General features: G+C 39.5%; 1 protein-coding gene across 1 annotated transcript; it reads right to left on the bottom strand.

Moving 5' to 3' along the window:
* Positions 1 to 21,931: 21,931 nt before the first annotated feature.
* Positions 21,932 to 64,870, bottom strand: NID1 (nidogen 1; the record flags this gene model as incomplete). Its single annotated transcript, XM_080616745.1, has 20 exons — positions 21,932 to 22,399; positions 24,095 to 24,207; positions 25,358 to 25,481; positions 26,848 to 27,005; positions 27,527 to 27,698; positions 32,408 to 32,534; positions 34,493 to 34,665; positions 35,333 to 35,557; positions 43,129 to 43,251; positions 44,001 to 44,144; positions 47,451 to 47,579; positions 48,834 to 48,977; positions 49,917 to 50,162; positions 51,532 to 51,732; positions 52,914 to 53,165; positions 54,555 to 54,704; positions 55,806 to 56,233; positions 56,871 to 57,100; positions 58,301 to 58,600; positions 64,667 to 64,870. 20 exons carry the CDS (start codon positions 64,868 to 64,870, stop codon positions 22,278 to 22,280), a joined length of 3,765 nt encoding a protein of 1,254 aa, XP_080472871.1. The 3' UTR covers positions 21,932 to 22,277.
* Positions 64,871 to 72,089: the final 7,219 nt, after the last annotated feature.

Genomic DNA, 72,089 nt, shown 5'->3' with positions numbered 1-72,089 from the left:
ACAGAAAGCAGTAGTCGGCTCTCTCACAGCAACATATGCCAGGATCCGATCTGCTGAAACTGTTGCAGCTGCAGTAGTGTATAGCAGGAGTAGGCAAGAGCAGGAGAAAACTCTAAACTGATACCTTTTACTGGCATGACTTTAATAGACAAGAGGACTCTCAGAGCCAGAGGAATCAGTTCTGTTTTCATCTTTCTGGGGCGATACTACCATTAGTGGGGATGAGGTGCTTAAACGGTAAAATACGGGCCACTATGCCTCAGGAAATCAAACACCACAGGAGAGGTGGTAGGAAAGAATCTCTGAAAGAACGTTAACAGTAGGCAGAATTCAATGGCAGTGAGTAAAATGGGAGGCTGATATAAAAATAGCCAGCTATATCTATGGATTCAAGTTGCCTTCCTTAAGTAAAGATGACAACACTTTTCTTCCCCATGATTATATAAAAGGATGCACTTCCCTGCGTGGAGCTCCCAGTGAAGTCAGTGTGAGTCACTTGTGCAGGCTGCTGGGAAGCACATCCCCAGGAGAGCTAATTATTGCCTATATCATAACAAGCTTGCAGAAGAGGCTTTATAAACACCTGCTACCATTTCATTACCTCCAGTTCAGGAGACGGAACAACTGTCAGCCTAAATGACACAGTTCGGTATTTTCCACTAACTCAGAAAATAAAGAAGTGAAGAGCAAGTCCTGACAACAGCTTCGGTTTCAAAGTTATTTTCAGGCAAAACATGCATTTTAAAATGTATGCCAATTTAATCTCCAGTTCCCCATAGGGACATGCAATAGTTAGGACCTTTTCTCTCAGTTTATAGACAAGGAGAGAGAGCCAAAAGGTCTCCAAGTGCTTGATTTTGCTCTGGGACCTGCATAAACCAAAACAGTCTGTCAGTGCTAATTGTCCAGCAGAATGTAATCACATGACAGATATACAATTTGATTGTACAAAGCCAGCAGAAAATAAAGGAGATTTTATTAAGGATAATGCTTATGTGTTGCACTCCATAGATTGAAAAGATCTATTGGCCTAAAACTGAACATGGCTGGAATACAAGTTCATGATTACAACCTGTCCTGACTGAAAGACTTAGTTATATTTTTATTTTTATTTACGGGCCTTTAACCACAACCTTGCTTGTGATCTTATCAAGATCTTCACGTGATCAAATCCTTTTATTGATCAAGTACTGAACATAAACCTTCTGTATGGCAACTGAGATCCCTGTCCTAATATTAACAATAGCAGAAGCTTTATGACAAGTAAGAGCATTTAGCGCTTTCCTCAGGGAACTACAGTGAAGGGCACCAACTCTTGTTTAGCACTTTCTCCTCCTGTGAAGCAGAGACATAGATAGATAGTAAAAGTTTGTTCTTACTTTCTTGTTCCAAAAGAAAGGTTGAGAGGCTAGAGGCAGGCCAAAGGAAATGGTTTCAGAAGTCAGGGAGATAGAAAATGAGGGGGAAATCTCAGGCAGAACACCTAATCCCAAAACAAAATTGTGGGATTGGCAGCAGAATTTTTCTGGATTACTGATTATTTATGTGCCCTACATTAAGAAATCCCTTCAGATGAGGGACTTTCCTTGGGAAGGTAAGTGAGAAGGTGCCATGTGAAACTGCTTATCTCCATATGGTCTGCAGCATACAGAGGTAATCACATCTCTCACTAGGTACAGCCTACTGAAAAATATGGTTGTGATAAATACCTGCATTTGTCTTCATTATTGTCCTGGGTTCAGCAATGCATTGCACCAGCTACTAAGAAGGAGAAAAAATGACTGCTACTGCTGAACCCAGGACAATTATCTTGTATCAGACAATGGGAGATAAATAATAATAATAAACATTTAACAAAAAATAGAAAAGGGGAATAGGGATTACATGTTTTTTCTCAGGCTGACAATGTCCATCATTTGTTATGTGCAGACCCTACTTTTAATATATTTTCCTCAAACTGTGCCAGAGGAAGATGCAGCTACATACCTGTACCCTTTACAGCCTCCCTTTTAGGCAGTCTAGCCTTCCACATGGCAAAGTGGTCCTCATTCAGCAGAGCAAGGCAACAGAACAGATTGACTGGCTCAATACCTATTTAAAAAAACCCCAAGCTGATCTATTTATTTGTCATGAGCTTTAATATCTGGACAGCTTCATCTTTTTAACGCTTCACTGACTTTGATATAGTAGCAAAACAATTCGAGAAAGAAATGCAGCAAAAGCAGAACTTGGTACATAAGAAGAACAGAAAATACAGTCAAGGACTAAGATAGCTGAGGATACCACCTTAATTGATGATTGCTTTCAACTGAGCCACGTCAGCTTGAAAAACACTGAACTGAACAAAATACACTATTTACTTTTCATTTTGTCCAAATGCTCTTCAGGGTCTTACCCATATTCCTATATTCTGACCAGGAACTACTATAAATGAGAAATTACTCCAAAGAAATCAATGGATATTAACTGGAATAGGCAAAACAAGAGCTAAGTTCAAAAAAAGCAGTAGCTGTATATATCCCTAGAGCATCTCTGACACAGGAATCTATGGTGTCCTTTCAAACACCATTCACGGCAACAGTTCTACTCCACTTCCATTTTTGTCACAGACTTGCAATCCAGCAAATACAGAGAAGCATTTTCCACTTTCAATAAACTCACTAGTTTGAGCAGGTTTGGGTACAATCTAAACCTGGCTTTCTCCTTTAAATAACATTAGTAGGCCTAACATGTTTTAATTTTAAAAGATTCTACAATGACAGTTTCATTCTGCATTGCATAGCAGGGATCCGAGACCCTTCGTTATATTTGTCACTGTTTACCCAACCCATGTACCTCAAAACTACCTGGGAAAGCATTGGCATCAGACATTAGCTGGCCAAACTGGAAGAACTCCAGATCCTATCAAACATATAGAACTGGCTGAACCTAGTACTTTGTGACTGTGTTTATAGAACAGGGATATGGAAACATTCAATAAAGGATAAAACACCCTCTTATTATGGGTGACCAAATCAGAAATTATAGAGTCTATACTCACACTGCTCGAAGCACTGTCTGACGTGGCCTGTCTAGGGGAAGATGACTGGAGCTGAATTTCCCTCTAAGTCCCAGTTCTTTTAATTTTATTTCTTTTTTTCTGCCTCCAGCTTGCTTCCTCAATGGAGAGGATGTAATGACATAGGACACTCGGCTGGGCTGTGCAGGGCATGCCTGGGATGATGGGACTAGTTGCCAAAAGCTTGCATGCACTGCAGTAACCCTGCAGAAAAGCCCTGTGTGCAAATTCCTTGGTGTGAGGCATTGCCCAGTTGAGACTTTTCCAGAACAAAGTACAGCATCATGCCTCCCCTTGTTCAGAAAGAACGAATTCATGCTGGAAGGAGTGCAGAGAAAGATGTAAAGAATCTAAAACTATCTCATAAGAGGCAACTAAAACAGCTAAGCTTGTTTTACCTAACAAAGTCTGGGAGGGCATTTCCAGGTTTTTGTAAAAACACTGGAAAGAAACACAAAGAAAGGGAAAGAGCAATTTAGGCTGGAGTTAGGGTATTATTTCTACCCATCAATAAAGTGATGCTCTGGAATAGACTCCCAGGCAGGAACAATGGCTGCAAGAGGCCTAATCAGTTTTAAGATGAAGCTTTATAAACCTGATAAAAGGATAATAGGACAAGGCTGCCTGCAACAGCAGACAACTGGACTGTCTGTTTTTACAAGATCGCTCCAAGCACTAAGCTCCCAGGCAAATGTGGAGGTAATTTCTCATGCAAGGAATACTTGCTGAAAAGTATATTGACTCCACTAAACTGTGCAGTATTTGGCCTGGAAATGTATACTTAATTCAGGTCTTGGCTTGAAAACATTGCTATTTCGAAGTACCACATATAAAAGGCCTTTTGTGTAGAGAAGAGAATTGAATGGCACATTAGTACTGACACAGAATTATCTCAGATTTTCTCCATTTGTATCATCCCTTATTTTGAGATACTCGGATGACCCTATTACTGTAGTTTATCTTTCCATTATTACTTTGCAAGGTGCTTTTTGTGCCTTTAATACAAAACATTAAAACCTTTTCAACAAAGGGGTCAGTTTATTCATTGATTAATAAAGTATGCTGAAATGCACATAATGACTCCATAGGAAGTATCTTTCAAGTCAGGAACAGAGTACTGCACTCAGGATTTGGAACCTCTCCCTGAAACTCTGGAGTGGAAAACAGCTAGGCCAGCTATCTCAGCGCTGTATCATCCCTGGCTCAACGACTGCTCTGGGGTGATCAGGTACTCCCTGCTTGAATGAGGCTGTAGAGCATGTTGGTGACCCAGGACACTGACAGCCTGGCATGGCAGCTGATCCCAATGGGCTGTCAGGCAGATGGACTGACTGACAGGCAGGAGAGTGTACTAGAAAAAAAATCAACCTACTGGGGGTTTTTGGCATGTTTTACTGGAATTAATATTTTCAAAATGCATTGTTTTGTTGGAATTTTGTTTCCATGGGTAACTATCGCATGATAAGATCACTGACCAGCCTCAGTATTACTGAGGGCTATCGCCAGTACAGAGCAGAATGAAGGTTATTTCACAGCTTCTCTCTGCCTGCACTGAGTCCCTCAACTGAATGTTAACATTGATGTTCATAATGCCTTGGTTCTAGAAAACTATGTCAGTTGCCAAGATATATATTACTGATAGAAATGAACTTAACTCTATTTCAGTGCAGCTTTTTGGGAGATTTGCTGTGAAGCATAGTACTGCCCAGGGACCCATAAACTAAAGATTGCCTAGACCTAGATGCCTTAATGCCGAGTCATCTCAGTAGCATGATAACAGCTAAGAGCTCTAAGACAGTTTAATGAAATTATAGCAGCTTCCTTAGAATAGCTGTTTTCCGGTAACCCAGAAAGTCTGCTTGGCACAGTGCCACCCCAAAGGGTCTGCCTCACCATGTTCGGGCAGATTATGGCTTGTCTCTGCTTTTTCTGCTCTTTTATTTTTAATGGGAAGAAAAGGGATCCACTCCCAGAGCTGTCTGCTCATCTTTTCTGTTCCATTTTCTGCTAACATTTTATTTTCTGTACTTTCTGTTCTTCCTGGTGCTGCCGTTCAAATCCCCAGTCACTACAGGTTTTACAGGGAAGGTGCAAAGTTATATTGCTTTGTAGTCTAGGCATCACAGCCCTGCAGCTCTCAACCTTGCCCAGCGTCTCGCTGTGTGCCCCTGCTTCAGCTCTGATAGGCTCAGAGCCGGGGCAAAACCCATGCTGTGTTGGTACACTACCACCTAGTGGCAAGTACTGCTAGCACCCAGGCTTCCGTGGAGGACATTCCCATAGCACGCTGGGTTCTGAGGTGCCTGAACTTTATCTCACGGTTTCACGATTAAGTCCTAAGAAATACCATTGCTCATGCTCATGCTGTGCCAATCATTGCTTATGCTTACTGCTCTCTCACTAAGCCACCATGAACAACAGCATTGATTCTCACCATCACTTTTTTGCAAGTTGGCTGCCCACCCAGCAGTGCGCTCTGCCCAAACCATCAGTGCTTCTGTCACGGACCTGAAGCACGCAGGGCAAAAATCTATGTGAGCAGAGGTATGTAAGTACTACCTCAGTACTGTTCGGGGTACTGCTTCTTGCTGTCTGGAGCTCAGCTCTCCTTCCTCAAGGTTAAGCAGGCAGCTGAGCTGGTGATTGTCAACATGGGTCCAATGTTTCAAAGTAGCTCAGGCTCTTTCGGGCCTACTCCAGCTGCAGCCACCGGCTTCCCAGACAGATACCCTGTGCCTGCCCTCTGGAACAGGACCCATCAGCCCCTGGCCACAAAACCAACAGCACCCAGCTTCAGAGGGCAAAAGCAGATGCTAGGAAACACCTTCAGCTGAAGGAGGACTCTGTCTAACGCAATATTCTCTAAAGCAGTTCTACTTTTCTTTTCAGGCCGTGCTCCCGAAGCTGTGCAAAATATATTAAGCTAAACACACTGTAACATTTTAACCATTACCACGTTTTGAAGATTTGAGAATGCTATGCCATACTCTGATGCTATGCAGGCCCTGAGAAACCAGAGAACAGGGGTGTATAAAAACACCCTTCCAAAACACACAAGTCAAGAACATCCCACAAAAACCAAGGGTTGCAGTAGGACAAAGCATTAGACGACATCCTGCTCCCTTGGTTGATCAGTGTGAATATGCAGTTGCAGAGCACTCACATTTGTTTTTTGTTTGCTAGCTAGCAAATTTTAAAACTCAAATGCAGACACGTTAACTCTCCCACCAGCTAAAATATGTGATGAAAACATACAATAGTGCAGAGCTCTAACCTCAGCATTCCTTGGAAGGAAAGTAGAGAATTCTTTGCAGAAGCCCTTGACATTTTGTTTCAGCTGATTTTGCAAGTTGGCTATTTTTCTTCATGCTTTATCCAAAGATCACAGCCACTGCTTGGGGATTGTGGTGAAGTATGAGAAAATTATTGTTTAGCAGCTCTCTATGTAAAATATTTCTAAACCTGATGGACTGCCTTTTGACCATATAGGAAGGGTTCCATTTGTGGAACCCTTTACAGAGCTGAATCCTTTTCCAGCTCTCAGAGTTTGGTTGCACAGAAGTGGAGGAGAAGAGAAACAGCACTTCACATTTGAAATTCTGTATTGACCTTTACAATGCATTCTAAACACATTAACAGGTAGCTTTCTCTGTCACTTATGATGGATTAAGTCAAATTACTTTGAATTCTAGATTGAACCTATTATTTATGTCTTTGTGTATGTTATCTTTTAAGCCTTCTGTTCTTCTTCTCATAGAACTCTTCTATTAACTTCCCTGACATGCTTATGTCATTTTTACGGTTGCATTCAGGTAATCTCACAACGCTTAGCCTTGCCTGCTACAAAAACCATGTTGGCAGACCTTCACACGAAGCACAAAACATTGGTTACAGAGATGTGTTAACCCCCTTCCACTTCATCCTACAGGGTCAGACCACAACACCCAGCCTCTCTTCTGAAACCTTCCCCTTTTTCTGTCCAGACACTCCTTCCAGCCAGCCATATCACCATTCAAGTCCATAATTAGTGCTGCTGAACTTGTCATTCAAACCTGTTAACCTATTGCTTTGGCAACTCATCTACTTGCTGATCCAGATGCCTCTCCCTCTGAGTCACCAAAACTGCCATGATTCCTCCTCTTAACATCCTCAACTTTAACCTTCTCCTGTTGTCTCTAGTACCAATTTCTTGTCCTTTCTTCAAAAACTTTTACAGTCTAGCTCTACCCTAGCAAAAGGGTAGATTTTCTACTTCTCTTCTTGCACTTTCACAGTGCCTCCTATGTTACCTCTGAAAAACCTTCCTTTTGCAAGTCACTACAGAGGGTACACTACGCAGAGTTCCTCTTCAAAAGCATGCGCTTCCGTAACGCAGCCTGGTAACTCTAGCATGATAGCAGAGGTAAGCAGTGAGGTGTATGTACAAAATTTTTACCTGGCTGTTTCTGTTCATTTACCACAGATTCAGCCTGCTTTTTGGGCTCTGCTACCTAGCACATACCTTGTTTCAGCCTGTAACCCTCCATGGATGGGGCTGCCATTTTTCTGAATGCATTTGTTTTCTCTCTTACATGCATATACACATGGGATGGAATTTAAATCGAACCAAATCAGCAAAAGCTCCTCTTTGCCTTAAGTCTGATAACCTCTTTATAGGCAGCAAATATATGCTGACAAAGCATTTTCCCAATCTTTAGAGAAGGGTTGTGAAGAGTTCCACTTATTTAAAAATGCAAGAGGGCTCAGAATTTCCATCATCTGCTCCTCCTTTATCTCCATGAATCTAGCTTTACCCCTCATTTAAGATACCTTAATGAATAGCTCACACACAGGAGTAAAAAGTCTCACAGTGTGGTGTGAGGAACTCAGTTGACTTACTGAGTGGGCAGCAGAGCTGTGACCCACTACTGTCACTGCCAGCGGAGCAGTAAATGTGATCAGACCTACACAGCCTTTCTACTCATCCATCTCCCCACATTAGACCAAGGCTGTATGTGTCCCAGTTCTGTCAAATGACAATTCTGTAGATGTTCTGATACTAATGGTCTAAAGCTGATCCTGACAGCAAAACCACAAGGTGAGAAGCTATTATCTCCTCTATTTTAAAGCAAAAAAAGTGAGCAAGCCATATTATCTTTCTGTCATAAAACTGCCAACAGAAAAGGTTTGAACATAAAGGCTTGTGTGCAAGCTTGGAATATGGGATGTTCTGTGCTCCCTTCCATGTCTGATTTACACAAGAACTAAGACATGTAATATTTCTGAAATTACCAGTTATTTCTTCTTAGGCCTGTTTAAGTTCTACCACGCACAGCTTGCAGTTCTGCAGACTATACAAGCAAAGCAGAGACATCAGACAGACCCCTCTGCCAACCCCCAGCAAGTGCTACAAAACTTTAACCAACTCCATGACCCCCTGACCTCTCACTCTAACAGGCACTAACCACCAAACCTCTCACCTTTCCTGCTCTCTGACAACCTCTGCTCGGTAGCTGCCATACACTTTTTTAAATGCAGACTGGCTGCTTCTAATCTACAGTGAAGTATGTTACTTCTATTTCACACCTGTGCGTAAAACAAATTCACCCCAGCTGTTTGCTGTAATAAATCACAGCTTCACACTAATCTGACTTCTTTGAAACAGCAGAGATGTCAGCAATTTCATTTCTGTATCAGATCAGTCTGTTCACTGAGTTCTTCAGCCAAAAGCAGCATCAAAGACAACTTGTTGGAGTTGTACAAAACCAGTCAGCTGCCAGTGAGACTTTGAAGAAAGCAGGCGTCTGGGGCAAGCTTCCTGATGTTAGACTAGGGAAAAGGAGCTGATGGTTGCTGGGTAGGTGAAAACCTGCAGGTGTTGGGACTGTGTAAGGCTGATGGTGCATTGATGCTCATTTCTGAAGAAGGTAGAAAAGGTAATTCAAAGCGCTGTCAGCAAGTCTGGGTGCAGCGTTGAAGTGGCTGTGTGCCCACAGGGACTGGCTGAGGATAGGCTTTCATGGATGCCTCTTAGGAAAAACGAAAGAGACTGTGGTATCAGCATCGGGCTATTTGCTACTTGATGCTTCAGATATTTTACCTAGTGGTAATGGGACTGATTAATAACAGGATTTAAGGTAACTTATTTGTGTTTCCTATATCAAAGAATGCAGAGTCGATGTTGTAAGAGTTTTCCCAGTAAAAATACTCTTGAGCTTGAGGCTTTATATTTACTCCACTGTTTACATTGATCTCAGCTTTTCATGTGGTTCATTGGATACACTGGATAAAGCAGGACTACATCTACAGGGTTTCGTCATATATGACTGTTAGTGCAAGATCTCTCATTTCTTCTGCTTTTATGTGTACAACCTATATTTTTAACACATTTACTTCAAGACAGAAGTTCACCCCTCAAGTTTTCTGTGCACAGCCTAAAACTCTGGTAAAATATGAGTCTTTTCATAAAAGAGAATGAGACCCAGCTGCAAAGTTTCGAATTTCAGTCCCTCTCCACTTCCTAAACTCCACTTTCCTCTTTGGATGCTGTAAAAACCCAGCTGGTTTGTTCCTGGGGAAAGCTCTGTTTTGTTCTCAGCAGCTCATATTAGATGCCAATTTAAGACCTTTGGGCTTCAAAACAGTGACCTTGTCTTCCACTTAGCTATTGAAAAGTGAAAGATTGTCAAAAAATGAACTGAAAGGAATTGAAATGCACTTCTAACAGGTGACATCTGTTTGTGTTAGGAGCTCCAGCGAGCACGATGTAAACTCTGTATCAGCTTCCTGTGCTTGAAAGAAATATCCATTTTAGAGAAGGGGATGAATTTTTAATTTGCAGTTCTTCAGAGTTTTACCTTCATTTGACAAATGTTTATTCCCAACTGAGAGGCCATGCAGGCTTCAGGGAAAGAAAATACCTAGTACTGTTCTGAGGTTTAGTACCTCTAACAACATACAACAGCCCTGTATTAACACAGTTGAGATTTGTTCATTATTTTTCAAGTTGGCTTTATTCTGCTAAGAATCTGTACTATCAGCTGCAAGCCTCCACAACTCATCCATCATGCTGTGCTCGCCAACACAAAATTAGTTACTCAACATCCTGTTTGCAGTACACAAGCAAGCAGAACTCAGAAAAAAAATACCTTCTTTACAAAAAACAACAAAAAAGGGCAAACCACGAAAGCCTTAACAAATGTTTGTTTGTAGAAACAGCATCCAAGCCAAACACTGAATTGTCTTTCACATTTTTTACACTGCATTCTCCAGTTGAATGTGTGAAGTTTGACGCAAATATTAGGGAAAACCCATGTTGCGAATACTAAGCAGTACTTCACTTGCAAAGTTGTTCTTCAGCACTGCACTCAAGTAATTCATGCTTTTAAATCAGAGCAGAAAAAAAAAAACCCCAAATAACCAACTTGCAACCAAAGAAAAACCCATGCATGTCTAGGAACCAACAAATTTCAAATGCATTACTGAATTCTACACATCAGACTACTCCTAAACTGACATCATACTGGTTGGAAAATAGCTTCAAATTATAGATACACTGGTGCTGTTTGCAAACTGGTAATAGACGATTTGACAAGAAGCTGACTTTTAATTTCCTGAGTTTATGAATCACCACTACAAGTAAGTTTTTGGTCTATGATCACAGAAAGATCTTAAGCGAGAAGACTCAATATATTGCCCACCGTAAGCTTTTGCATAAACCCCAGAGAATGGATCAACGCATGATTGCAATCAGATTATTTCTGATCTTGTGCCACTAGATGGTGTCCAGTTACATGAACTGTAACCACACCTGCATTAATCAAAACACAGCCTTCTGAATTGCTGAATGCTCACTCTTACAGCTTTTGCTGATATTTTGGGAAAGCTATTTTCCAGGGAGATTTGGCTTTTTAAGTCTTACTTTTGATCTCTGTATAGTCTTTTAAACTGGGAATGATAAAGTCTTTGATGTGGATTCTTGCATAAACAGAAGCAATGAACTACAGAGCACCTAACTGCAACCAAAGAAATGTGAGCCAGAGTTGAAGTAATGCAAAATATCCTCTCTAAAAGTTGGAAGGAGGGTGGAGGGAGCGGAAAAGAGAAATGGAAAGGGGAGTTCAGAGAGCAAACACTAACACCACTGTCCAACTGAGCAAGAAAAAGAGATTATAAACGCCAGTCTGAAAACAAACCAAACCCTTCCTGTGTGTTGTGAAGCTTGATATGTGGTCATTCACCTCTCATTTGAGAGCTTCTGTAGAACCTGTTATGAGGCAAACTGCAAGAGAAAGAAAGGCTATGACAGCAGTAAAGAAATAAGGGATCCAGACGCGAATGTGTACTGGAAGAGCATTTTCTCCTTCACCTTTATTCTGCTTTTACACATATAATTAAACACAAGGACAAACGGAAAACTTAGTTAATGCATGTTTCACTCTGTTCCCAGCTCTTCTAATAAATAAGGCACCAGGGGGCCTCAGTAATTCACTAGCAAGAAACCCAGGGCACATTAACTCTTTACTTGCTGAATTAGTACACTGAAGTTTTCATTTAGCAGGACTAAAAACAGCTTCTGCAAAGCAAAAGAGGAAGGATCAACAGAAAAGGAGCATTAAAGTGCATTTATCCAGAGATTTGCAGTGAAATGACTAGAAAATGTGGCTTGAACTCACTTTTACTGTTTGCAGAGCAGGTCTCTGAAAGCATGGTTTCATAGTGGAAAAGCAACAAACCCCCTTACTTACCAGTATCACAATGGGGGATGGGGTGATTTAAAACAAAAGAATTCATTTGAGACTTTTTGATCAGCTCTAGTGATTGGTAATGAGAGACATTTAGAGCTACCTATGCTGTTTATGGAGAAAGCCAAGCCAGTGACAGAACTCATGAATTCAGAGCTGTTTAGCTGTAATTTAAGAAAGTTTTCTTTCTCAGCTTTTCCTCAGAGCGATACCTGCGCATACAATTGGACTCTTACTCTATAAGAGTGTTAGAAACCAGTGTGTCCACCACAGGCAGACATCACTGATGTCAGTCAGGTTACATGTAGTCTTTGTAACTGCTAGCTTACTCTAAACCATTCTATTCCCATTTTCTATGGAATTACCTTCATTTTGCTTTTTTTTCCTTCCACCGCTTTCCCCTCCAAAACCCACTACAATTACAGCCATCTGAGTTGCTGTAAGGGGACTGCACAGCAAAATAATAAGGCTCTGGGTTCCAGACAATTACAAGCAACCTAAAAAAAAGTCTCTGATGCTCAATCTATTTTCCATGTGAAGCAGCTGCAGCTGAATGCATCTTGGAGCTCCAGGCAGCACACAGATCCAAGATACAAAGAACAAAAGATCATTCTTTTGCACAACTCTGGGAAGCCTCTCACGGAAATAGACAAGCGCCTATTAAAACTATTTGTGAAGCCTCTTCCCTTTGGAATTAGTGATTTACCTAGCCACCTGAAATGCTGAATTGGAAATTACTGTAACTTAAGTGATACTGGGCAATTTTGTGTTAAGATAATGATACCTGATCCATATGCAACGCTATGGTTAACTTTAAAATGATAAACTGTTCAGTTAGGTAGCTAAACATTGGTAGTTAAATGGTTTAAAACACTGTGTTGTGCAACTTGTTGATATACCTTGACATCAAGTATTAAATTCTGTGACTTGCCTGTAAGTGTATTGTACTCAGCTGCATTTGCTGCTGAATACTTTGGTACTTTGTGACTGGACTGACTTTTAAATATCTCATGAGCTCATGAAAGCACTGACAACTCAGAGTAGAGCAAATGCAGAATCTGAAATACAGACAGATACAGAAAATAAGAGATTTCATAGCTTTCTGTGACACACCACTAGTTTCACATTCCCCAAACCCATTATTGTATTTCAGACTGTTATATTAGAACCATTATTTTGTTTGTATTATGCCTCGTTAGTAACTGAAGTAACAAAATCTTTAATTTAAACGTGTTCTGGAAGGCTCCCTTTCCTATGACAGCATCTGTCATATCTTCAGTATGAGTTAAATGAGGGTCCTTCTTGCCCTACTGATCTTTTGAGATAATACTTCGCTTCCTCCCATCCTCCTACACCTCCTCCCACCCATTTGCAGCACATGTACCTTTGCAGATAAGTCTAAGGGCTGTGCTCCTGAACTTCATGGTTTAAGACTACAGTCTGATAGGTAGCAGAGCTGCTGACATGATTCCTATGTTAATAATCTTTCTTTTACCCACCTAAGCTTTGGAAATTTCCACATCCCACTAGTGAGTTTGAAGCTGTTCATACCATTTCATGGCAAATACTTACAAGCAAATTAACAACAGTAATCTGTCACAGAAAACCCCTTGACACTGGAACACCACCAGTAGCCAACACTGCTCAGTGAATCACATGAAAGGAATGAGAAGCAGACCCAGAAGGGGTCATACTCATCATCACAGGTGCAGCATTGAGACTGTCACACCCCATCCTGCACACTCAGTCACTGTAAGATCAAAATTTTAGCTGGTGCATATCCTGCTCTATAGCTTGAACTTGCCCAGTGCCTAGGTCCCAGCAGAACTTTAAATGAGACATTTCTTTGCCTCATGCCACCCTTCCCAGTGAAGCTCCCTCCAAGCACTCCTACCCTTCTATACCCTGCATTTTGACAGAAGCCTCCTGTGTTTACACCAGTCCTTCTAAAATTGCAGTTTGGTGGATTAACTCCTCTCAGACATGGAGAAGGATAGAGCACTCTCATTTTCCAGGACTTCTGTCAGTTCCAGGGCTTTCAGTGGAGAGGGGTAGTGGCTCAGGCCCTTGTCCTGGTTTCAGCTGGGGTAGATTTAATTGTTTTTCTTAGCAGCTGGTACAGTGCTGTGTTTTGATTTTAGTATGAGAATAGTATTAATAACACACTGATGTTTTAGTTATTGCCAAGTAGTGCTTCCAAAGTCAAAGGCTTTTCAGTTTCCCATACTCTGCCAGTGAACAGCTGCACAAGGAGCTGGGAGGGAGCACAGCCAGGACAGCTGACCCAAAGTAGCCAAAGGGATATTCCATAACATGGAGTGTCATGCTCCTTATAGAAATTGGGAGAAGTTGGCTGGGAGCAATCAGTTGCTGCTCAGGGACTGCCTGGGCATCAGTCAGCAGCTGGTGAGCAATTCTATTGTGCATCACTTAATTTTCTTTGGTTTTATTCCTCCCTCCCTCTCTCTCCTTTTCATTATTATCATTAGTATTACTAATATATTTTACTTTGTATTGTTTCAATTCTTAAACCACTCTTATCTCAACCCACAAGTTTTATCTTTTCTCAGTTCTCCCCCCCATCCTGGGGGTGGCTGTGTGGTACTTAGTTGCTGGCAGGGGTTAAACCACAACACCCCTCCATGTTAGCTCTAAGAATTGAAAACTGAACCAACAAATGGCTAAATACCTATTCTGTGTGCTGGAATAAGGCTCCTACAAGAGAGAAATACAAAGAGTCATGAAGACTAACCTGCTTTCAGAATGACCAGGGGAAAAACCTGACACCAACTCTCCTCCCTCAAAGGTAAGCTTAGTGTAAGAAACCAAAGTTTCTATAGACAGTTTTTCTTAAGAACCGCATTCACTATTGACACCCTAAGCATTAAAGTCAAAGCCGTGGTCAGGTACCAAGACAATTACATCCATCTACTCTTGACTCACAAGATGATGTCTAGAGTACACACGTCATGCCTGCCCCTAAGGGCAGGAAAGGTATTCACAAACTGGAGAAGGTTCACTGAAGACCACTAGGATGGTTCGAGGCCTAGACTATGTGGCATATGAGGAAAGGATGAAACAACTGCTGTCTTTTGCTACCTAGAGAAAAGACCTAGTGCCAAACCCTCCACAAAGGTATACAGGAAAAGAACAAGAAGCAATGTCCACTAATTGCATCAAAAGGAATTCCCATTGGACTTGAGGACTTCCAACACCAAAGTGGTTTGGTACTGAGAGGGAGGTTGTAGCACCTCCATCTTTGGAGATTTCAAAAGTCAAGCAGACAAGGTCCTGAGCAATCTGCTCTTACGTGGAAGTTGTCCCAGCTTTGAGCAGGGCATTGAGCTTGACACATTCCAGAGGTTCCTTCCAATCTAAATGTCTCTATGAATTTTCTAAGAAGGCAGATAGTTAAAACAAATTTGGGAAAAAATAGCATCACATCATTAGCTTTTTTATTTGCTTTTGCAGTCAGGGTTATTCAGGGTTATGCATAAGAGCTGAGGCTTGAGGAGAAAAAGCTTTTGATAAAAATCTGTGAACATACTCATATTGTGTATTTCTTAGCTGTTGTACATTTGTTGCTCATTAAAACAATGTCTTATGGAGTTGGGGTTTTTTTTACATTAGAAAACACTCATCCTCCCTTTGTGATTCTTCATTCAAGTAAAAAAAAATCAAGTTGAAATTGAAAAAATAAAAAATAAAAAAATTGCATAATCGCAGGGCATAAATGTGTCACAGAACTAGAGAACAAAAATAAAGCTGCAGTTTCTTGCCCCACTAGTAATAAAACACTGTATCAGAACAAGAGCGTAGTTTGCAGAGGTTTTCAGACTCTAATGTCATTTCTCACAGGGAGCCAACCTAGCAGACAAACTAAGAAACAATTAGACAAATATGAGTACTGCCAACTGGTACTCAAAAGTCTGGATTCCAGGGAACACCCAGAGAGGACTAAGCTTTCTCAGGGAACACATAAATCTGTGGCAACACCTCTGAGAGAAACAATTTCTTCTTCTCTGTCTTAATCAATGGGTAACATAAAAAACATCTTTACTGGACAAGTCCAGACACTCAAGTTCATAAAATTAATCAGTAAGACCTACCAGGTAAAGGAGTACAAGTCACAGACAGGTAGGGTAAAGCACATAAAGACCACAGCCATCTGACACTGCTGGAAGTTACTCCTGCCATGACAGAGCATGGAGACATCTATCTGGAGAAGATACATCATGCCTATTTCTTTAGGGTCAGGATCAAATACATTTTATTTAACTGATACAGAAGCCACATCAGACTCTGCCTTACTAGTTGAGTGTGAAAGCACAGGATCTAGCAGACATGTCAGGATTTAGGCTGAAACAAATATAAAGCAAAATTCTATGTTGTACAGGTGAAGGTCAGCAAAAAATGTCAGTGTGGCACATCAGTATGAGTACATTTGAGTTACAAAGCACATAAGCACAAAAGCCAGTTATCACTTTTTTTATCACCAGTTATTACTGTTGTGAAGAAATCAGTGTCAGGGTTGCACTGTCATTTGGGAGCCAGGATCCTAGAAGAGATCCTAGAAGAGATCTCTAGAAGAGATCTGCCTGTAAGAGAATGCAATTAGCTGTGTGGTTTGCCATTTCCCATATGTGTATGTCTGAAAGGACAACAGGCTTCTAAGATAAATTATTAATTACAGTGCAATCACTTACAAACACATGAGATACTTCTGCTCAAAAGTTAATAACCAGTAAGACAGCCTGTAATACAATGCAAGGAGAAAAAAAATCTCATGCTTACAAGTGTGTCAACAGTGACCTTTGGATTCAAGCTGCTGAATAGGTTTAGCAGCTTGTTAGAAGACTAGTTTTTTGTCCTTGTTTATTATTAAAGAGCCCTGTGACACGCTTTGTGTACCATTAATGTGCACAGCAAGTCATAGCTAGAGGATCTAGTCCTGGAAGGGGTGGTGCAAGCGGGGATTAGAAATCATTCGGGGAGTACCAACGTGGTAGAGCAGCTGCACCATGAAGTGCCGGCAGTGGCTCACCAGAGTATTCTGGGGCAATGTCAGAAATGAGGGAAGCCATGCTTGGCAGCATGCCCTCCCTCTGGTAGGAAGCTGGATGGACTGCATTTTTACTCTCTTCTGGCTTATCTGCTTGGGTTTCTCATCTGCATAAAGTAGAGAAGAGAGGTAGAAAGAACTTGTGCTCTTGAGTTTTGTCCTTAAACCGAATTGGATCTGGGATCGCACAGTTTATCCCACAGTGCCTGAAGACATGGCTGTAGTCAGTGCAATACTATGGTAGTACTGGGAAGAGATTGGAAAGGTTTCCAAAACCCACTGTAGCTTAACAACTCTGCATCTTGGTCTCCTTCACCCCTTCCCTGTGTCATACTACTGAACTAACTGAAGGCCACAAAAGCCCAGTATCACCACCATCATGCTAATTGCTTCCCTCACCTCCCAAACATCACACATATCTGCAACCACTGCCATAAAATCTTGCCCTTCAGTTGCCTTCCACCATATTTCCCCTTTCTCCATAATACTGCACAGCTCCTGGAAAGATTTCCATTGTCATCCCCAATGCTCCTGTGAAAGTTACTGGGTCAGATCCACAGCTGCCACTTGGCATGCCCCACAAGCATCTGTATACCACCCCATTTTCCTCAAGTTGGAGGCCCTGCACTAAGCAGCTCCTTTATGTGCTTCCTGTGTGTTCCAGACACCCCACTGGGTAGGAAACACTTCCTGCCCAGAGCGAGCAACACCACCACAAACTGAATGGACTCTGGTGAATACTTAAGACAAAGAAGCTAAAGGCTCAAATACATTATCCTGATTACTTGCGGGAATGGCAATCTGTCCGCATTCACCAACTCCAGAATCCTTCTGGAAAAAGAAGGACATTAAGTTACTGCAGTCCCATCTGCTTTGCCACATTCAACTGGAAGCTGAGCCTTTTGTTAGTGAAGCAAAGCTCCGGAGTAAACAATATGCACATCTGTAGGATACAATATACTAACCTGTCACCTACAGTGTTGACATGCTGTCCTAAACTTATCCTAAGATATAGGACAGATTTCAAGTGGGGTAGAATTTAAGCAAAGGAGGTCATTCGACCACATTATGACCAGGCTGCTGCCAGATCCCCAGCTAGGGACTCAGACAGGAACCGGACTTTCTGGAGGTAATATTTAGTTCTTGCAGACTGGCCAAGCAGAGGGCTTCTCACAACTGTATTCTGTATAGCCATGCGTGTTTCACATCCTGTCTTTTTTTTTTATTAATCCCCAGCAAGATGTCCAAGCAATACACTATGAAATACTACACAGAAAGGTTTGCATTTAACCATAGGTTCAACTGATGCATTGTGACACTACCATTGAAAGGCCATTATCCTCTAGTATTCATCTGTCATTCTTGATTATATGCCTGCAAGTTAAAAATCTAATATGTTGTGACAAAACTGTGCAATTGAAGAACTGCAGAGTAAGCAGTTTGCCAACTTGAAACAACACTGGACAGGATGCTGTGTTTCAGAAAGCCACACTGAATTTCCACCATGAGGAGAGAATTCTTTACAGGTTAAAAAGTGAGTAAAGTAGGGGTATTCAAACACCTTTTGGATGGAAAGGTAGCTGAACCACCCCATTAAGTCACCAGGAAGCCAGCGCTACTTTAATTTCACTGTTTTGCAACTTATTACATCATTGTTAAACATCACTAATGGTCTTACCATCAAATATTTCTATGTGTGCTGGAAGATCTGAATGGAAGCATTTAAGAAAACACTTATCTTACCTCTGGAATAAATCTAAGATGTATTTTGTCTTTTGTTTAACCATTGAAGCAACTGTTCTCCTTTCCTGGAAAACCTGGAAATCTACTATTTTTTGTAGCAAAACAAGTGAACTGTAGTCACACCGGATCTTTTCTTCAACCAGAGGCTGATATGATTACCAGTCCCAGCCTATTATAATACTAAAAAAAATAATGTTAATAATGAAATAAAACACAACCCCTTTTCCATTACCCTTTTAGCCCAAAATGCAGTGTAAAATTACAACTGAAATGTACTTGCTCCCAAACAAAACTACAATAGTCGGACAGTAATAAGCAAGTCAGGAAAACAAGAGGGTAGATGAATTAGACATGTCAGCATGAGAAAACTCTGTATTATAAAAAGATAACATTAACTCTTCAGGGATGAAAGAAGGAACCAGAAAATTCACATTTGCAGCATTCAAAACACTTGTGAACATTTAACTGAAAAAATACAATAGGTGTAGGACAGATATCTTGGAATGGCTAACATCAAATCTCACCAAAGGATGAGATTCTTGCCCAAGCTGTGATAAAAATAAGGAACTCGACACCACAGATCGTTTTGGAGAACAAAGATTGAGCAAGATTCAATAAGAAAGCAAATTTATATAGGAATAAAGAACTCCAGAGTGTCAAGACCTGGAGCACACTCCAATCACTAGCAGCTTAGCCGACTGTACAAGGCCAGCAGGTTGATAGAAGGTATGAAGAAAACTTGAAGGAACTTCAGCAGAGGCTCACCCTCGAACAGTCTGTTGGGAGGCCTCAATAAGGGCAACACTCTTTTGCTTAAAGGCTGCTATAAAGCTGAAGCTCTCACCCTGGCTCTTGCCTGAGCTGTGCTATGGCCATGCACCCCATTTTGATCCAGAGCCAGTCCATCTTCCCAGCTTTGACTGCAGGCCTGCCTCACCACTATGGACTTGTCTGGAAATCACTGATTCTGGTCACTCTGTCCAGACCTGATTGTGATCCTGACTCAATTTCCCAACTTGACTTTGGACCTACTATCCTGTCACTACAGAACTGCTTGATGTTCTGGCCCCTGGGCTGAACCAACTACCCTCATGGCATTGTCTGCCTCACTTGGGGTACAGTGGGATTGGTTCCTTGCAGGTGAAGCCACTGCTTCTGCTGGTCTCCTTTCCCTGAAGGAACAGCTTAGCCCTTGCTGCACTCTGACATAGAGCTACAACAGCTAAAGTGATCAACAGGCATTTGCTGAGAAACAAAACCTATTGAAGCCTTTAAAAAAGTTCCTTATTTTGAAGGACCAGAAAGCTGAATGTTAGTTCAAAGTTGTGTAAACTGCCACAGCTACGCTGCTAACACAGATCTGCTGAAGTTTCCCCTAATCTAGGTGTTACCTACTGCCAGATGTGATACCAGAATTAAGAGTCACTCGGTTTAAAAACTGAGCCCATAGTAATATAATTTCTCTCCTTGTCCTATAGACTACATAGGAGCCCACATATTAATGCTAGAAGTTCTGATGAGGTGTATTTTCTTTGACATCTGTCATTGTTCATTGATAAGCACAGAATTAGCTGACTGGGGTTTAGTAAATTAGCAATTGCCATAATGCACAAAGAGAAATATTGTTTTGGCCCATATACAAAGCAGGCAATTATCAATTTTGAAGGATCAAAATAAAAAAAATGAATGAAAGCACAGAGTGAATAATATACTAAAGACCCAACTTCCTCCAATATCATGTGTAGTCCCCACTATGGATCAACACCAATCTCCTCCTGTAATTCCACACATCACCATTTAGATCTCAATAGCTCTCCTTGCTGACTCACTGTCCGTCTTTCCAACAGCTCACTTGACAGGCATGCTCCAGCTGTCTGTCTACACAGTATTACAGAGCCTTTTGCTACCCTCCCTGGGGCACTGTCAGGCTGTAGCCATAAAAGTTAAGCTTAAATCTCAGCATCACCACCTCCAGCAGACCACACTTCAGTGAGCTTGCAACCAGTACACAAACTTAACCTAGTCCTTGCCTTATATTTCCACTAACATGTAAGTCTGAAGTATGATATAACTGAATTATGCTTACTTGAAAGTTCAACAACCATTAACAATCAGTGTCCTGTGTCAGAACAGAGGGAGCTGTCTGTTTAAGCACTCTAACATACTTGTTTCAAATAAAAGCATCCTGTGGGTTTCAACATACAAAAACCCCAACAGCAGTTTTTCCCCTATAGTGTTCCATCTTACAAGAGAAATATCATCACTAGATAAGAGTTAGCTAAAACCCAAAACTCAACAGGAAAAGAGATTTGAGACACCACATATCACTTCCTTCTGCAGGCATAACTTTCTTTTTTTCAGAAAATAAAAACCAAACATTTTTATTGACTGTACTGTAGATACCTGTACAGAGTGTAAACTTTAATATTTCACCAGATACGTGAATAATTCTGGAGAAAGAGTTATTAAGCACCTTCATTTCAACACATTTTTGGTATTTACAGTAAAACATACCTGATTAAGTGTATGAATAAAATGAATTAAAAGTTATAAAAGTTATTAAAAATCTTTAAAAGGTTTATATGCTTTGTTATTTTATGATAAATATACAATTAAAGAGGAAGTTGTCACACAGTTAAGACTTGCTTGGCTCTGTTTAAAACTGTTACTGTCATGTCTGAAAAGGGAGTGAGGAAATGGGGATGTTAGCTTACTACTCTGATCATGACATTGTGAAATGTGCTCTGGCAGAAGCTTCACAAGCCCCATTCTGTTCTGCTGCTGCAGGCTGGCTTGTGGGTAAGCTTCCTTCCCAACACACAGTGTGGAAGCCGAACTTCACTCCTAGATTTATACTGCTAATTTGACATAAGAATATGCATTTTAATTTTCCCTACCTGCTCCAAACTACTCACTGGTGATGATTACATCAACTTTACTTTGATTTTCAGCACACTTCTTGCTGTTACAAAACACTGGCACACAACTAGGGGATTACTGTCTTTTTTCTTTTAAGCACCAAGACACAGGTGACCTTTCTGGAAATCACATTTTTAACTGCCATGGTTTCTCATGGTCTACAAAAAGGCATAGCACAGTTTGCTAAAGGAGAAAGACTTCTAGGCTAGAATTTAAAGACCACTTTCAGGCTAATAGAATCAAGCACAAAAATGTTATTTTAAAAGCTCTCAGGAAACGAACGTGACTGTGTGTCGTTAAAACTAAATGCCTCCAAATGAATCAACATCCCTTATCTGATGAACTCTCAGCAACAGATCTATATCTGAAGTTTGTTTAGTGGATTTTAGGAAACTGCTCAGGAATTTGCCTCAGAAGAAAAATAAATCTCTTAAAATCTAAAAAAGACTTCAAATACATCCACTAAGCAGTCACCTATAAAGAATCACTTACTGTGTGAAAGGATCACATGAGCTACTGTCTCCACATTTACCTTTAAAAACAAGTAGATAATATTACAAGGAACAAGATACAGTTGGACCCAACCTGGGCAGCTCTGTCTTGCTCAACTGCTACAAAACAGTTATCGCCTGTGTGTGTGCTTGCATATGTGCATCGTGGCTTGCTCTCAGCAGCAGGGAGCAATGATCTTAGGGCCTGATTGTGTTGATAGGAGTGAATTGTTTACAGCACATTTCCAGAAGGCGTCTGCTACTCTAATATATTTGAATGCTCAGTTTCTTTCTATACAATCCACTCCCACTGTGTTGTCAGGGCAGCGGCAAGAACGTCCTCCTGGGGTAGCCAAGCAGAGGTGAGTACAGCCGCCATTATTCACTGTACAGTAGTTATGTCCTGGAAAAGAACAGAGATATAAAATGCTAAAGAAAAAAAAAACAACAAAACAACCCACCAAAACAGCAAAACCTCAATAAAACCTATACACATAATACAAAAGAAGTGCAGATTATACAACTACACTAGGAAAACAAGCCATAACAAGACTGAGAGTGAAATGAAAATATGCTTTAGGGAGAGGAGAGTCATCATACCCCTGTGTCAGCTTCTGATATTCACCCCAAAGAAAGATGATAATATAAGGACAGAGCAGGAGAAGCAACATGAAAAAAACGGGCTGTTCCTGAAATGCCTTTCATAAATTGGCCAAGTGATCACAGACTTTAGAATGAAGACACAGTGAGTGAGGAAATACAAGTGAACACATGGGGAGAAAATCCAAACTACTACATGACATCATCCCTGGATACCACCAACTACAAAAACATGGAGGGGTGACCCACAAAACCAAAAAAAATTAAGTGGGTGGGCGGAAGCACATTGATGTTGAAGGGTAAAATGAAAGAGAAGCCAGTGCTGGAAGTAACGGACCTGAGGTGTAAAGGGTCTGTTCCAGAAAAACATTTGAAATGGATATATGATGAGAAAGAAATGATACCAAAGTTTTGAATATTATAAACATAAGCATTTAGTCAGAGCACACAATGTTGTTTTGTCTTACACTGCCTACCAAAATGGAACAGTGAACTAACTAGTAAAACCAATGTAACTGATTTCTTAATTGTGACATTTATATGTGCTTTTAAGCGGTGAACAAAGCTTTCAAGTAAGTTTTTTACTATATATATTGAATCATTTGAAGAGAAATTATCTTAGTTATTTTTAGTCCTAAAGTAGAAACACCACAACTCCTGTATTTCCAGCCATGTTGTAATAATAAAAAAAAGTGAACTCTTCTGTGATTTCCTAAGAACAACATAACTGATATTGCTTCCCAAGGACAAATTGTTATTCCAAGGGTATCAACTTCCTCTCTTCCATGTTTCACAAGGGGCTTTTCAATAAAGTATATGAAAAAATTAACATTCAACAGAGCAGAAAGACCAGAGCAGCCACTCTACCACCTGCTGTGTTGTCAACATTCCCTTTTTAAAAACACTGGATCTCATTAGGGCCATCTGGAAGACAATGATATTTCTGTAGTTTAAAGTTAAAAAATCATAGAATCACAGAAACCCTTCCAATGGGTTGGAAAGGACCTTAAAGATCACCTAATTCCAACCCCCCTAGCACAGACAGGGACACCTTCCACCAGATCTGGTTGCTCAAAGCTCTGTCCACCCTGGCCTTGAACACTGCCAGGATGGGGCATAATAATAAATAAGTAAATAAGGCCCTAACCATGAAAACAGCATTCAATTTAGACAATGACAAGATAGCAGCTTTTGCCATGTCAGATCCTTCTATTGATCATACACTTGCTCTTTCAAAAAGGACAGACCAGGTCCTTTCTTCTCTTCTGTATTCTAGTTTCATAAGGAAACCACAACTACTGCTTTTACAGGGAAACAAAAATAGAAAAAAAAATATTAAGTGGCTTTTAATTTCTGAGTAAACAGAAATCTAAGCACTGACCAGCTCTTCACTAGCTACCTAGATCAGTTGGCAGCTAGTCAATGGGAGCTGCTACTACATTCATTTATCTGCCAAGGTGCTGCACAGCTGTAAAAACTTGAAAATCATTTGGATTACCTCCTGGGCACTGAGCAAAGGCAGTAGTGATTCCATAGAGACGAGAGCGCTTGTGAGGCTGGAAGTTATCATTTTCTGTTGAAATCATGCGATCCACTGCTACAACAGCATCCCTGCCATATGCAGAACAGAACATACGGAAGTGAGGTGAAAGTGGAAGTACAGGGGAGAACAACACAAAATAAACAAAAAGAAAGGAAGGCTTTTGAAGTTGCTTCTTTTTTTACAATTAGAAAGTGATGCCAGAGGCAAAATCCTCCAGGATATCATCTTTCCTGGACAACTCAAATAAGTCATAACCTTCATTCTAGGCAGCTAAGAAATTTTAGATGGAGCCATCTTACTAGGTTTGAAGGTAATTCCAACACTGGACAATGTCGCTGTACAGAAACACATTCAACACATTCTCTGTATTCTGCCTCTCTGATGTTTTCTGTGGTAGAGCAGACATTGTCCATGATCATTATGTATAATAGCTGCAATGTGGTATTTCAGGTGGTGCTTGCTATCTGGAAGGAATACAGCTAGTCATAAACAATCGTTTCTTCCTGAAAATAAAGGGGCAGCCTACTGACAGACCTGTAACAGTTTCCCATTTCACAAGCCTATTTTAGAATAGCATTTCCCAGTTTGAGGTTCTAGCTTGGAAATCCTTACACATATTAATAGCTCTTCCTGGTGCAATTGATGAAGTCATTTGTGTAAGAGTCTGCAGATAGAGCCTACATAACCATTTATATCAATATATATATAAATTACGTCAAAATATATAAAAAATATATTTTTTCTGTAAGATGTAGTAAACTCTAAAATTGTGATCTTATGTCAGTGGTTTACATAATGTGCCACAAATAAAATGTCAGCAAGACAGCAAAAAAATTTTTTTTTTTTTAATCTGGTTGAACATTCAGATAATATAGGGCATAGAAAGCCATGACTGACACATTTCTGCCTTCTACAACACAGCAAGCACAGCCATAAGGGAAACATGTTAGCTCCCACTCCTTTCCCAAAAACGTTCACTGTTAAAAATATTTTCTTAGGGGACAAATCACTATGCTGAAAAGGAAAACCTCAGTTAACTGGCAATATCAATGGGTCAGCTTTACAGATCCACCCCACCCTGAATTGTCTTTCACTAGGAAAGCAACAAACCGGGAATGGGTGAGAAGTCAGACACAAGAAATGCAGTATCTACTTCAGTTTCTACCAGACAGAAGAACAGATTAAAGCAATCCATAATTTCTTTAGCAGATAACATACCTTCTCCAGTCTGTGTAGTATAAATTCTTCCCATAGCTTGTAACACTAAAAGGATACTGAATTCCTTCAACAATCTTTCGTCGACCAAGCTGATTAGGGTTCATGCATTCCAGCCTCTTGGTACCTGGGTATAGTGAAACAATTAAGCCTTTGAACCGAAGCAAGAGAGCTCTCATGAGGGACTAAGGATATGCGTAAGCATGCAAGCATGAACTGAGTAAAGTCTCCTGGAAGTCTTTCAGTATGCTGCTTAGTCAAAGCACTCCCCCACGCCACATCTCTGCATGTGCCAAAGACTGGATGGTAAAGCACTTTGGTGCTAATGCTAATCAGCACACCATTTGACTTACAGGAACCCTGATGTCCAGTGAAACCATGGCCATTGTTCACAAGCCGAGATTCCTGCTACAGATACCAGTATCCTCAGGCTGAAGTGGAAGCTGGCTCTATTCAGGAGGGATACTTCAGCCGCTAACCAGTTCTACCTCCTCTGGAAGGCATTTTTGCTAAGTTAGTTTGGTGAAAGCGTTCCCAAAACACTTGCTGGTTTAGGCCACGAAGGCAAGACTGCAGAAAGAACATCTAACTTGTAGACACAAGTAGGGTGTAAAAAGGTCTACCTGCAAGGCTACTACACACACTGAGAACACTGCTAGTGAATGTAAACACCTGTAGGTTTCTCTTAAGTAGTTTCAAACTAGGGGAAAAGGCATAAGAGAAAAAAGAAAATGTGAGGAAGAGAAAAAAAGAAGAGAAAATAGCACCAGGAGATACATTCAAAGGTAGGAGAAAGTGTCTTACAGTGAAAAAGAGAGCTCGATCTTTTTAGTTTATCAAAAACTTGAAAGGTGACTTGAAGTGTAAAAGCACCTTCACAGGAAGAGATCTCTGGCAGAGTCTACAGAGTGAAAGACAGCAAGATAGAAAAAAAGTTTAAATGAGAATTAAAAGCACTTTGTTGTTGTTTTTGACTGGCAGGACACTGGCACACAACTAATAATGGGTTGGTGGCAGAACCTTTCTCTCTTGATCTTTAAATCTTGTGTGACCTGCTTTTTCAATACTTGATTCAGTCAATTATAAGCTGACTTTTGCCTGAGGTTACAGGTCTTGCAACAGCGCCACTATGACGTTCTGTAGGGCCGGATTAAATGAATCACTGTGTTTTCCTGCTCTTAAGGTCATAACTTTTTTTACAAAGGTCTAAGCACTACCTAAAGACATATTCACACACAAGACACACATACACAAACCTTTTGCATTCCGAGAAAGTTTTTTGTTCAGAATTGAAATCTTTCAGCTTTCACACAGTCTGATGTAAATACTACAGCGGTAGTAACAATGAATAAATCGAGAGAATATTAAAGACAAAAAGAAAGGCATGAAGTCTGAGATGCAGCCCAAAGAGCTATTAATTTGCTGTGGATAATTCAGGATTGGATATACTTATTCTATTACTATTATGAAGAAAGACTTTAGTAGCTCTTCACCTGCATCAACCCAGCACAGCATTGAGGAATAAGGATCAAATGTAAGCCCATTTGGTAACCCAAGATCATCTTTAACAAGAATTCTTCTGTTTGTGCCATCCATGTATGAGGTTTCAATTTTAGGAGCTTCTCTGTTCCAGTCAGTCCAGTACAAGTTTCTTAAGAGGAAAAAAAATGGTGAGAATTAAGACAGTGACTGATCTCAGAATATTGTTGTAATTAAGAAAAATGCTAAGGACATAAAAGTAACATGTGCACACCTTAAATCATTTAAATAAATAAGGATGACATTGTACAGAAAGAAGGGTTGTCACGATGGAAATGAAAATATTAATATTTAAATCTAGTATTTTAGACCAGTAATCTTGAAAAAGAAAAAAAATATTCTTTCAGGTAAGGGCAACACTTGTCATCCTGCAAACAACATATAAAGTGAGGTACAAATAAGTATTTGACAAACCTGTCAACAAAATATCACAGTATTACCTAGCAGGTATTATTTTACAGGTTTTACTTCCAGTGTACCACTCAGAGGACACACATACCATTTCTGTTTGTTAGTTGCTTTAGGAAAAGCTAGTGCTATTATTGTCTACAGACAGCCTAAAAACATATGCCATTGTTAAACAAATAAATAAAAATCAAACTTTGCCCATGTCTCTTGACAACATATCCATACCCTCTCATAGGATCCACAACAATTGCTCTGGGGTTCACCAGGCCAGTGTCAAAAAGGATGCGACGCTGGCGCCCGTCCAGCCTGGCCACTTCTATTCTATCCAGTTGAGAGTCAGTCCAGAAGATGTTGCGACCCAGGTGATCTACAGCTATCCCTTCAGGGCTTCCCAAGTCTGCAGAAAACCAGATTAAAACATGCCTATTTATTCCTAATACACAATGTCAGTCTCATAAGCGTAACTGTTAACTAGAGATAGATTTCTTCTGCTTTCTAGCTGTGGTACAACAAAAGCTACTTCATGTCAGTTGAAGGACAAATATGCAATTTGCCTTCTGAAGTTTAAATGCACAAAATTTTCACAAATACATAGTATAACAGATTCTATGAGGAAGCAACTCATCATGCAAGTGAGCTTTCCTTGGGGAGTGGGCACAGGAAAAAGTTGATAGTAGAGAAATAAACAATAGAGATTGTCAGAATCTTTTTCTATTCTCCTTAACAGGCCAAGATCTGTAATGGATTTTATAATCCTTCATATTTCCTCTTCTTTGGTACTGTCATATGTGGTCTCTGAAAACCTGATTTATGCTAAATATAGCCAATGCAATACTTCAAGATAATCAAGCTCCAAAGCAATAGAGATAATGATGTTAGTATTTAGCTCCAGTTCTTTGTTTTTGCAGAGCAATTCTTTTTGGAACATATTTTAGTACTGTATGTGCACAGTTTTTCTTGGGCAGTTAGTTGTTCCAAAAACAACAGGAAATAGCAGATAATGACATTAATAATGTTAAAGCAGTAAGTTCTAGCACAGATGAAGGATGCAGAGTAAATATGTAGCTCTAAGGATTAATTCAGCCATTAAGAAAAACAAGATTCATACATCCACTGAAAAAGAGCAGGCAGGTTGTGTGGGTTATAGTGAAGTCAAAGAAAGGTACAAAGCAAATTCAGTCTGATTTCTGTTCCAAAAGAAAGAGCATTGTACATGATCACTCCCAAAAGAAGGTGAAGTGACATTTCATACCAGCCTGTTGTTGAAAAGAGCCACCTTTCAATGCAGATCCACACATCATGTAACTATCCAAGAATGACACAATGTGATCTCATAGCATGCTATTGATTTTCAAGTTTGTTTACTGATGGCCATTAAACAAACAGTATGTGACACAAACAACCTTTGTGGAGAAAAGGCATATGGTCCAGAACACTGGGCAGAGCTGGCTAAAACTTGCTACTGTGACTTCGCTATGAATAATAGTTGTGCAATGGCTTCAAAATCAACAGAGAGAACCTCTGTTCTCTCACACAGGTAGGTTACACTTACCACACTTAACCTGGACACATGACATTTTGGATGTATATTCATTGCTGAAGAGGCAGAAAAGAACAAATAAGATGTACCTCACTGCTTCTGACTCACAACTCATACAGAGTAGGTGCCCAAGAAAGTGAATCAGTTTTATCTCTAGTCCTCCAGAGGGCACTTTGCATCATTTAACTTAGTTACGCGGACTTCACACTATTACTTGTACTTTTCCAACTGCCTCTGTGGAGCTAAACCTGTCATTGCAAGAAACCACCCTCACCATATATTTCAGACCCTCAAATGTTCCTACATTTTCTTGCTCATGGCAGTGGCCTCCTTTTTTAAGGTGCCGTTGGTGATAACCCCCGGTCTCCGAGGTCACCGACTGGTGGCAGTGGAGCCCTCAGTTTCTTTTAGGAACAGAAGAAAGTGTCAGGCAAAAGATCTTCTGCCACTGATTTTTAGGAGCCCCTGTTCCCTGACTGGTTTCCTTGCTTCATTTTTCTTGTGTCAGCTATACGCCAGGAGATTTAAAGAAGTCTAATGTAAATATCTTTGCTGTCCTGTTGACAACGAGCCAGAAAAAACTATCCCCCACAGAGGGATAAATGAATACACAGGCTTCATGTATCACCAGTCTTTCCTGAGGCATAAATATATATATATATACACACACTGTCATCAGGCCTGATAGTCACAGCCTGTGTCCCTGAGGACATGCTTGTATGGCTGATAAGACTTCAGCTACTACTACAAAGAGGAAAGCTCTCCTTCCCAACCTGCCTCCACAGCTGCAAAGCTCAGAAAGCCTCCACAGGCTATACAGCTGCAGCGATGGATGAGAACTGGATGGGGCTCCACAATAAAGCATGTTTCTGCAAAGTAACACAACTTGGATCACAGGAGTTTTCACAAATAAAAAAAATAGTGCATTCCACAAAAATACATGAGAACTGAAGAAAGCAGCTGCAGCTCACAGGAGGAGAAGGCAGAGTTCAAAACAAGTAATTCTCATGAGTTTTCTAAGAGGGAGGCATTCTCTTATTTCCTGAAATTTTAAAGTTTCAGTTTTGGGCAGCATTGAAGACATCCATTCAAATACTGAATATTCAACCTTTTTTTATTCTGACTCTTGGCTGAAGAGCCCATTAACATACAGAAAGTAAAGTGCAACAGAGTTCAACATCTCTTCAAGAATGGCATTCACTTTTGTGTGCAAACAACAGAACATAAATCATGAGATGTCTGTACACATACAATGTTATTTGTAGCAGATAAAACCTGTGACATTTCTATGTGGCACTGAAGCATCTTGAATTACCTAACCAATCAAATTTAGTTGAAAGCCTTCACAAATATTCTATAAAGATCTTGCAATGTATAAAATATTTTCTGTGTGCTCACACTCATTAGACAAATTCATATCCACATCCATTTTTTAGCAATAACAATATCCCTCCCTTTTTAAAGTGCAGAATCTGAGAAAATAAGAGTGGAAATCAGAAATCCTTTACCCACAGAAATTGAGAATTTGTGAATGTACAGGCACAGGCTTACACTACAGGTTAGAGTCCCTTTCAGATTAAATATGTTGGGATGAAAAAGACATTTTTCAATATCTCAAGCTGGACAGAAATACGAAGCTCCGTAATTGCTGGAATGGTTAGGGATGGCCATAACCATTTGCAGGACAATGGTAAGATCCAAGCTGCCCCCATTTCCCACTGCCCCTAAGAGCCTGAATGCAGTCCCAGCAAGCTGGCTATTTTGAAGTACAAACTCCAGGCGGAGATACTCAACCCATCCAAAGAAAATTAAAGCAAGTTTGTTGTAGAGTTTTAAAACTCATTGATCATTTTTTGTAGAATAATTTCCTAAGTTTTTGTGACAAAGGATCTACAAAGTATCAAAGCACAGGCAACTTCCTTAGGAGAAGGAGTGTAAGAAGAGGGCATAAACCATAAAAGCACTAGCTTCACAATACCCTCTAGCCCAATTCTCATATCCTTTAGCAACTCCAAGGGCAAAAACTGAACAAGGTGGCTTTACTCACTTTTATTTTACAGCTTGACTGGGAGGCATGGAAAGGCACAGCTGAAACAGTTTCTAACCACCTTTACAACTGTTTGACCCCAAGACCAGGAACAGAGAGCAGGGGTTCTTCTCTTCAGCCCCTGCTCACCAGTCCTTTTTCAGCAGAGCAGGCAGCTGACAGGCAGAGAACAGGAGAGAAACTGACAACCAAATCTCAGCTTGCCAGATGAAAAAAAAAAAGTTACACCCACAGATGATATTCCACAGAACATATAAATGCAACTCTACTCAGCCGAGTTTTGATTGCATTTAATACCCATTCAACAGCAAACTGACAATCCATCATCCGCTTTTCAGATCATAAGTACACTGAACAATGATGAGTCTACTCCAGAACATGACCTAGGTTTTAATGATAACCTTCCTTCTTCACATAGTTACATCTTGTAGCCATTGCATGTAAGCAAGAGTAATGTCTATCTACAGTAGTACAAGTTTAGCCTACCTATGCGTTCCATTCTTCATAGCCAGAGGCATGGAACGTTTCCAGCATGGTTGACAAGACATGACTACAAAAGATGTAGGCTACACAAAGGCTGCCAGGCTTAGCACAACATAACACAGCCACTCCTCAATGTGGGAAAGTGAGGCCTTGGGTTGCTTTAAAAATCCAGGATGTCATGACTTGGGGATTTGCCCTGAGTGTACTAGCTGTGCTGCCCCACTTTAGTGGCAGCCCTTAAGATCCCACCACATGTAGAGAGAAGTAAAGGCCTCAAAATCCTACCTCAAAATTCCCCCCTAGAAGTAACAAAGCGTCCAAAGGAGGAGGAGTTTGGGTTTTGGTTTATTTGTTGGTGGGGTTTTTTTTTGTTTTGGTGTTGGTTTTTTTTTTTGTGTGTTTTGTTTTTTTTTTTGTTAGGGTTTTTTTTTTTTGTTTTGTTTTGGGTTTTTTGTTTTGTTTTGTTATTTCTTTCCTAAACGCAGCAAGAATATAAACAATAACTAAGACTGTAATTAGGTACAGATATCCTCTAACTATTCCTGTGAGGAGCTGAGACACTGTCCAAGGCCCAGACTATGAGGCTCTGAACCCTGCACACATTAGTGCCTTGAGATATGCTTTAAAACCAGAGCAGCTCCATTCATCTTTCAAAACTCTCAAACTTTTATTAAAACGTTACCAGTGATGTTCGTAAGGTACTCAGTGGTTTGACAGATACAGTATTCTGCAACTGCAGATAAGGACAGAAACATCACACTGACATGCTGCTCCACTTCCAGCCTTAAAGCTAGTTTATTTAAAGAGACCCATCTTCTTGCCTATCTTAGCAGTAAAAAGGCAGTGAAGGGCTATTGCACAGGGAGCAGATCTTTTTTCAGTTTATGTTACCCAGGCTTTTTTTGGCTGTTGTTTATCCGAATAACACCAACATGTAATACTACATCTCAGGCAATAGCTGGGAAGTACCTATTACTAAATTCAAGTCTAATGCCATTCTTAGGGAGTAGCAAGAGGAAGAGTTTTGTGCTGTTACCTGTTTTGATGATTGTTGTTGGCTCCCCACCATTCAGGCTAGCCCTGCTGATTGAAGGGCCACTGATGTCTGTCCAATAAACCATCTTGTCTGTGCAATCATAAGCAACTCCAATAACAACTTTGTCCTGTTGGTCAACAAACAAGTTACATCAGCTTATGCTAAACAACAATTATTTGCCGGCAGCACTAGCTTATGGATCTAAGTCTCAAGCCTGAAAAAAAAAAAAAACAACAACCAAATCCTTGAGGAAAGGTGGGAGATGGGGAGGACAGGCAGAGAAAAAGATTGGGTGACAGTCATTATACTTTCTGTTACAAGTCCCTTTTAACTAGCAGACACCATTTACAATTATTTCATTCCAAAGAAGCATTGTAGCTATCACTACTGAACAGCTGGTCTGACTTCTACAACTTCACCTGCATATCAATTTAAAGAAAGTTCATGTTGTTATTTTACTGTTATTCCTCATGTACTTTTTTCTCTCGTTCTTTCTCTTCAACAACGAATAAGGACTTTTATCAAATCTGACTTGTGTTCTGGATGTTCATCAACCCATGCATTATGGCTACATTTCAGTAGTGCTACACATCATTTGGCTCAAAAGAGTTCTAGCAAAGTTAGTTATAAAAATAAAAAATAGCTTAAACACTCCATAAATCATTCTGCTGAAAAGAACATGCTCAGGGACACGGAACATATAAATATGCATATATCTGCAATTTTCCAGGCAGAAAAAGACAGAGTGAGTTTAGAGTTGAATCTCTTTCCTCCAGGCAAATGAAAGTGACTTTCAGGGTAAAACAATAATTTCACATGGATTCTCAGGTCTGTCACCTTTGCTGCTTTTGTAACTTGTAACTTCTTAGAAAGACGGTCAAAAAGCATTAAACCAGATATTCTTACTCAGTGTACATTAATGCCGTAGGTTACAAAATCTAAACACCTCTATGCTGCAAAACACTGTCACTTTGCAAATACACAATGCTGAGACAACACAGAGACAACATTGTTAGAGACGGAAAGTTTCATTTTAATTGAAAGTTCTAAGGAAGATTTAGTTGCACCTTATCTCTTGGAAGCCCTTTCCTGAAGATACTTGAGCTAGATCAAGTAAATAACGAGACTATCTGATAAGGATTCAGAATCATGTCTCTATGATGTGCCTAACCCACCCATTTTGCACACTATTTTACTTCATTTTTGTATTACTGCAACAGCACTTCAGACAAGAGACAAAAGCTTGATTTTACCTTTACATCACAGCACAGTTTGTGGTACTATTTACTGAACTAAATCTGTGTAATTTAATCAGTATTTGGACTACTAAATATTCACAAGCAACGTCAAAAGCAGCCAGCATACTACCTGGTATTGCTATCTATTAGAAATACAGTACCACTGGAACAAAAACAGAAATCCCAGGCTTTGGGCAAAACAAATTAATGTGATGAAACTGGAAGCAAAAAGAGTTGTCTTGTGTCACAGGTGATGGGAAAATAGGTTCTCAAAAGAAGGGATTCATTCTCAAAGAAAAGGATCCTTAGGACAGTAGTAAGAAGTGTGGGAAAAAGATTTGCCACCCACTGGGCCTGCACATGGAGAAGAAAGCAAAAACCAAACAATAATAATCTGTATATATCTGTAGCCAAGAAGTACAGAGAACTGACTGAAAACCAGGAAGAGATCAAGACTTAGGAAGCAAGCTGGAAAGACTGAGAAAGAAAAATAGGGCCTCTCCATATGCCGGTCTTGTAAGTCTCCTAGACTTTGATATCAGAGTCAGAAAGCAAATGGAAATGAGAGTTTACGTGATGAACTGTTGGAAGCATGCGAGATCACAAATGTTGGATTTTTGTCTTATGAGCTATTCTTTAAAGGCAAAGCATTTTTTCTATAGCTCAGGTTTAGGCTTTTGATTATTCAGGTCAGGGATTTTCAGTGGCAAAGTGATGGGATACTGAAATTTTAATCAAAGGTAAAAATTGTGCTTGGAACTTAAATTATAAAGTTATATAGATAAAACACTCATCTTTGTCACACATCTTCTTAAAATATGTAGATTTAGTATAGTAGGTTACTTACTGGAATATGCAGGAGTGCTTTTGCACCGTTTTTCTTCATATTGTTCCCCTCTAGTGGAACATGTTCAATTTTGCCACTTTGGGCAAAAAGCAAGTGTGTTCCTGGTGGCAGAGGTACTGTATCTGGTCGAACAGAGGGCCCAATAACAACAGGAGGAGCAGCTGTGCTCAGACCTTGTTAATAGAGAAGGAAACAGATACAGATAAAATTAGCTTGTACAGCATAACAAACTTTGTTATTTGCAGAGGCACAATTACAGACTTCATAGAAGGAAACAGTCCTATAAACAGACACTCATAGCCATAATTAGATGCAGAAAGGTTCTGATTTTTTTCCCCTTGGCTGACAGAGAAGGACCAATTGACATAATAGGTCTTTTCATGTTCAGCTCTGTAATTGCTCTTTCCTTCAACTGTTTAGAAGGATCTACCTTATTTCACAGAAGGATGCATTTCACAGCTGAAGTGAGGAAGATGCAGGAAGGAACATTCTTAATTTCCTGAGGCAAGTCAGCTACCACGCATTCAGATTTGCCACATCTCCCTGAGGGCAGAAACTACAGGACCCCTCGCAGTTTCAAGGCAGAAAAGAAGTTAGAAAAACCAAATTTTTATCCAAAGGCTCACCACAGTGGTTCAGATGCCCTGGCTGAAGGAAAAGCATATTCTGGAGTTACTGAATGGCTGCAGCATGAGCCATAATTGTCACTGGAACAGCAAAGATCTGCATTGCTCCAAGCCAGTGCTGTATTTCTCAGGGGCATAACTAAGCACCACCTTTGCGAGACAGTGCATCTGGGTTGAAAGACACCTACAGGGAGCAAGTGCTTCAGCCACTTACATGGTGGTCGAACTCCTGGGCCACTTCTGGTGCCATCAATCTCATTTCCATCCCTATCCACACACCAACAATATCCACTGCTAGAATGGCACTGGGTAGGCAGGTAATTCCCATGCCCATCACACTGGGGAATGAAGTGACGAACTCCTGTCTCCCTTGGGAAGAACGCGCCTCCACTTCCAAGAGCTACTTCTCGCTCGTGTTGGCATTTGGTCTTTTCCACTTCTGTAAGGAAGGAAAAAAAAAAAAAATATACCAGTGACTATTTCCATTATAACTATGTTCCATAAACAGTTAATGTACACTGGCCACTTATGATGCAAGTGTTCTTACTGCTGGAAGAGCATGGCAGTGTTACAAACCTTGAAGGCATATGCTGTCAGTGCACCATCAGGAAGTCTGCCCTGTGTAAATATGACCCATCTGCCCTAAACTTACGTCACTTTATTTTTTGCTGTCTAGTTTAAAACAGAAGAAACAGTCCCCCTTGTAGCTTCCTACACTGAAGGGTCATAAACAGAAGCTGGAAAAAACAGCCTTTCTCCCTGCGGCACATTAGCAAGAACATTCTGTCCGGCTTGTGAACCCTATATCTACTCGCTTGACTATTATCCATGGGCCTCAAAATGTAACTAATCAGCCAGGCCATACAGTGGATAAAGGATTTTTTGTAATGCTAAAAGTCAAGTTTCCCTTCAGAGCCACAACAGAAAACCACAACATGAGACAGATGCTGAGTCCTCTATAGAACCTAGGAAGTGAAACTCCTCATTGCTTTGATTTATATTAGATTTTTTGGAGCTCAGTTATCAAGCTTGAGCACTCATTTGATACTTTTGGACTTAAGAAGTAACTGCAAGGACAGATTACCCATAAAAGCATAACTAAGGCTATGCAGAAAAAAGGAATAGTATGCAGAGAAACATACGCAAACCAGCTACACCACATGCATATGTATTGTTGTAGAGATTACAGAGGAAAGACTAACTTCCCAGATTATCAAGAGATTCAGGGATTCAGTTACTTTGGTTTCAATTTTACAAAACAGTTTGGACTAAAAGATACATCTTATAGTATTATCTGTTATGTGGTAGGGAATGTCATCTGGATCAATATACCCTTCTAGATACAAAACAACATAATGAAATTAAAAGAATACAATAAAAATAACATCTTTCCTTCTCTGACAAAGAAATCTGGCTTAGTTTTACCTTACACTTGAGACCTTGAAGAGTTCTGTGCACAGGGAAAGAGGTCTAATTGTTTTCTTTTTCTTGTCAATGATTTCTGCAGACAGTTAGAAATACTTACCACAAACTGCCTGCTGAAGAGGCTTTAACATTACACTTCCATTTATTCCTTCCTTGTTTTTACATTGCCTGGTGGACAGCATTAGCTATGTGTGGTTCAGACTAGACCCAGCCCAGCTGAGCAAAGATAACCCCCACTCCCACAGGCTGTTGTTGTGTAAAGCACACAAATAATAAAAACCTATCTTTCTATTTTGTATTAAACTAGTTATGCAAGCAAAGGCTTTGGACAAGTTTCATGCACCTGGACACAATTAGTGAAATATAAATGTCTGGAGAACAGATCACTCTAAACAACTGAAATATTTGGCACCAGCTTTAATGTGGGTGGTGGAGAGCATTGAATCAACCTACAAAGCCAGAGGCTGAAGGAAAGCCTCTGTCTCAAATTTTCTTTTCATATATCCAATGCACTATGCATATACAGATAAAAAACAATTCTAGCAACCAGATAATTTTGTGATAGGTTTTGGTTTGGGGTTGGTTTGTTTGTTTGTTTTAAGATCTAATTATATGCATTTCTCACAAGAGAAAGCAGGAGGAATATAGAATATTGGTAAACTGATCCACCCTATGTTTATTTATTGCAGAACAAAATCTCGACTGTATTCATGTCATCTTTGACAGACACTATTAGCTCCACCTCAGTGGAATATAAAAACAAATGTAAAAGCTGGTTGGTTTTCCTTCCCATACATTCTACTCCTAGAGTTAAAGAATACTCAACAGCTTACATTTTTTTTAATCCACAGACTAAATCAACTTTGCGAAAATGAATTAACAAATAAAATTACACAAAGGAGTGTGCATAGACCCAGACAGGACCCAGATATAATGCATAAAATATATTAGTATTCTTGGTAACTTGAAATACCAATGTACATTCCAATTTCAAGACAATATTCACATTTATATCTGCAGATTTTATAAAGGAATACTGATGGAATTTTTGAAGAGCACTGATCTTATAATGATCAAGATGAAGCTCACAAATGGCCTGCTTGTGCAATTAGCCCCACTGGATTCAAGAGACTAGTCAAGCAAAATGACTTTCAAAATTAGTACTCAGCTTCTAGAGGGCAGAAAATATGATTTGTTCTTTCTAAAAAATCCCATCAACACTTATTTTTCAGTTGCATAAAGAGATGTCAAATACATTATTGCCACTCATTTTTAGGGATGACTTCTGTGTTTTACTGCTTCTGTGCTCCTGAAAGCATCTTATATTTGCTAAAACTTTTTTAACAGTATCAAGTGTGATAAGTAATCCATGTTAAAGAAATATTCTGGAAAGGAACACGGTAGTACTGGCTTTATTTATCTGTGTTGACTCCATCATTTTAACCTGTCTTTCAACATTAAACTCCTTTCAACAAACATGAATTTAGCCAATATTAAAATTTATAAATCAAAACAACTCCCTAAACTAGTTATAACAGTCCAAACCAGGCACTTGGAATCCACCCTGTATTTTTTTTTCTGTGAATCATGAGCAGAATTACTGTGCTTACTGTTTAGAGACACCTAAAGAAAAGCAAGCTGAATCCCAGTCCAGTGTTGTAGCCTATGCAGCAATAAAGGCACAATAATTTGAGATACCAATGACATCTGGTTGTGATAAATAGTCTGCTTATACAGTTAATACATTTTACTCCATGTGCTTAAGAGAAGATGGTCCAATTCTGTAAGTTTTAAATTCCATTGTTTAACTATCTGAGATGAGGCTAGCTATGACAGAGTTGGAAAGATGAGACTGACACAGTAAATAAAGCACATTCCCTGCCTTGATGAGCTAACAGCACAAGTTAAAATACCTAACAAGAACTGGCACATATTTAGGTAGTACAAGGGCAAGGCTACTTTGTAAGCCAGCTTTGTAGACACAACCTTTTTAGCTAGTAACTTTCCTTCAGTATAGTAGCCTAAATGAGGTTTCTTGGTGCTCTTCCTTTAATATAAATACAATAATATTTTGTTCAGTCAAGACTTCAAAGATAGAGAACAATTAACATGAGGACAGTTCTCTGATCCCTTGATTGACATGGAAAAAAAAAAAACCAACAAAACCAAACTTCCATCAACTACAGCAAGTAGAGCTAAGACCAAATTACACCTACAGGGTGTAACACTGCTGTTAGATCTGCTACTTTACCTGATTGTGACAAATGGAAACCAAGTCATGCCTATTTCAAGACTCCTTATCTATGGGTTACCAGCTCTGATTTTCAGAGGTTCTTACCAGTCTTGAAGCCCACATTGGAAAGTCAAGCCAAAAGATCATGTCAATAATAAGAATAAAATGGCACACTACGGTTAGTTCATACTGCCAGAGATGAAACAAACAGTAAGAGCAAGACCTGGATTATCTTCAGTAATGCAGTAAAGTAGTGGTGGCAACAGCCTTTTATGAACAGCAGGACCAAGTTTCAATATTTTTCAGTATCTATGTTTCAACATTACTGATCAGAGGTTGTTAAAAAATTGAGTAAAAATCCATTCTCACTCTCTTTCAATGCAGTTGATGCTTGGCTGATGAGGGTAACACACTGATCCAATAGCTTGTGTTTCCCTATGGCACTCTACTTACGCCCACAGGACAGTATCATTTTCAAGACAAAGCAACATGGTGTGGGCTACCTTAATTTGATACACAATTAAAAACTGACAAATCATCTGAGACAGTGGATGGATGTTATGAAATAGTGATATTTCTAGTAAGTTTTCATATTACCTTAGCCTTGGTGTTAAATTTCCTTATCAAGAAATTCGATACCCTCATCAGGATTACATCATTTCTGGAAGACAAATAAGCCACAAACACAACAGCAGGACCTCATCGCTAGGTAAATTGAGCTTATGAAAATCAACCAGTAGATCACACAGCCAAAAGGAAAGTTACACTTCTTAGAATACCTGTGTAGTCCATCCTCTAAGGATAGACTCCTCTTGGAAACCACAACTAAAGAGAGCTATCAGCAGATAAATGCAAGCAGATAAGCTGTCAACACCCAGCTCAGTGCTGTAGGCATTGTGAGGGGATATAAGTAGGAATTCAGCATATACACAGCGAATAACACACAGGTATAGAAAAGCAATGTGGGATTCGGGAGATGATTCTCTGGTACCCACAGTTCAAAAAGACAATGAAAAACTGAACCAGTGTACAGAAAAGAGCTCTTAAGAGAGAAACTATAGCATGGAACAGAGATTAAAGGCTTGATGAAGAATTTATGTTCCATGAACACCACAGTACACACAAGTCAGATTAGAGATGTAGAACAGTGCATCCACTTGCTTCAGAAGCTACTAGTAGCAAACTGGAATTTAAAAGTCATGGAAATATATCATGGAACTTGGAAAAAATGAAATGGAAATAGCATGGATATGCAAAGCGAGCCAGATGAAAACCAAACATGTACACACTTCTCAGGTAAGTAAAGAAATAAACAGAATGAGGTAAAAAAGCCAACAACCTAAAGCCCTGTAGAAGTACTCAAAATCTTAAAGGAAAGCTCTTGCAGCAGCACTGCAGAAAATGATTTATGGACTTTTCCAAAACCAAGGGAGGCTAAGGAAACAGAATGAGAAAGAGATATATGGGACATCTTCCATTTCGCAGGGGATTTTAGTCTGAAACCCTATACCAAATTAAATCAAATTCTGCAGCGGCATCTAGAAACTTTTAAAGATTTGACATAGATACTCAAACAGGTTTTCATTCATTCACAAGCTAAAGACAGTGTCCAGAATCAGTATGTAGTCAGAGAGTACTTTTTAATTTCCTGTGTGGATTACTTTATTCCTCACATATCACAATGAGTTATACTGGACATGTTTAATTGCTGTTCTCAGACTTTGCCCCCCACCCCCACCAAAAAAAAAAAAAAAAAAAAAAAAGAGAGGAGTATAAAACTCAAAATCAACGGACTTGCTTTCATCCCTTCGGTTTTCCTTCGAAATTTTTCACTTACAACATTGCCTTGGTAAGTGCATTTCTCATGTGAAGTGGATTGTACACAGAGAACCAGCAAATGACACTTAACAGTTAGATCCCTAGTTCCAAGAATCTAGATTTGTTTCTGTTTACTAAACAGTGTCTGAGGTCCGCAGGGGTAGAAACACTCAGACATCTGGTTTTTTGAAATGGAAAAATGAAGCGTGAGGAAATAATGAAGTACAGACTTTCTTAATAGCTGTGAGCAGCAGGACGTTCCAGCGTCATTAACTCTTTCCTTAAGTTACTGGCTCACTCCTACAGACTTCTCTTGTGCATGATTCAAATCCATTTTACTTGTTAATCTATTTGTGTTAAGAGTTACTATTCAGCAGTGGTATGATTCAATAGAAGGTTTCATATAATAATAAAGACACCAAGTAAGCAAGGAATTGTATGCATGGGTTGAAAAGGGTACAGCAAAAAGAGCTGCGTATTTAGATGAATGATAACTTTCCATGCCATTAACAACCAGAAAAGACTTAAATTACTTGACTGAGGCTAATTAGATCAAAGCTTTAGTGGCTAAAAAGGGGAAGAAGGGGTCTCTAATTACAGCTGAATGCAGTACAGCCTCATCTGGAATCTCCACTCTGAAGCAACTTACTTTACAAATTGGGTGCTAAAGTAAACTAAGATGCTTTTTGCTAGGCTTCAGAAAGTGTATTTTGATTCTATCTCCTGGCAATGATTAACTGTTGGATATATCCATTTAAGAAGTACTACAGCTTTAGCAACAAATGACATCCCAAGGGCAGCTATTGTTCTATTAACTCTCTAAGAAGGCAGCAGTAGCTAAGTTTGTTGCAAACACTGCCATTGCTGCAGACTAGCAGAGCAATACAGCTACTCTCAGCTTCAGACAGGATTCAGCAAAAGTAAAATTTTTTAATCTACACTGATTTTTTTCTGCTCAATGCCTTTCATAAGGAAAGACAAATTATACAAGTGATTCTAAAGCATATCTTCTACTAGTAGTACAAGAGTGCTAAAAAAAGAAAATAATCAGAGAGGCATATATGAACACTAACAAAACCTGGCAGATCCCACCCACTAAAACAGATACAGCAAAACTCTCCAAAATATTTTATGCTACCATTAAAGCTGTGCCATGAGAGAGAGAAAAAAAAAAAAAAAAAATCTCCCCCAAAACATTCAAGATACAATTGCTTTGCTTATAGAATGTATAAAAGCATACCAGATAAGGACAAAAAACCCCACAAAGCTACTATAAAATAGTACATTGTGCTTAGCAATTTAGTAGACACATTAACCACCACATGTGAAAAGGTGGTGCTCTTAACAACAACAAAACCAAACAAAAGCCCCCCACTAAAGTATGCTATCACATATACTCGGAAAAAATTGTGTCCTGGTAATAAAGTAAATCAGTTGAATTCAAGTATCAGCCTACCAAACCACCTGTTTCAGCTACAAAGGGGATGTGCCAGCCATGAAAGCATTATTTCTGCCTCTACAATTTTACCTGAAGAACTGAAAGCTTTAAGGTTTGATATTGCTTCAAGTTATTCACATCAAGTTTCTTCTCTAGGAGGAATACTCCTGCTTTTATCAGCTGGTTAGTTAGCTAAATACTTTGACACAGGTCAGAAATACCAAGTAGTTCTTCATTCATCTGGCATTAAAATGAAAATACACATGGGCATTCATGCATGAAAAGCTAGTTAACAGTAATACTGAAGGACTGACAAAGTGGAAAAAGCTAGAGCTTCAGAATTAAATACTGCAAAACAGCAATGAAAACGTTCGAAATTCTGCAAAACCTGAGTGCTGTCCCATGGGTTTGCCATGCTTTTTAATTAAAGCAACCTGAACGATGCTACTTTGTGCTTTGGTATTCCTTACTTTCTTTTTTTAAGCATACCTTCAAGATCAGGAGTTTTATACTTCAAGGCCCAAAGTACAACACAAGAACAGAAGTGTGGGAGGGTGAAGAACTTTCTGCTAAATACAGAACAAGCTGGGTAAATAAAGAAACAACTAAGTTGCATTCTTTTTGGACTCTGACTGGCTATATGTGTGATGGTGGCATCTAGATCCCACTGCAGACAACAGTAGTTTGGTCTCACCCTTCACTTTTATTCTGAAATTGTTGCTTTTCATTTACAGTGCAAATAATTCCAGATATTTTATGATAAGTAACTACCGGGTACGCAAACAAATCAATCTGTGATCAAACTTCTACTCAAGGCAACTTCCAAAGATAGTATCAGCTTGGGGCTGAGAACTGCTGAGCATAGAACAAACACAGCATGAAATGGCACATAGAACAGGGTATCATGGAAAAGTTATAATAGTCAAGATACAGATTTTGACACAAGCTTGGTGAAGTTCAAAAATTGAAACACTTAAGAATAAAGACCCCAATAAGACAATACACAATTTGTTCCAGAGAAGAACCAAATTAATATAGATCCTCCAATTCCCAAATTATTTTTCCCATTCAACTGTCAAGAACTGTGAAATTTTACCTCCTAACACACACCGGAAACCATCCCCACGATAACCTGCCTTACACTGGCAGCTGAAGGACCCAGGAGTGTTGTAGCAGAAAGCATCTGGATGACAGCGGCCCTGTTGACATTCATCTATATCTGTAAAAGAAAAGAGCAACCTCGGGTAACTGTTCCTCCTGATGGACAAATGAGAGCCAAAAACTAAAGTGCAAACCTGTCATATTATTTTCAGGCTTCTATTTTAGGATATCTGATTAGAGTTAATAGACAATTCTGTGAAAGAAAGTCTATGCAGAAATGCAAAGAAGGAGGAAGAGAAAAAAAAAAGCAGGCATGCATTTTAGGTTCTGTCTCCCAGCAAATCTGTGCACTCTGCTGTTCTGATGAATAACTAGCATTAACACACATACTACTTTAGAAATACATTCCCATGCTCCTCAAGGAAAAGACTTAACGCAGCAAGACATGTGGGATTTGGCCAGCAACATTTCCAACACATAGTTAGGTAAAGCTGCTCCTCTACCGCACTCCAATTGACATGAAACAGAATGATATTTTTTTTACATAGCTTGAGCACCATATGTCACTGCCTCATTCATATACACCAATATAGTGCAAAGAGTTGCATCAGGTGAATATCTAGTTTGCTATCTGCAATACTGCAATTTCTGCATTTAACTCATTTTGGACCTTCTTTAACTGAAATACTGAAGAGCGAACTCAAAAGTGAGGGGAGGAAAGGACAAAAGCTTAATGCAGTGCCTACCTGAAAGATTTAAACTACAAAATTTCCTACTTTAAGTCCCAAGTAACTATAGGGCATTGCAATAACCAGCCAAGCTGTGCAATAAAGAGTATAAACCCCCCCAACAAATGGTGCTACCCACCCTCACAGGCTCGTCCATCTCCAGAGAAGCCAGGGAGGCATGTGCAGATGTAGGCAGACCCTCCGGTGTACACACACTGGGCACGCTGAGGAATGTCACAGTTGTGTGTGCCTGTCTGGCAATGGTTTATGGCATATTCAACAGCTGCAAGTTAGATATAAAGAGAGGTGATGAAAATGTGAATGTCCCTCCATGAAGTCTAAAGCTCATAAGTTTCTAGGGAGAGAAGACTAGCTGTGAAAGCATACAGAAGAGAAAGGAAACAAGAGAAACTAAGTGAGTTGGTTTGGGGATTGGGATTTTTTTTTTTTTTTTTTTTTTTGTGAAGATCTCCCCTTTTACTGGTGTTAAATACTCTTACGAATGTTTACAAGGAACCTAATGTCCTCAGCATCTCCTAGGTAGTTGTTAATATTGAACAGGGCAGAAAGGCTACCACAATGACAGATCCTAATATACATGACAGTTTTGTTTAGAATAAGGGGTCATGAATAAAGAAATGTAAGGCATCTCACAGACATACCTCATGTGTCAGCTAGAGTGGCCAGTTCACTTCACTGGGAACTACTAGATATCCCACTGTGCTCATCTAGCACTGACCAACGGCTGTCACCACTTGGCAACAGATAAGAGCTGTGACTCGCTCAATAGTAGATAAACACATTTGTCAACTATTGGGGAGATTTTTGACCAACAGTGGAAGCTGGGACCAGTCCTGCAGCTGTTCAGAACTTTCTCATTGTTGACAGCAGTAACTTCGAAGGTATTGCACTGCTTTACACACGAATTCCTTCAGGTAGTCACTGGAGCCCTGCCTATGCTTACCTGTTTATGTCAAAGAAGAGGAAAGGAAACCACAGTATTTAAAATAGGAGGAGGCAAAATACTACAAAAAGTTGGGCCCAGAAACAGGTGAGTTTGCAGTGTGTACATTTAGGAACAGACTTCCAGCTGCTGTGACAGAGAATCCACTAAGTCTTTCTTTACACAGTTCTAACAAGGAGTTGACAGAGGTCCGAGACAAGACTCTACAATGCTCCTTTCATCACAGTATGCATACACGAACTACCACACTATCAGCAGGAAAATAACAAAAATCTACCATCAGAGCCAGATCTGAAAACAGTCGTGTTTTCCATTTCTCTGGAGGAGATTACATCATTGTTAGAATCATTTATATCTCTGTTTGACAAAGCCTCATATTACAAAATAATCTATTCAGAACTGCACTATAAATGCATAATACTGGGAGTCGGAGCTCAAAGGGAGTGCTCAAATCTTCCTGTTCCTCAGCCTACAAAAAGGAGAACAGGATTTATTTAACTCTTTTCTAAAGATACCCAGCAAGTCTCACAGCTGGTATGAAAAAGCTGCAGTACCAGAAAAGCTGAATCAGAGTTAGTATCCCATTGTGACCTGCAAAAACACAAAGATGTTAACTGTTGCCCCTTCTGGGGTTCAAGTTGTCTGTGATTTAAAAAACCCTCCCCTGCGGAAAGGGGAAAAAGATTACCATGATATTTATTTTCAGTCCATTGGGAAACTAGAGCTCATCTTGTTTCTCTTCAGTCTTACTGATGCAAAGTTTGGTTTTGATCAAAGGAAGGGATCAAACTGAAGTCCTTCAAGCTGGGCAAGGAATTACTTAGTACTTGTTAGAAGTGTGACACATTTACTTCACAAAAAAGTGGTAAAGTGAAGCCAGCACGGTCATGGCTGGAGGGAGGAATGTTCCCTTTCAGGTCTGAGTGACAGAAGTGCAGTGACGGACGTAACGTAAAGGACGTAAAGTTGTCCTTACACATCTCACCCTATCCCTTCCAGCATCCTGGCAGAAGAATTTGCTTTTTCCAACTGTTCTGCAACAAAGGGGAAACTTGGGTGCACTGTGAATAGATGTGAATGGTAATTGCTACTTAAGTAGAGAAATGGGGCTTGTGATGGAATGCAATATACAGCATGTAAAGCCACACTTTAAGGGAAGCAATGCAACTTTCTGCTGAAAGATGAAGGCTTCTCAGTCTTAACTGAAAAACACTCTTGGCTATAATGAGGGAAGACCTGAATGCGTTAGCTTATCAGAGAATAACTAAACTTCTACCACAAAGCAGTCACAACAGAAGCAAATGTAATCCTCAGCTATTATCAGTTATTTCCAAATAAAACAGGAACCAGTCCCATGGTACTGGAAGAGTGTGTATAGGTTTTGTCAGTACAGAATCACTGTCAGGTTGCAAACAGACAAAAAATCTAAAAAAAAAAAAAAAGAAAAAATCTAATCTATATCCTATCCTGACAGCTGCAGCTCTAACAGGAGAGTCATTACCCTTCTAGCTGTCATTTGTAGATTATTTTGTATTTAGCTTTTCATATTTGCAATATAAATGACACCAGAAAGAATCAGATTAATGTTCCAGAGTGTAAGGTTTATAGTTTTTCTTTCTGTATGGAAAATTCACTTTTAATATGACCCCACACAATCATCTTGCAATTCTGCCAGATACCAAATGGAATTTCTACAACTTCAGTGAAAAACAGAGAAAACAGGGAAAAATATCCCTTGCTAGGACAACCTTAGTCCAGCAAGTACAGATTAACTCAGGCTCCCTTCAGAAAAAATGGTTTTTAATTTAGTAACTAATTCAGTGACAACTACTGAAGTTTTAATGGCTCATCAACAGACCAGCTAGCTTTCCTCCAAATCACAAAAATTTTAACAGTGAAGTGATCTGTAGTTGTAATTTCTTTCCAGCATGATTAACAATCACTTCAGAATAAGCCTGCAATAACCAAGACACACTCACATTGGTTTACACCTGTGTATTGCCTTGTCAAGGGTTGCATCTGTAACTAAAATCTAATCTGTTAAATTTAATTTTGGATTAGATAAGGAAAACCAAAACAAAATGAAACCAAACAAAAAACCACAAACAAACACACCAAACAAATAATAAACACCCCCCCAAAAAAAAAGGCAAAAAAACCCTACCCCCCCAAAAAAAAACCAACCACAAAGCCCCCGAAAGCCAAAGTGAAAATGCAGCACTGCAGAAAATGCAGAAAAAGCCCTACCTCATCCTGAATCTGAGATGCTGTGAAATATCAATAGATTAGTAACTGCTCACTTTAATTTTCCTGCTTTTACAAATTCGGATTTTACTTCCATGTGAAATCTACAGCTAATGATACAGAAAAGCCAGAAGCATTCAATAATTTCCACTTTCTATTTGGAAACATTCGGAACGGCGAATTTTTATAAGATGAAAACAAAGTACGTCGGGCAGCTTCTTCAGTTACTGTTACCTAATGGATTGTACCACTACCTGCAGCATGAGTTCCTAAATTCAACTCATGTAAAAAATCACTGCAGATCCCTAAAGTTGTTTTCTGTCCCTGGGAGATGAATGACAGCCCGAAAGCCCAGTGGGCAGTGCTTTTAAGAAAACTTACCAACACAATTCTGCCCATCAGCTGCAAACTGGTATCCTTCAACACACTCACAGCGGTAGGTTCCCGGCTGGTTGTTGCAGACCGCATTGCTGCCACATAGAGCTGGTTGCTCTGAACATTCATCAACATCTAGGATGTTATGAGGATTCGTTATTACAAGGATACATTTAATACTGATACCAGAAAAACAGAAACAGTGTAACTGTTAAATAATAGCAGACCTGCATATTTAAACCCTATCTTTGATAGACCGTACCTCTTAAGAGATATTAGTAATCTGAAAATAAGTTTTCAGAAAACTGTGTCTTCAGCTAATCTGCACCAAAAAAAACCAACCAAACAAAACCAAATAAACCCAAAATGAACCATGCAACAAAACCACAAAACTGAAACAAAACCATGGAAGAGGTCAGGAAATCAGACAGGAAGAAGAAACCACTGGGAAAAAAAAAGTTATAACTGCAGCGTATGAGGTGATCAGAAGCAGTGATGACTACTGTGGGAATGTGAAGTTCAGGAAATACTTCCTCTTTTGTTATCCATATACATTTCTAATCCACTGCTGCTCAGTTCACAGCACCAGAGGACTGAGGGGGACAATGTGGTGCTGGCATTTTAATTTGCAAGATGTTTTAAGGATTGGAGGGAGGGTTGTGTTTTGGGGGGTTTTATTAAACACACAAAACTGCCTAAAACAACTCAGTTAATAAAATATGCATCATCCCTATTGGTTAATAATTAATACACAATTTCACCTCTTGAAAACAAGTATTTGTGCTGTGACTTGATTATAAAACAAACCCCAAATACATTAAGAATACAGAGCTCAGAAATAAAAGTCTCCTCTTCAACAAAAAAAGATTTTCAAAGCAGATCTTGAAATAGATGATTTCAATTGGTTCCATTGGTTCCATTGGTTCCATACACACATACGGTGTGTATGCTGTTCTTCATCTTCTTCAAGAGCTCGTAACCTAGTTAACTCATTTTAACCAGAACTTGTAGTAAATGTTTCACAACTTAGTTCCTACAGGTTTTATAAAAAGACAAGCTGGGTACAAAAGATGTTTTGTAAGCTAGAAAAACATACCCAAGTTTGACCCTTCAAGAGAGTCAAATGCATACTTTGGTTATTGAATTATGCAAGCTACCCCAGCATCCCTCTAACCTATCTTAGAATCATAGAATCAACTAGGTTGGAAGAGATCAGCAAGTCCAACCTTGATCCCAGACTGCCAAGTCCACCATTAACTATGTCACTTTCCCCAAAACAGCCTCTCAGGACATTTCACTTTGCTGGAATGGCTAGTCCTAAGGGTCAATACACCCAAGCAAAATAAATTTTACATTAGCTGTTATTTTGTAATGAAAGATTTCTGATACCGTAACAAATGCTTCCATCTCCACGGAAGCCAATTGAACATTCACAGAAGAAACGATTTCCAGTTCCTGGACGACAGATTGCATTGGTGTCACAGTTATGGGTACCAGTGTAGCAAGGATTCCTGTTTATGTCAGCAGAGCCATCTGAGAAGAGAGACCGTATTTAACCATGACAACTCCACCCAAGTTGAAGCACTCAGCTAAAGCCCAGACGGAGGTTGCTTGTAGAGCACATGAAACAAGGAAAGAGAATACTTTTTGCACCAGGTAGAAGAGGACTTGCAGGTGATACACAGGACATTAATGTTAGACATGGCAATTGCACCCTGTATTACTTGTTACTTGTGCAAAGGACTGCAGAGTTAAAAAAATAGAGAAGCCACACAAAACTCACTAAAGAGTAAGACTGACAAAGATAATGCATCTCCCAGTCACTGCCAGTAGACTCAAAATGTGATTCTTAACAGCTTGGTTTATTCATTTTAATTAGCAGAACTTTATTTTGTCACCAACAAAAGTGTCTTTTCTTGTACTTGGCTGGTGTTAATTTTCAAATTGATTTTTTTCTGATTTTAGGGCAAACAGACAAACTTGAATAGCTCAAACAAAAAATACACTTCCATAGGCTGCCTACTTTCCAAGATAGTGCCATGTTTCAAGATCAGTTATAGAAATGAGCTGTTTCAATGGCAAATTTTATTTCACTCTTTTGCTCTTTGCTCTGACAATACAAAAAAAAAAAAATCATTAATAAAGGAACTATAAATTAGGTAACTGATACACTCCATGTGTTTGGGCAGCAACAGAATTAAGGTGTCACATTGAGATGATTTCAAGCAATCAGACACAAACTCCACTGAATTGCAAGAGGAGATAACCCCTTAAATATTCTTCTCCAAGTAAAAATACAAGCTTTCAAAGGTCCCATTTTTCATCTTAATTGATTGACCTGAACTTCTACTGACTAATACAACAAATTAATTCAACTCATTAATACCCAACTAATGCATGCTAAAATAATATAGAAGCCTGCTCTTAATTACTCAAAAAAGAGAAAAAGAAAGTTTTCCAATTCATACATACCACTGATTGGGCCAATGGAATTACTCATAGCATATCGCAGAATCTGCTCATCTCTGTTATACAAGACAAATACACCATCCACTGAGAGCTGCTGAGTAGCAGAAGTAGCATGGTGAGAGTCATCATGAATGCATTCATCAAATGAGATTGTCTGTCGCCACTGATAAGCGCCTGTGTACGTGGAAGCAACCCCATCCCTTTCTGGCTCTGTCACTGTGTACTCCCTCGTGGATGACGACGTGATCACTGGAACATGGCAACAAAAACACTAAGCAGAACAGAAAAGCAAAATACTATGCCAAATGCTATCTGTAGACTTAAGATACAGGCTGAGCAGTGTAAATCGAAATTTCAAAGTCAAGAAGCTATGAAAGCGGACGTATTTCTGTGCAAAGGAATAGGCACTTGACTAGGCTTACCCTGTTGTCAGGTATCACAGCTTTGATGAATGAGTCACATAATTTATCTTGACATTTCAAAAATTTAACTTTATGAGTTGCCAGGTAAAAGAAGGAAAATTCAACTCAGGAAACTCAGAGGTTTCTTTAGATGAATTTAGTACTGGATCTGTAAGTGAAGGAGAAGAGCCATCTCACCAGCACTAAACTATACCCACTTTTAGTTCATTGTAGGATACTTGCCTTGGATTTCAACACAGTCATGAAGAAGATGCATGTCTGAGAGCTCTTGAATGCTTCACAAGTTTCCTACACTGTGAAAAATTGTTACCAAAACTCTTCAAAGCAAATTTGGGCTTGTGGGTTCTCCCACCGACAGAAAAGCTCCTCAATACTCCACTATTCCTGGGCATTCCACAGACTGCTTTCTCTTTATTGCTCTTTGCTGCTGCTCAGCCAGCCTAGCTGTCAACACCTCAACCTCACTTTGGTTTTGATGTGTTAAAGTATCCATAATTTTATCCAGGAAGAGGAAAGCAAAAGAAGGGAGATTTCCCTGTAAATGGTGAAACAAAGAATGGCTCTCTTACCAGATCTCAGAGTCCTGGATAAGGAAAAGAGAGAGAGGAGGAAAGTACTGAAAAGACAACAGACGAAATTGATCAGGGAATAAAGAGGTTCCTAATTATTTGGTCAGTTTTTTCAAATTGAGCTCAAACAATACTGACAAATGCATATCACTACCGCAAGGCACAGTTACTGAAATGTAGTTTACATGACACACACTGATAAATAACTGGTTTGCACACTCTCAGACAAGACCAAAGCCCATTTAATGACATTACCACAAAAAGGTATACAACCGGCACAGCTCCTACTGAATTGTTGTGGACCCTACAAAAAGCTTTGCAACTTGTACAACTGCCATCAGCAATGTAAAGATAAAGCCAACAAAAAGGGAAATTGAGAGTATTTTGCAAACATCAGTTCACAAACAGTTAAACAATTTTTTTCAATAAAAGTTTCAGGAATATTTGCATTGCCCCACACAAAATCTATCTTCTTTTGGGACCTGTTCCTAAGAGGCAAAAATCAACCTTCTGTAAATCAAAGGCTTCTAAGTACACTTGCTAAGAAGGGAATAAAATGATGTTTTTCAAATTGTCTCACTGTAGGATCGTTTACTTTCTTATAATTTCATTCTTAAGGAACCTTACCAGAACTGGAAGTGTGATAGAGTTCAGTATACGGTTCTATATGGACTGATGCACCAGATGAGATCTCAGGTATTCTGCCCTCCATTTCCGTGCTGATGGTAAGGTGACCATGTTCATCAATTCCGCTGAATTTCTGCTTAATAACAAGCTTCTCATTGTTGCCAAGAAAAGTGACTTCAGTTTGCCGTGTGAACTCACCACCTAAAAAATGGCTTTAGTTAAACCACTTGATATCATATTTTGAAACATATGCCAAATCAAAATGACACTTTCTATTCAAAGTAATGGTTCTAATAGATAAAATATAAATATTTCCTGCAAGCTTTGATGCAGCGTAATTGCTAATGGTTTGGGTTTCTACAGAAATAACTTTCAGAAGTATACTAAATATGATTGGATGCTGCGTGGAAACTATCTTCTTAAGCACTGAACACACTAAATTGCAAATAAGCCTGAAGAAGCAGGGTTTGGGATTTTTAAATTTAAAACAAACAAACAAACAAGTTCCAACAAAACTATCAACAGTAGGTCTTACCCTACGAGTGAAACATCAAAAGAGTTGTACACTTCAGAGAAAAAAAACCCATTAAGAATACAGAGAGTTAAAAATAAATAAATAAATAAATAAAAAAATCTGGTACAACAGTTTCCAAATCAAAACCAGGTGAAATGTAGGTTGTAAATTCCAGAACAAACTTAAAACATACCAAATCCAAGAACCCCTCCCAAAACAAATGGTTATGTGCAACTAAATTCATAGCAAAGGGCTGTAAAGGATAAAATTTTATAAAGAAACACATGTTCTTGTGAAACAGATTGGATCTACAGCTTGAATTCATGTGTAAAACCAACCAGATTTGGCCTCAAACTCTCATGAAAAGATGTAATTGTGAACTGGGTTTTCCCTCCAAAAGTTAACTGAATCACTTGCACCATAAAGCAATTGCTTCTGTTCAGAATTTCAGACCTTCAGGAGGTCAGATATTCATTTCTCTTTTGCTCTGTTGATACAATCAGGCAATTAACATGTCAGACCTCTTGCCTTCTTGCAGATACAGGGACATCTTTCTTCAGTGGCTCTGTAATCTCTGCTACCAAAAATCAGATCCTTTTTAATAATGACTTTCTTGCAAAGGAACTGGAAAAGACATTCTTCTTCCCAAAAGACTTATGTGCTTGTGCACCAATAGTAAATTAAAAATCCCAATATCTGCACACTCTAAACAAGAAAAATGGTGAGGTTGGTTATGAAAAAAATCTATTTTCAGCTCTGAATAAACATGTTTTCATCCTATATTGCTTCTAAATATACACTTCTTTTCTCTCAAGACAGAGGAAAGCATAGCACAGTTTTCTAAACACTATTTTAACTTGGAAATTACCAGTAATGCTGAATCCATTTTTATATCCTTGCTGTTCCACAGCAAACATCCATCCTATGATACCTCCAATAGAGGCAAGAGGCAGCAAAGAATACCCCAAAGTCTCTGGGATTGTGCTGATAGCAGTGTAGGCACGCCCTTGGTTCATCACAACATAGGAGTGGAGATCAGTGTTCTCGAACATAACTGGAACAGGGTTATTTCCTACAAAGATTCTTCCTTTGACCTTCCCGTTGACTCTCTGAGGGGAACCTGGCAAATCAATACAATCCATCAGAACAAAATGATGGTTCTCACATTCTTTCTAAGGAACATGTTCAGAGTGTTCACTATGTTAAAAGATATTAGTGTTGAAATAAAAGGCAAACAAACACTCACAGAATTCAAACAGGAAACCGCCCACAAGCAGTGTGTTAATTTACTTACGCATGTACATATGTGCCTGTGTGTGTGTTGTCATTATACAGATGAGTAAGTGGCCAAAACTGCCAGAAGAGATGCCCTCATTCACAGTTTTAACTGTTAATTAACAGATTGTCCTCATTAACAGTTTCTTCTGCAACGATAACTCTGTAATGCTGGTACAGTATCTCTGACAGTAAGTGGCATACAGAAATTTCGTTTGAAGATCACACTTCATATCAATAGCTAATGAATGTAAATTTGTTCATTCCCTATTAGAAGGCTAACACAATTAGATATTAGAATAATTGACCTATTATTCTAATCTATTCTATTTTTTGACTCAGTGGTCAAAACTATTGACCATTTTAAAGACTGTCAGTGTTTTACACAAGTAGCTACTCTGTATTGCTAGTTTTCTTATGTATATAATTTCCTACATGCAAATTCAAATTCCATTATCACCAGATCCTTCTCTTTCTCCGGAAAATTCAGTTTCATGAACTGAAAGCTAAGTAGTAGCTTTTGCTTTCCTGTCTGATAAAGCACAAAGTCTGCAGTCAGCTATTTCGGTTATTGAAATGTATCTATACTGCAGGTCATGTCACTGAGGATTACAAGTGTATAAAATAAGGAATTCCTTGATGGATTTTACACAGGAACAAAGTTTAAATGAGTATCTAACAAAAATCAGGCAGATTAGCCTATTAGTAAAGAAGTTTAAGTCAAACAAAGAGGAGCCATGCTCTTTAGTTTAACAATCGAAGTAGATTTGTTCATCCTCTTTGAACTGTCCGTTTCTAGAGTAAGGACAATATCAGATTATAACACATTGGACTTTCATGACTAATTCTAGGAAAATAAAATAAAATAAAAAAAAAAAACAACAAAAATAAAAATAAAAATAAAAAAAAAAAAAAAAAAAACAACACCAAAACACTGGATGTTACGCTAGTTACTATAGTTACTACGCCAGTTACAGAAGAGTTTATTTTAGGCTGCCAGTAACATGCATCAGGCATTTTAACATGACTTTCTAGAAATAATAATCTGCTTCATTCAAAAAGCCACACCATTTTAGAAAGCATAGCTCACTTCCTAAGGTATCTTTCAATACCTCTCAGTGATAAGTCCTTCAAAACATATGTAACCACATCTTTTCTTGTACTGAACAGGTCACCTCATTCAAGAATGCCATGTGTAATTGCTGCTTGTGTACCTCATTTTCAAAAACATTACCTTCTGCTATGCACTGTTTGCCATTTCCTTTGTAACCAGCAATACAACTGCAACAAAATCCGTTGGGATAATCTTTGCAGATGGCATGAACAGAGCACTGGTGGCGGTTGTTAGCACAGGTCTGTTGGACATCTGTGTTGTAGCGAAACACTGTAGAAAGAAAGACCAGACGCTTATACTTCATGTAATTACTATAGTGTTCACATATCCCTGCTTTAGTTTAAAATATCTCTAGACTAACTTGATTAGGGTTTTTTTTTCATTTTCTCTGAATTGATATTTGCTAACCTTGCAATATGCAAGTAACATTCTACTATTTCAGAGAAAACATCAGGGCTTCCAGGTGTTAGAAAACCATTTAATTCTATTGACTTCAGCCAATATGCTGAACTGTCTTAGTGAAATTAAAACACAATTTTAACCTGTACTTGTTTCTAAAACAAGGAAAAAAGGAGAATTTCCAACCTCAAAATGAAACACATCAATACGGTACCCAGGACCATGCACCAGCTGATGCACCCTGTAATCCTAATTGCTTTACTCTTTCATTTCATGGAGAAAGCAATTCTCACATCTGCTTCAAGAAGCAATTAACATCTGGACAGTCAGTCACACAGTTTTGAATTTCCTATAAACACCTGCTCAGAAGTTAGAATTGCTAATCCCACCCTGTAAAACTTTAGGCCATGAAACCATAGCCAACATTTTTTTTACAAGAGTTACTATTGCTAACCTTTATTAAATAACCTGTAGTCAGTAACACATCTGTGAAAGGAAAAAAAAAAAAAAAAAGCTAGATTTCACTAGAACTGATCAACAAATTCTTACCAGGAACAGCCACTTAATGCAGCTGTTAAAGTTAAGATCATACATTTAACAGCAGTCCTGAGCAAAAGAGATGGGGAAATCAGTTCTCACCAAGAATGTGTCATCTTCAGGAACATGATATCTCTGTAGGAGGAATCTTTCCTTCAGAGGGATTCAGATTCCATAGACACACTGAAAATGTGCTGTCCTGTGAGCTTGACAGGGAAACTATTTTACCAGACTGACAACATTTGAGTCTAAGTTGACATCCAAGTTAAGTAGCTTGATGAATAACACAAACTTATTAAACATGTCTAGATTTTCAGATACGAAGGCAGTGAGAAGGAAACAGATTATTTCTTTAGTACTTCCATTTTTTGCGTGCCTCTGGGTTTTCACAGCCTATACATCTCAGAAGGACCCAAGCAGTGCAAAAGACCTTACCTATACCAGTTTCATCAAATTCTTCCACATCTATGACTTGGGGTTGCTGTGGGGGAAATTGCTGGACCTGGAACTGGCGAGGTGGGGCTTTTGCTGTTGGGAAATCTTGATGACTGTAAACAGACTCAGTTGAAGGTGTTCCAGTTACACCTTGGTATGAAGTCAGAAAGTCTTCTTCAGCCAGCTGAGGAACACTATACGTAACGTAGTGCTGATCCTCCTCTGTGCTATCCGTACTACTGGTGACATACTGCTGTCGTATTTCAGTGGAGCCATAATCTGACATAAATGGTTTTGAAGTCATGTCCTGGTCTTGTTCATTGGACTCTGGGCTCTCCAAAATGTTGCTTATCTTGGCAGGCACAATACTGTCAGATGAGCTGCCAATCTCAAACACCCAGATACCTCGCCTCCCAGCATTGCTGCTTCTACCAAAGATAAGCACACACCAAATCAAAATTATCAAGTACAAGTTGTGTGGTATTTCTAGCCTAAACAAAATGTTATCCTTCACTGACAAGTATCAGGATGAAACTGTTGAATTATTTTATCCACATATTTATCTAAAGGTATAGTTTATTCAGCTATAAAAATCCCTGACAGTTTGGGTAGCATTTTTTCCTCCACGCCCAAAGCTCTCTTCCTTTGAATTTCTAGCCTTCTTGTCTCCAAAGTGATGGGAACAGAAGGAGACAGTTGATCTTGCTAACATTTACTAGAACTTCTTAACTCATTCCCTTACCTTCTTGTTCACCCTTTCTTTTGAAAGAAAAGACTGTCCAGGATCGACTATGAAAAGTTAAAGTCTAAGTGATCTTATTTTTAGAAGGGATAGCTAAATAGCAGTTTATACCACTGACAATGGAACCATGGACTTTCAACAAATTAGACCAAAGTCCTCATATTTCTCATGAGGGTGGATATTTGCCAATGGCAGCCTTTGCAATTTCTTATGCAATGACTAATGGGATCTTATTATTTCTCATTGACTCATACTACAATTAAAAAAACCACAGAACTCCTCGATGGTTTCTCGGGGAGTTTAAACAAACCAAAAAAGCATACTTGTGCAGGTTTCTAATGCTGTCTTCATCATTAGCAATGACATTGTAGGATCCTGGCTTTTCCCAGAAGTAGTAGTTCGTAGAGGCTTGACTAAAGCCAACCAAAGCGGGAATATTTTTACCATCTTTCTTGGAGTATGTGCTATAGAACTGCAAACTATCTTCTGGATAAAGGAAAATAGCATAGGAACTGGAGTCAGAAGAGGCTAAAACAGCCTGGAATGTGTTTCGCTGGGGGGGAAAAAAAAAAAAAAAAAAAAAAGAAAAAGCATCCATTTACTTATGAAAAAATAGTCATGATCAATAGACAACAGAATAACTTATTTTTAAATATTAAGTCAAAATCATAATTTCCATCACACATAATGCATCAGGTTCTTCCTAGGAGAAATAAGTATTACACATGCTTAAGTTTTGCTAAGGCAGTTTTAGCTTTAGCATGCATAAACATTAAAAAGGAAGCATTATCAAAGGTAAGTTAAATCTGTTAGAACACAGCCAGAGAGGCTGCCTAAAACACAACAATTCTAAGTTCTATAACTTGCGTAGGATTCTATATCACCTCCTTAAAATAAAAGGAGTGATGTGCTAGATTAAAGAGAAAAATTCTGTAAACAGAATATTTAAAGAAGAATTCAAGCTTCATGCTGCTGCAAGTATCACCTCAGACATCAGTTATTTGTTACTACCTGAGTGTAGAGCCATTACTATAAACACAATGGTTGTGCCTAACGTGACACAAGAAATTAGTCTTTAACAAAATAAGGTTTTTTAAGTTGTGTTAATGTTCTCAACTTTAAACACTGTGAGCAGAGTTGTCAGATGAGATAATTATGGTGCATAAAGTGACATGTTTTTGCAGGATAGTACCTAACACAGTTTTAAAAGGGAAAACTGGTTGCAAGTAATAAAAAAAACAAACAAACAAACCACACCAAAACAACTTCAGACTGCTTCATCATTCAGTACTAGCTACAAAGTATTTCTGTAAATGCAATGTCACCTGTCCAAAAGAGTGCCACAGTTTCAAGTTCCTATTAGTCCACATAGTTAGAGAGTTTGATGTCAAAAAGACTTAAAGAGTCTATTAAAAAATGCAAACTGACTGCATTAAATGTATGGAGATGGAGGGCAGGATATCCTATGATTTCAGTTATTACCACAACAAACTTAACATTGACAGTAAAAGTTGTCAGGGAGTACAAAGAAATCAGCTATGTAGATTCAAGTATTTTCTTTTGAATTAATATAATACTGTAAATTAAAAATTAAGTAAAAATTCCAGAAACTCCTATTTTGCTACAGTTTTTTCAACAGTAAAATACATTCTGAACTGCATAAGATCCCTTTAAACACAAAGGAATTCAAGCAGTCAAGATAACAGGTTATGGTGTTCAGCTGACCATGTGTTCAACGTGTCTTAGAACTCACCTTTTCTTTCAAAGCATGACCTTCTCTCAATGCCTGGTAGGGAGCCACAAGCTTCCAGGTAACAATGACAACACTGCTGGGATCAAAAGTAGTCTCAGGAAAACCTCTTTTGATATAGTCTGATGCAAGTTGCAAGACATCTGAGGATGAATCTTCTCGGTAGTACACATTTCCACGTTCATCTGTTGTGTCCAGGTCAGCCATAAAAGGAGCAATAGCCCCAAAACTGATTGGGAATTGACCGAGATATTTTTCTTCACTTGAAGGTTCATTCACTGCAATTATCCCATTAGTGGTAATCTAATAAAAAGGTGGAAATTATAAGATAGATACTGTTCACATGGCTGTCTCCCACACCAATGTGCTTTAAATCACAATATTTCAAGGTTTTTTGGTGGTTTTTTTTTTTTTTTTTTTTTTTTATCCTGTTTTGTCAGGAGTCCTGGGATTTCAGTTGTCCTAAACCAGATGTCTACTTTACAGGTAGACCAACCTTTTTTCCTTTAGATAAAGATTTTAGCTATTTAAATGTCAGACACTTATTGCCTCTCCTAACAAAGACTTACACCACCACCACATTTCAGAAGTTTCCAAGTCTTTCTCAGGCTGAGACCCAGCACAAACCCTCTGTGAGTCTGTCAAGAAATGTATACAGATGAGTGTCAGCATCACTGGGCATGGAAAGGACAAAGCAAATATTTGCAACAGCTACTTTTTTGGTTAACCAGCTAGCTAGATTCTTACCTGGTGTAAAGTAGTGTAGACTACAGAGATGCTCTATCAAAGTAATAGGATATCCTCTGGGAATCTGGGCTTCTACCATGAAGGCAGAGGAGGACATTCAATCTGGACAATTTAGAAAGCTGTCCGTTTCTAACAAAGTCTGATGTCCATAAAAATAAACCACAAATGGGCAGGGGGAGGAGAAACTGAAGAGCTTTGTCTTGTCCCACACAACAGGCCATGTCATTGCCATGAAAACTTGGTTAGGAAGTCAGGATGCAAGTGGATCAGTTGGGCTTTCCTTGCTACTACAGAACTGCCTCAGAAGCTGACAGAACTTCTGAGTGAAGAACTAATTTATACATAGATGCCTATCCAAAAAAACCTGTTCTGCACTGAAGTATTGTAATAGTTTAGGTGAAAGTCTTCTGGGAAGATGCACAGATTTCCCTTTGTCTGGCCAGGACTGCTTTAATCTTCATTTCAGCCATCCTTCTAGGAACTTCTCTGCTACCGTGCAAGGTTGATTGCAACAAGCTGCTGCTCACTCTTAAGACATACTGTGAGCTCAGCTCCTATACCAGAGGGGCTAGGAGACAGTCGTATGGGAAACTGGCTCTACTACTTGGAGGAGGAAAAGGAGGGGAAAGACAACACACAGGGGACAGACAACGTACAACACCACATTAACATATATAAGTGAAATCTTGATATGAAAATGCATATATACTCGCTCAACAAGATTTAGCTGGTCTGTGAGATGATGACACATACAGGTAGATGCTGGGGCCTGTCCGAGCATGACAGCTGAAATCTCTTGTCAAACCAGAGCTCACTCTCACATCCACAGAAGCAGAGAGCAAGACTACAGGTGTCAGGCTTTGAGGCAGCACGCAAACTGCTCACACAAGTTTTGGGCTCTTCTTCCAGACATGTATGACACTGTATGGATCAGCCACTTAGAAATGTATTCCCAAGTGTCTGACTACCTAATAACAGGGCATATCTGACCACCTGCAGGCAGCCAGGCACTCACCATTCTAGAGCTGCTGGCACACACACATTCTCACTACTACTACATATAGCAAATAAAAGAAAGGTCTAGTACAGAAACTCATGTTACAAATCATTCCTTCATATGCAACACACACCTATATCTTGGAACACTCACCCTTTGGCTACCCACAGGGTCAGAGAAGGCCCCTTGCCACAGGCTAATGGTCAACCAGCTTGGTGCATAACTGGACAATGGTTAGCATGAACCATTAGCTAAGCTTTGTAAATAGTTCATATGGTATATCACACTACTTTAAAAATGGCTTGATATATGATGACTGCATTGTCTGCAGATGTATAATTTCGTTACCTGCTACAGTGAAAAATGCTAAAAATGTTACGATCATGTAAAAAAAAAAAAAAAAAGAAGTTGGCTTTATGCATGAACAGCATATCTAAGATATATAAGCAGTACATAATCTGCATAAGCATGATGGGAACACAGGTCATGTTGGAAAGTGAGAGAAGCAGCTGAATACTGTGATCGGTTTTCCTCTAACCATTTGTGACTAAACGGTAGCCACAGATCCTAAGGTGCACTGTGAATTTCTGGAATACAGCACTGAAAAGACTGGGTTTCCCCGGTCTAGACCCTGCCCTTGCAGCAGACATGCATCAGAGATCTAGTCCAGATAGGTTCCCAAAACTCTTATGACATGTTAGAAAATGCCTCAAAACCCTGTAAAGCAAAGCTGAAACCCTACTATATTATTATACTATACCAGTGGAAAGCAGTACGGAAGATGGGGGGGGAGGGGGGGGGATATCAGTCTACTTGCCAAGACCTTTTAGCAAGGAGATGCATTCCACCTTTAAAGCAATATATGTATGAGTAAGTTAGAAGTTCTTCCCTCCCTTCTCCTTGCTTACACTTTTTGTACACAAGCACCCCTACTCCCACTCTAACTCCTCTCGTGAGAGATGACTGATGTTTGAAGTATTTTAAACAAATTCCATGCTCTCCATCAGATTTGGTGTGTGCAGACTTTGTGGCTGCATGATCCCCCATTTATGGCAGAGATTAAAATAACATTAAGAGAAAACACAATCAGTACTAGTTAATACTACAGAACAAAGTCAAGAGCCCAAGAAATGACCCAACATTTGACCCTTCTCTTTTCACCTATCAGGTGCATGCTTCTGAATATTCATTTCCTATCTTGCTAAAAACTTAAATGCAACAAGCAATTTCATTAAGGAGATGCAAAAATGCCAACCCCATTTTCATTTTTTTGTAATTCATAAATGAGGCAGTTCAGTTTTAAATGTGAAGGGAATGCTTGGTTGCAAGTAGTCAATCACACAGAAAACATTTGCAAGCCATTAAAAGAAAATACACACACAAACTGCTCACTTTGTAAAAGGAATTTTTAGTGTAGAGAAAGAACATCCATTATTACTGAAAAAAAAGGTGCTTTTAGTTTTCAGATTTAACAATACATTTATTTTGACGGAGATGGTGAATAGTATGATTTAACTTTACCATGTTCCTTTTAAGGACACACAGATAGGTTAAAGTGTGAAGCCCAAATAAAGATAAGTAACTCAGGGTAAGTAACTGGTTTCATTAAAGTATCATTCCTGTCAAAACAGAGGAGGAAGGGGGCGTTGTGTAAAGACCAGCTGTACAGTACATCTTTCCTTTTAGGGTATTATACTATGTAACTTGACAAGAACTAACACAGACATATTTTTAGCATGTTAAACTTCTGGATTACACGCATAGTTAACATACATTCGTGGTTTGCGGCAGAACAAATAACACACTATGACAGGACAACCTTGAAAAACCAAGTGAGGCGAAGCAAGTACAAAGTAACAAAATACTTCAATTGAAAGAAAAGGAGTATCTGTGTGTGTATAATGGTAACTAAAGTTTCAAACAAATGAGGTACTTTCCCTGTTCAATGACTAGGCATTTTGAGGACTTGAGTATTTCTGAGCAAGAGAGTTTAGAAAAAATGTCATTTATTTGCATAATGAAGTGCCAGTTGACTTAAAGCAGAAAAAACTTTCTAATACAAACATGACCAACTCTTAATTTAGGAAGTTAGCAAAAGTACTGATCAAAAAATTGATCCAAGCTTGCCTTAAAGGACTCTGATTCTTCCCTAAAAGGAAGTAATCCCTAATCCTTTAACTGTTCCACACCAGTGAGCCCTAGTGTAAAATGCTAAAAGCTTAATAAAAGCATACTATTAAAACAAATAGATCAGTATGGGTTAGTGATACGATTCAGTGCTATAAATCTTGCCTAGGGAAACACCATTTCAAGGACCATAGTATGTCAAAATCTGTTTCCACTTATATTAAATAAAAGTTTTGTTGCCAAGAATTTTATGACAAGTTGACATTAAACAATCATTCCTTGGAATTCCTTGCCTTTTTATTCATGTGTAGAGCTAACTCAAACAACTCAGCTTCTCAAATGCTGGGGGAAAAAAAAAAATAGAGAACCCACACAGATTTGCAACTGACTGAAGGCAAAACCGGCAAAAATCAAGCACTGGAAAATTAAGATAAGCTTATCACACTATCCTGATGAACTATACAGAACGATGTATTACATGACAACTCAAAATCTGATTCAGATCCTTTATGTATTATAATGTGTCTCTACCAACAGCACACATCAATGGTATCAGCTTGATAATATTCACTATCAACTAGCAATACTGCAGTAAATTCTGCTTACTGAATAACATCAGAGAGCTTAATAAGTACTCACAGCCAATATACAATAAAGCTGTGTACTGTCAAAGAGCAGTTAAGACTGCTCAATACATTTCCTTAACAGGTATGCTGAGACCCAGCACCTCCTTTTCCTACCCCCATATAGTTTGTACTGTTGTGTTTTGCAATACTTGTGACAGATGAAATGCAAGATAAAAAGCCTCTGTATACTATGTAGACTAATACTAAAATGCCTTTCATTATCAGATTTTGTATTAAAAATCACCCTTACTTAGTACTGAGTAATCATGCTGACGAGAGCCCTAAAAGTGATTCTGGAACACAGCCTCTATACGGGTATTCCTCCAGACAAACACTAACTAGAACTGTTCCTGTTTCATGGCACAGGCAAGTAACAAGATCATTAAACTAAAGAAACTTTGTGTGGTTAACCAATTTACTGCTGTTTGAAATCACTGCCCCCTTTCTGTCACTTATCTGACACATTACTGGTTATCTTTGCTTCTCAGTTACAGGATACAGAGCCTGCTATCTTTCAGGAATATGCTTGTGCTTCAAGAAGTGTGGTTTTTACTTGGGTTGGCTAATCAGTGACCAAACTTAGAGTATGGGAGACAAGACAATGAACTAAGGGTCACACCAAAGTCTGAATTCCACTTAATACTTGTGAATTACTTGGTCTTCACTGCCAGTCAGTGAAGACATCCATTTCCCACATAGGCATAATTTGAATCCCTCAAAATTCTGGATTTTAGATGTAATGCCAGGATTTATATAGGAACAGGCAGGGTGGAAAATGAAAGAATATAACTTAAGTGGCAGCAGTAATGCAAGCATGTTAAATCTTTGGTGAATGCCCATAAAACCGACTCAAGTACCTGGGAACTAGATCACATTTTGAATAACTGTGACCACATGAAGGTCTAGTTTTCCAAGTGTTTCCATGTAGATAGGTCCCCAGAGCTGCATCTTAGACCCATGATGCTAAAACATGTTGTTTTTTTCCAGACAGCAAGGTGGGTTTTAACTTGATCAGATAAACACACACTGGGCCTTCCTTACTAAGGTCAGTCAGTACTCTTGCAGTATTTTGAAAACATGCTGCCATTATAAACTTTTTTTTTTTTCTAGCTACTTTTGAGCAGCTTTGTTCCAGACAATCTGTTTTCAATCCCACCTTCATATACTGAATGTCTTCCACTAGCTACAAACATGCACACACACCTCTGGGATGCAGATCCTGCTATAAGGCACGCACACATGGCTGAGCTCTGCCTGCAGCCCAAAGCCTGCAATTGCTCTGGGTGTGGATTTCCCCACCCCAAAGACCATTGAGCAATGAACATCTGAGAGTGACCAAGGCATTAAGGGGCAGAAAGCACTCAGTGCTCAGAGGTGCAAGTCTTGGATATGTCAGGCTGCTGGTTAGAAATTCATAGTTTCAGTTTGTGACTTTGGCATGCTGAAGCACACAAAACATAGACCATGATGAGGATGCTCCTTAACTGGACATACACCCTATGAAGGAGCACAAAAAACGTCTGGAGATGGTGCTCACTCTGGACAACCGGTTACGTTCCCTTTATCCTCTTACTGTCTGTTGTATCGCCTCCCAGTACAGGCTGCCGTGCACTGCAAAGAATTGGCAACAGCCACGCTGCGAGAACTAACACGGCCCTGATACCTAACTGAACACAGACGGAACAAGGAAGCTGTTTAGACCGACCTCTGGTCACGGAGCTCACACAACCGATGTGAAACCCAAGTACCACCAACCCCAAAGCAGGCAACACCACGGCAAGAAGGGACAAGCACCCCGGGGAGAACCCAACAGCCTTCCCATCCCTTCGGCAGCCGGAGAGGGGCCGCGCGCCCTCTCGATCCCACACTCACGTAGAGGGAGCGAACGGCAGCACCGTAGAACCTCAGCGGCACTCTCAGCTCCAGCTCCGTCGAGCGCACATCGTCTCCGTGCGCCAGCGCGGCATCGCCGCGCTCCTCGCCATGGGGCAGCAGCAGCAGGCACTCGGCGGGCAGCGCCAGCTGCAACGCCAGGGCCAGCAGCGCCCAGTGAGGGCAGCTCCGCACAACGCGCATCCCGCCGAGTTCGAGCGCGGCGGCGCCGTCCCGCCGATATAAGCGCGAGAGGCTGGGCCCGGCCGGCTCCGCGGCCAATGGCTGCGCTGGGGGCGAGGGGCGGGCGGGACTCATACGCCCCCCGGAGCGACCCGGACCCAGCTTCGCCCGCCACCGCGACCCCGGGGTCTGCTTCCACAGCCCGGGGCAGGGGCACCCCGCGGTACGTAGTGGTGTTAGCTCCGGCACGGAGGGGCGGTCTCCGGGGGGCGCTGGGTGATGAGGCTCAGCCGCTATCGGAATCAGAGGGTGTCGCTTGAGGGGTGAGGAACTCGGGAAGCTAAGTGAGTGCGGGGACGTAGGAGTTCGAGAGTTACTTTCCAAGCTGTGGCTCTTCTCCCAGAACCGCTGCGGTTTCCAAGTTAGTTAGGGAAATGCAGAGTCCAAGTTACTCCAGCATCTGCAGGATGTTCCACCAGTGTGGCAACAGCTAACGCACAGAAACAAAGTACCAAAATCGATGTGGAACAAACGTACGAGCCGCTCTGCTGTATTCTGAAATCATTTTGATGCCAGCTGCTTATTATGTGGGGAAAACTGAGAAATACACTGAAATGTATTTCATAAATTAATATCATCAATGACAGACGCGCACTTAGTTGTAAACAAAAAAAAATAAATCTGTAAATGAAAACTCACTGTTGATATGAGATACACAGAAAAGAAATATGGGATATCTAAATATATTCTTTCTGACTATGTCTTCTTAGTTTATAGCTTAGTAAAACTCTGAAGCAACTAAAGAACTGGATACATTTCCTATATCTTTCCTAAAGCTTCCAAGTGAAGACAGCAGTGTTTAAGCCTTGACCAGCAAACTGTAGGCCCCAATATTTCCACAGAATGCTTATAACAGAAAATCACCGGAGGGAAAGCAGCTCAAATGCCACCCACATGCTTTGTATGTGGCTTTTTTACAGTTATTTCCAATTGACTTCTATATTTCGGTATAACAGAAGCAAGCAGCATGGTGCTCTGGGAGGAAGGCAAGTCTCCCCTCCATACAATACAGTTCTTGCTGTACTTGCACCTGCAACTTCCCTCCATAGTGTCAGAGCCCCTAAGACAGTAACTGGTGGATTCAGGGATAGCTGGCTAATCACTGCTACAAAAGCAGCCTCTTGGCTGGATCACCACTCTCTCTGAGCACAGGCATATTCACAAAGACATCTCAAGATACCCAGCTGAGGTATCTTTCTCCTCATTTGACAAATGGATACCTAAACTACAAGCACTTAAACAAACTGTAACTTCTCACCCACATCAAATGTATACAGTGGAATACTACTGCCTTCAACATTCATCCTTCCATTACAACCTCACCCCTCCAGCATAAGCCCATTCCCAAACCTGCAGAACCTAAAGGTAAGATGTGCTTGTGCAGTGTAGCAAAGAGAAAGCGTAAACCAAACCCCTTAACACCTCTAGGATCCCATATACACATTCGCACATTCACAACATAAATATGTCATCCCTATTAAGCTTGAAGTTTTCCATAGCCACATTTTCCTTCAATACAAGAGTCAATGTGAACAAAAGGAAGATATAAGCACAAGAAGAAAACCGAGAAGGTAACATTTTCCTGTCAGATCCACATGATTTCCTATTATTATGTCCAGAATTCAGAGAATGAGGACAACTGGGAAGCCAGAAACTTACTGTAGTAGATTTTAAATTGATTTGAAAGACAGAGAGTTAAATATCTTCATCTGCATGTTTAAAAGAGAGTAACAGCAATGTAATGGTAAATCCTTTATCCATTAGTCAGTATATTGTGATTGTTTATTCTGTTTTTAAGAGAATTGCAGTGTTTCTGTTGTAGCTGAATAATTTGAGCTTGCAGCTGCCACTGTGAGGAGTAATGAGAAATGTTAGTTCTAAAACTAAAAAGATATTTTCAGTTGTCCTTTCTAGCATCTTCAGTAATGACCTGAAAAAGGATGGAAAAGCATGCTTACATAATGTGTAATTAATTGGGAGATACTAATTGCTAACACCAATCAGAATGGAGAACATGAAAGACTTTAGCAAGATTTGAGAAGGAAGAAATATATTCAAGTGCAAACTGCAATATCATCAGCTAACACACCACCATGAAAAATCTTCCAAAACATAGCTAGTGAATGCCAAGATGACCATCACATTTTCAATAGATCATAAATCAGATATGACAGCAGTTTACAAAGCGACAGCAGTTTACAAAGCGACAGCAGTTTACAAAGCAACAGCATTTCCAGAGCAGCTACTGAGATCCTGTAGAACAAATGAGCAGGTTTTATTGTGTTACAAGTGACATTTTCTAAAGGGACAGAATGATGCTGTTTCTTGAGATTGCTTGTGAGATCAGTGATGTCACAGAAAATTCACCACTAGAGAGACTTCAGAGTGGAACACTAAAAAAGATCAGAGGACCAGAGAGAGTGGTGTAAAAGGAATTGCTCAAGAACCGAATGTGTGTACTTGGCTAAATGATAATGGGGAGGACACTTAATTAACATCTTCCACCAAAGCTACAGAATGTCTTCAAATATCTGAAGAGTGCTACCAAACAGACAAATTACATGGGCAAGTTTGAGAAGTACAGATAGCCAGGAGATCACAATAACTAAAAGAAGCCATGGAAGTATCAGAAAATGCTTTCTTACAATGGTCTATTTTCAGAAAAATTATAGATTAGGCATAATAGAAGCAGAATGACAGAAAGCTCCAAGTGTCCAACACTAGGTTGGTTGGATTACTGAAGAATAAAACTTAAGAGAGAATTCTGTGTTTGATTATGACAGAAGACAACTCAACTGACTTTGACCTGAGTTTTTATGTTCATACAGTACTAAAATAGCTCACAGGCATATACACACACACACACATATTTGAAAACTTCCACTGCCCACATGTGAGGAGATTTGGAAAAGTGGATTGCAGATACTGTGACTCTCTTGACCTCCTCAAGCCCCACCCCCAGGTTCTATTAACAGAGAGAAGAGAGTTAGAAACCCCTTTGCTGGCATGACTGGAGGAAGGAAATGATGGACCTCTCATGATGATCTTCTGCTGTCCAAAGATGACAAAGCATTCTAGGGGATAGATCATCAAAGGAGAGAGTAACCATGTGGTAATAAACTGGAGAGAACTGAGCATCTGGGGTAATGACAGGAAAGAACAGGACTGAGGTCTGCTGAGAAGGAGCATTTTTTAGAGGGACAAGGTCATGGGAATCAGAGGGTCAAAGGCAAGGCTTGCAGGAAGATCATGGAGTGAGCATCATAAATTTAAATCACTCTGTCTTGGAACTTAATGTTCATTAGAGTGGAAAACAATGAGATTCCATCTGTAACTCTACATGAGCCATGTCACATCTCAGGATCAACTACAAAAAGAGTGTATTTTGCAGCAGAACTCCCTACAGAAAGAGACTCATTTTGAAGCAGTGTTAAATGCTCTTGAGAGGAGATGTACGTGAAGGGCAATATTGCATCTCATCCTCTGCATTAATGTACGGTACAGAAGATTGTAGAATTCCTTCTTTTTCTCACATGCAGAGATCTTGCAGGGCAACAAAAGGACAAGCTCCTTGTGAACTCATATCCAGTTCTAAGGAACAGCTGGGCAAGAACAGGGAAGCGTTAACACTTGGCCAATGACTGGTCACTACAGGAGACATACCCTGCTGTGATGTAATGATCCACGGCAGTAATGGATTAGTAACTGCCTGGAGCAGGGGAAGAAGGATGAGAGAAACAGTATCTCTCAGGCTCTTCCTAGGTCTGATGCTAGGAGAGACTGTTTACATTTCTAGAGTTACCTCCACCTCTTTCCATGTAGCATTATTAGAACAGATAACTATATTAGTAAGAGAATGAAAAAAATTATCATGGCAGAATTTATGCGGTGAAGTTATGTTTATACAGAATCATGAACACTGTTCTTCATCCCAGTTTGTAACTGAGGGAAAATCATAGAATCATAGAATAGTTAGGGTTGGAAAGGACCTTGAGATCATCTAGTTCCAACCCCCCTGCCATGGGCAGGGATACCCCACACTAAACCATGTCACCCAAGGCCTCATCCAACCTGGCCTTGAACACCGCCAAGGATGGAAAATGAGATGGAAAACAGAACAGAAAAATATCAGCATCACAGAAACTGGCTAGATAAAAAAAAACAATCTTACAATCCTCCCATCTGTCATGTAGCCACATGAAAAATATGGTGCTTTTTATCTTTTTATATGTTTTTATTGAAATGTCCTCCTTATATCCTAATGCTTGCTGTCCTTCAAGAATAGAGCCTCTAATCCTGTAAGAATACTAGACCTCTCTAAGAGAGAATTGTAATAGTGCAAGAAGGTATATAATTAGTCTTCTATTTCAATATTCAGCACATCACTAACTAATATACCTACACCAAGTCAACTACTACATCTACTCCTAGTCCTACTGTTTTGTTATTATCTAAGATTTCTAGCTTTGTGCAACAGAAGACCCCAAAGAGACAATAACTACTGACTTTCAAAAAACACACAGAAGACAGGAAGGCAAAATGTATGACCAGTTTCTCATATATGCAAAAAACAATCACAAATGAAGGAACATTGTTTTTTAAACAATGGGAATGACACGTGGAAAAGCAGTTTAAATAGGACAGGAAGACAGACATGGAAAAGGTATCCTTTACCTCTTATCTACTCTGAGACTAGAAAAATAACTACTCTGACCCACTGGTATCTTATTGTGTCAGATTTCAGGACAGAAGTAATATAGACAGGGAATATACATCTCCTTATAGTCTGTTGATGAGACCGTATTTAATGCATCTGAAGTTAAACCATCACCTCAGATTGAATGTGCACCCAAATCAAAAGCATTGCTAAATTTTGTATTCTGTTTTACTTGGAACCCAGACTTCGAATGCAATGACTGTGAATTTCAGTTGTATATGGAACACACAAAAAAGATATTGCATTGAGTCTCAGCAGCAAAGCTTCTGCAGGACAATCAGGAAGAAAAGAGAGGCGAAGCACTGGTCTGATGCTAGTGGCAGCTAGAAATTCAATAACAAATGATTACGAGAGAAGCTCAGCCTCAACTTTTCTGTAAACATTCATAAGGGCAAATAAAGTTTGAAACACTGGTGCAGTCTTTCCTGTGACAGCCAAGCTACTACCTCATGTCTGCTCCCTGTGCCTACAGACCACACAACCTCAGAGTGCCTGGCCCTGCCTAGATTCTCTGCCTTCTAAAATATTACAGTTTGCAACAACTGTCATTTAGAAAAAGAGTACATGATTTCTCAGGTGAGTCTGAATAACCATGATCATATAGAGAAGACACTGAACTCTTTTTCCCCCATCATGATCGGACGATCCTTTTTACAAGGAAAAAGACTATTTCTGAAGCTGATTTTCTGAAGTGGAATCCATTGCCTAAGCCTATGAAATTTACTCAGAAGAATATATTATCACCTTGAGCAGCTGCAAGTAAGACAGAGAAACTGAATTTGGTTCAGGGTAGGTGATGCTATGGTGCAGCAAAGGCCAACAATTTTAATTACTCTCTTTTTTTACAACACGGCTGGATAAAGGAAGAAATATTTAGTAAATATAACATCTATTCTTATTAACTATATGGTGTCAAACTTAGGCTTTGGTTCATCTCTATCTGTAGGTGTGCGAAAGCCCTGCACAGAGGGAGAACAAAGTTCCCTCTCTCAGTCCATGCTCGGCCAGATTGAACACTAGGTTTTAATATTTCCTTTAAGGAGGCTGCTTAAAAGTATTTTCTTTTTGAACAAGGTCTACTAATAAAAAAATTCCTCCATCCCAAAAAAGGATGTAAGTCCTTCCTGACCTCTCCTACCTTTAGGAATTCACTCAGCACACACCAAATTTTCCTACAAGTTACTAAATATATTTGTGAGCTTAAGACAATTTGCTGAGTGAGATTGATATAAGTGTGTGCTCACAATTCTGCCGATCATTACACACAAACTACTAGTAAAAACTGCTGCATAGAAACTCAGTATTGGCACTGGGGTTCTTCCATTTCTTTTTCTTTTCTTCATAACATTTCTACTACCTTGAGTTGAAATTGCAGCTATGAGGTCCTATTAATATAATCATTAATTCTTAGATTAGACATGCGTAAGTTCAAAAACCTACAGTACATTTTTAATCTGAAGGCTTAATTTGTGTGCTTAGAGATATGTTTAAAATGTTGGCCATAACACATGTAGCTGGCTCTAACACACTAGGCATCTACAGTGCTGAAAGATTTTTCTCTCCTTTGTTTTTAAAAGCTGTGTAAAGACTGTGAGCTTTCCCCTTGCCTGAAACAGTCCAGATCCAAAAAAACAGGAGTAACTCCATGAATTACAGCTATTTATTCTTCCTGACTCAAGGACTTATATTGCTGTCCACTTCACTTGGAATCTGCAGACCAGCATAAACAGTGGCCCACTCATTTCTTCCCAAACACAGCTTAGTGTTTTAGCCTGGGATGTAAAACAGTAGTTTTCCTATAAAGCAACATAAAACATGAGGATTTGCATTAAAGCAACTCTGTACAGAAACAATCACATTGCCCCTGGGAAAAAGAGGCATTATTTGCAAACAGTAGGATTGATGCAATAACTTATTCATTGGAGAAGCGACAGGATTGGAGCAAGAAAAGCAGGAACTCTTTTTTTTTGACAAGAGGCTGCTGAGAACAAACTCTGTGTGTAGTCTACATTCCCAATTAAGAGAAGGACAGGGTGTGATCCCTGAGGCCAAGTAGCAAGGACTGGATTGTGTCCAAATTGCTAACCCCTAGATCTTACTGGCTGTCCCCACACCACACAGTGTATAGCCCCTGATCTCTGCTGGGTTACTGTAGCCCTAGAACACATTTTCTTTATTTCTTTATTTTCTTCCCCCTAGTTCACAGTGTCTGAAATAAAGTGAACTGTTAAGAGTCCAGAAGTGGTTTAATTACAGCGCAAAACTAAGGGCGCACATCACAGCCTGTGACATGAGGGTATGTGCAGGTATTTGAAGCTGCAAAGCCTTCGGGCTAGCTTTGGATAATTAGACAGGGCCATGAATGAATTCTGGTCCTGGCTTGGGACTGCCTTTTGAGCGCGGTTCTTGGAGCAAACTGTCCCCAGACCATGTCCTTGATTGGTCTTGGAAAGAGCAGTTTGG

Source organism: Psittacula echo (genome assembly GCF_963264785.1).
Source record: "Psittacula echo genome assembly, chromosome: 4".
Classification (NCBI taxonomy): domain Eukaryota; kingdom Metazoa; phylum Chordata; class Aves; order Psittaciformes; family Psittacidae; genus Psittacula; species Psittacula echo.
Note: the sequence above shows the minus strand (reverse complement) of the source record. Positions and strands in the feature narration are given on the sequence as shown.